General features: G+C 38.5%; 3 protein-coding genes across 4 annotated transcripts; 1 reads left to right on the forward strand and 2 right to left on the reverse strand.

The window, feature by feature from the left end:
- Positions 1-4260: 4260 nt before the first annotated feature.
- LOC119779311 lies at positions 4261-15601 on the reverse strand. Its single transcript, XM_038278910.1, has 10 exons — positions 15203-15601; positions 15091-15125; positions 13250-13367; positions 12614-13154; positions 12302-12464; positions 8753-9110; positions 8641-8675; positions 5353-5455; positions 4728-5262; positions 4261-4575 (listed from the first exon to the last, which is right to left on the reverse strand). Exons 1-10 carry the CDS (start codon positions 15537-15539, stop codon positions 4428-4430), a joined length of 2373 nt encoding a protein of 790 aa, XP_038134838.1. The 5' UTR covers positions 15540-15601; the 3' UTR covers positions 4261-4427.
- Positions 15602-25348: 9747 nt separating this feature from the next.
- Positions 25349-29385, reverse strand: LOC119779269. Its single transcript, XM_038278839.1, has 2 exons — positions 29336-29385; positions 25349-27621 (listed from the first exon to the last, which is right to left on the reverse strand). The coding sequence occupies exons 1-2, from the start codon at positions 29348-29350 to the stop codon at positions 25852-25854; spliced, it is 1785 nt and encodes a 594-aa protein (XP_038134767.1). The 5' UTR covers positions 29351-29385; the 3' UTR covers positions 25349-25851.
- Positions 29386-35079: 5694 nt separating this feature from the next.
- On the forward strand, positions 35080-44322 carry LOC119779307. 2 transcript variants are annotated; one of them, XM_038278906.1, is made up of 10 exons: positions 35080-35182; positions 35757-35830; positions 36027-36067; positions 36184-36320; positions 36438-36613; positions 38354-38481; positions 38566-38710; positions 38847-38952; positions 40843-40924; positions 42796-44322. In XM_038278906.1, the coding sequence occupies exons 2-10, from the start codon at positions 35764-35766 to the stop codon at positions 42880-42882; spliced, it is 969 nt and encodes a 322-aa protein (XP_038134834.1). In that variant the 5' UTR covers positions 35080-35182; positions 35757-35763; the 3' UTR covers positions 42883-44322. The 2 variants fall into 2 exon arrangements, with proteins under 2 accessions (XP_038134834.1, XP_038134835.1); XM_038278907.1 differs by lacking the exon at positions 35080-35182 and adding an exon at positions 35414-35640.
- The last annotated feature ends 9782 nt before the right edge of the window (positions 44323-54104 follow it).

Here is a 54104-nt window from a genome sequence, read left to right on the forward strand (position 1 = left end):
CTTTTTTTGGTGGTGGCTTACTTGGCGGCTAGCTTCTTAGCTTTGGCAGGGTCCTTTTTTTAGGGGTGTGGCTTTCTTGGCGGTTGGCTTCTTAGCTTTGGCAGGGTCCTTTTTTTAGGGGTGTGGCTTTTTTGGCGGTTGGCTTCTTAGCTTTGGCAGGGTCCTTTTTTAGGGGTGGTGGCTTTCTTGGCGGCTGGCTTCTTAGCTTTCGCAGGGGCCTTTTTTTAGGGGCGGTGGCTTTCTTGGCGGCTGGCTTCTTAGCTTTGGCAGGGCCCTTTTTTTTAGGGGCGTTGGCTTTCTTGGCGGCTGGCTTCTTAGCTTTGGCAGGGGCCTTTTTTTTAGGGATGGTGGCTTTCTTGGCGGCTGGCTTCTTAGCTTTGGCAGGGGCCTTTATTTTAGGGGTCGTGGCTTTCTTGGCGGCTGGCTTCTTAGCCTTGGCAGGAGCCTTTTTCTCCACCACCTTCTTGGCTCGTTTTTTGGCTTTGGGCTCCATCTCTGCAGAATCGAAGGAGATGGATGCCTCGGCCCATTTGGTCTGAGCCAGGGTACCTCCGTTAACCAGCTCTCCCCCATATAAAGGAAGACTTCAGAATTGTTAGAAAGTGAGAAATTGGAAAAATAAAGAAAAACAACCATTAAGTTAAAGGAATAACCAGAACTGTTTCTTTAATTAAATCCTATTTAAATCCTACTTCAGGATGCTTAAACACAGCATATCGTCTCAAGAGTAGGATCTCACCTTCTTTTGCGTTTTGCACTCTGACTTAATACCAAGTAGGGTCGCGAGGGGTATTGGTGCCTATCTCCAGCTGTCAATAGGTGAGGGGCAGTGTACACCCTGGACAGGTGGCCAGTCCCACTTTGACTCGATGTTTCTGGAATTGTTGGCGAGAGCTGTAACGGGTTGTTGCCTACAGGCAGTGTCATGGTGTTCCCTAAGTGAAATTGAAACAAACATAAATAAAACTGTGGCAGGAAAATTAGGCCTCAATCCTAAGTGACTTGAAATACCTTCATCAGGTGAGGTGGTTTGGACTGGCGCTGGTAAAACACTGGTGCCACTAAGTTGGAGGTTCTCCAGGTCAGGAAAAGTTTCTCTAACAGCCTCATCAGTTTGCAGGAGGTCCAGGAAGTCCTTGCAGTTTTTGTCTGATCTATTCATGATCTTATCCACCAGCTCTGTAACGTGGCCGCTCACATTTTCCTTATTGATGCTCTTGTTGCACATTATCGGGCATCAAATGCTGCTGAACTTTTAACTTTTAGCCCTTTAAATTGTTCATCTCATTGTATTTTTCAATAACGCATTTTTTGCACAAATGCCATTTTGCACTGAACCACTGCAACTTGCACACTGTCTCTTATCCTCTGCACTGTTCACACTTTGACCACTGCTGCACTTTTTGTATTTTTCTATAACTCGTGCCATTTGAAATATCAATGCAACGTTCATAAGCTGTATGTAACGCAATTTCGTTCTGTATGCACCCTGTGCATACAAAATGACAAATAAAGAAGTCTAAGTCTAAGTCTAAGTCTAAGTCTCTTCAGGTTGTTGTAATCCCTCTGAGTTATCAGTTCCTTCTCATAAACCTTGTTGAGGATAAGGTTGTAGTCTCCACAAAAGATTTCCTGAAGTTTGGTTTTATTTTTCCTAATTATATCTTTGGAAGACATGCTGGGATAGATCGCTATTACTCAGGTAAAAAACGTTGAGTAGCTGATTTCTGAGCTCCTCCTTTTCTCTCGTGTTTCCTTCTTAAACACCGCGCTCACATTAAAACCAGGAAGTTGTAAAACAGCGGGTTAAGACCGAAGAACCAGAGCTGGTTAACAGAATGCTCTATTTCTATACAGATATTTAGCTTGCTTACAAATAAATACATAAAACAAGCCAAGTGTTGGGTTTAAAGTGTAAAACCACAATTACGTAAATACAAAGGAGCTGATAATCTCCCGCCAGGAACAAGGAACTCTGAAGGTATTCTCAAAATAAAGTGTGGTATTTGCTGCCCCCTAGTGTTAAAAAAGAAACGAAGGAATCAAAGCTGGGGATGTTTTTTTGTTGTTTCAAACAAAAATGTTGTCTGAGTTTTAGCAGGAATTAGGCGCTATAAAAAAAGTTGAAAGTAAATCTTTGTTAAATGTAGCTGATAACAACGTTCATAAAGCTTGTTTTATCTCACCCTGTAAAAATAATAATTATAGCACATTATAAATAAGCTAGGTGTTGGGTTTACAGTGTAAAACCACAGTAACGGAAATACCAAGGAGCTGATAAACTCCTGCTAGGAACATGGAACTTTAAAATGGATCTCAAATCATAGTGTGGTTTTGCTGCCCCCTAGTGGTAAACAAGAAACGAAGCAATGATGCTTTAAAAAAAAAAAATTGTTTCAAGCATAAATTATGCTGTCTATACGCTCTTCTGATTTTTGGCAGGAGTTTAACACCTTAAAAAAAAAAAAAAAACTTTCGTAAATGTTCTTTAACGTTTTCCAGGCCAAGGGCCCCAAACTAGTGATGTTATGAGATGAGCCGAGGCTTCGAGGCGTGTGTTGAGTAATGGAGGGGGCGTTTCCCCGAAGCGCGTGTCGAGGCATGATTAGTATCCTGATGATACTAATTTGCATTGTTTTGCCTGAGTAAAAATATAGATTGGGTAAATTAGGTCGGTTTAGCCAAAATATTGGTTGAACACAAATTCCAACCAAAAACCATGAACTGTGTGGATCGTTGAAGCAATTTGGCCAAACGGTTCAATGCCCCATGAGGCTTCATCTCACCATCAGTTTGGGGCCCAAACTGATGGTGAGATGGAGCGGGGATCCCCTAACTATATATATTGTATAAAAATTCTGTTATACCAAACTGGTCCTATAGTCTCTCTATTACAGATGGTGTAATGTAGCGAAAGTAATTTCTCCCTGGGATTATTCAAGTATTTTGGATTCTGATTCCTTTTTGATGGGACAGGTGTTGTGAATGAAACGGTGCCCAGCTTTAAAGAGCTCCTGTGTGTCGCATTGATGACTGAAAGATATCTTCTGCCTCTATTTATCTGTTTACTGCAGTGTGTTGAATTCATGTTAATGTGTATTTAAAGACATTTCAATTAGTGGAAAAGAATGCCGGGGGGAATATAAAAAAGTCTAATTAACCGAAACTTTTGCGAACCCCATGCAGTACCTCCATGGACCCCCTAGGGGTCGCGGACCCCCTGTTGAAGACCTCCACTCCAGGTGTTACAGCAAGCTTATACTTCAGGGTATATTCATTCACACTTATTGGACATCTATTTTCATTAAATAGCTGAGCCACCAGAAGGACTTTATTTTGAAACCTATTCGGGGTAAAGCAATTAAATGTTTTTGTAAAAAAAAATATTTTTATTCCAAGTAAAGACTTTATTACAGGGGAACACAATTTTTTTTTTTTTTTACATCCGCAACTTTTAAAATCCCCCCTCCAGTCTGCACCGGACTGGAGTTGTGACAGGCAGCCCGGGGCACGGTTGGCTACGCTCTACCCCTTTTATTCATTTGACTAGCTAATCTGAATAACTCAATTCAATTTAGAGCGAGATCATCTGTGGTAGTAACACTAGACATCTTCCAGGCATGTGAGCAAAACTAGCAGCAGTTCAGCGAACATGAACAATGAATGGTAGCTGGCGCGCGGATGATGTCATAGACACTCCGCTTTGTTTTAAAAAAATATAAATATAAGAAATAAAACTGCGGTTGTCTGGGGGACAGTGATTGGCCTACATGTTATGAATGCTGGCGTACCATAAAGAATAAATTATGAACAGTTTAGTTTGTGCCTTCAAGTCGTTGCCCATAGGAAGACGTTACTTGGATATAACCTAATGGAATATCTTCAGAACAGCTCCAAATGACACAAAACTAATATGGGTGATTAGAACATAATGTAATAACGTAAAATCAAGGGGCCAATGTAAAAAAAAAAAAAACGGCGTTCCCCTTAAAGTGGAAAAAGAATGTCTAATTGTTTTTTTCTTCGGTCCAGGCTCAAGCTGTCTTAGCTCAAACCTTTAAGCAATTGCAAGATAGATTAAAAGTAATATTTCTTATCATAGAAATATAACTGCAAATCTTCAAGGGCCAAATCTGCCAAAATTATGTTGGCTGTATTATTTTAAACACGTTTAAATCATCCAGTTGTTGAGTAACTCTGCAGTATATCTGTGTTAGATATTTAGAGCTGATAAAAAAGAAGCCCAACACCAACCAGCACTGGCAACAGGATTTTATTCAAGGTTGGTTCAGAATAAAAAAATGTGACGTAATATAAAATTTGATATAAAATTATAGCATTTAATAAAAAAAGGATAATATTTCTGGCAAACATTTTCAGGGTTGAAAGGAACAAAAGCCAGAACTGTCTGCAGAAGTTTTGGCTCTCTATGTGGATTTTGGCAAAAGAACCAGCTTCTTCCTCAGAGTGGAGTGCAGCTCAGGTGCCTGTTTTGCTGGACCTTGATAAGTCGGGGCCTCTTTCTTGCACACTTCGTCATTTACACGGTGGAGAATGGTGACTATGTCCTCACCCCTGAAATTAGATTAGATGTTAATGTAGCAGCATAGAGCCAAATCAAACAAAATAGAGCGCATAGTGATGCATTGAGATTATAAAATAGGAGCTATTTGACATTAAGACCTTTAAGACATGTAAGAAAGAGTTGTTTGAGGTATTTTATTCACCTGGGGCATTGCTGCTGCAGCTGATTACAAACAGACTGGATAAACCAGCTTCCTTGATTTGGATCCCTAAAAGATACATAATCTTCAACAGTGGATAGAGCGACCAGAACATCTGCTGCCGCAGGGATGGATGTGGAACTGTCCTCCTCCAGATCTTTCAGCAACACTCTCTGCTGTCTTCCATTTCCCTGGCAGGCCTGGATCAGGAACACTTTGGGTTTGCCGGTGAGGGGCGACTGATCAGTGGCCCTAAAATACCTTTTGATTTCTTTAATCTCAAGACGCCCTGAGTCTGTACCCAGAACTACGCCCGCTTCTCCGTGGGTCAGAATGCAGCAAACAAATACGTCGCCATGGTTAGGGAGCTGCCGAAGGTCAGTGAAGCGGTTCTCAGACCATTCCTGGATGCCCTGCAGATGGACAGCATCACCAGGAGCAGCAAAGCACTGCAGTGTCTGAGCCATCTGGTCCCTAGTTTGGTCTTTACACATCAGCACTCTGAAGCCCAGCCAGCTGAACACCTTTGCCAGGCTTTCTATAGGATTATGTTTAAGAGAGAAATTACAGTTTAGCAAACATTAAATGAGATAAAGTAAAGAAAAAAAGAAAATGAACAACAACAGACCACCATCTTTGTCTGTTCCTCTTCTCAGTTTTGCACTCTGGAATTTCTCGTTGTTTATGATCAGGCAGGAACCAACAGGCTGGCTGTTTATTTCATAAACATCCTAAAATATAGGAAACTAGGTTATATAAGCAGTTTAATAAAACAGCAAAGAAAGTATTCTATGAAAGTATTCTCTACACACTTTACTTTAGAAAGATCCTCAACGCGAAATGTCAAATACCATATTTGACTTATGAAACACTTCCACAAAATACACGATGTGCACAATTATTAGGCAAGTAGTAGTTCTGAGGATTTTTTAAACAACCAAAGTGCTCTTGATCATTCCAAGATATTAATAAATCTTAAACGGAAATATAATTAAGAAAGTAATGTAGAAATGTTGGCTTTCTTAAGGAAACATCTATGTGTGCACATTTATTAGGCAACTATTAGCATGCAGAATTATGATGCAAATAAGTTAAAATTTTAAATGTTCTCATCTTTCTTGATTATTTTTATCCAATAAAGCGATAAGAATAAACTAACTATTGAAAATGTGGCAATAAACTTAAATAGAAAAATACATCAGCGACTATTATACCCCCTTTTTTTAAAAGCATCAGTTAGCATAGAATCTGTGAGTTCCTTAATCTGAAGATGATTACGATGATTTTGTGCAGCAGGAACCACTTTTCAGAGAGGTGGACTGTTTTCCTCTCTGGTTTAAAGGAATAGTACACCCAAAACATGATTAGCCTTCATTTTCTACTCACCCCCATGCTGAACAACACTCTGGAGTACTTTTTTGATATCTCAAATGCATCTGGAGATCTGGGAGGCTTCTTGCTGTCTGCTGACATTCAAATAATGGAGGTCTATGGTGCCCGAGGCAGAAAGGTCCATAAAAGTCCACAAAAAACGTGTCAATATTCCTCCATACCGCTCGTCCAATGTATTCCAAGTTTCCTGAGTGGGTAGCATCCAGAATTTACTCGAAACGAAGTCATTTAGAATGTTTTTAGAGCATAAACAATAGTGTATAGGATTTCCTGAAAGCGCGCACATGCGCGTTCACGCCGCTACGGAAGCCGGCAGACCAAACCAGCTGAAAGTGCGCATTCAGCGTCTGCTCTGCCAATAATGCAAGCGTAGAAGAAGAAATGTGCTGTTTACCTGTGCAAAGAAAGAAACAACGAAAGAAAAATGTCTGAGGACTTCAGTGTTGAGGAAGAGCATGAGTTCTTTGCTGAGCTGAATGCGCTGGTTTGGTCTGCCGGCTTCCGTAGCGTCGTGAACGCGCATGTGCGCGCTTTCAAGAAGTCCTATACACTACTGTTTATGCTCTAAAAACATTCTAAATGACTTCGTTTCGAGTAAATTCTGGATGCTACCCACTCAGGACACTTGGAATACATTGGACGAGCAGTATGGAGGAATATTGACACGTTTTTTGTGGACTTTTATGGACCTTTCTGTCTCAGGCACCATAGACCTCCATTATTTGAATGTCAGCAGACAGCAAGAAGCCTCCCAGATCTCCAGATGCATTTGAGATATCAAAAAAGTACTCCAGAGTGTTGTTCAGCATGGGGGTGAGTAGAAAATGAAGGCTAATCATGTTTTGGGTGTACTATTCCTTTAAGAAGGGCCCACAAGTTCTCAGTAGGGTTTAGGTCTGATGAGGTAGAGGGTCGGGTAATTGTTCTCTCATCTTCAAGGCGAGCCACACAGTGGAGTACTTCTATGGAGGCGATGAAGAGCCCTCCTGCATAAAAATCATGTTCTTTTGGAAAGACTTTCTCCTTCTTCAAAGTGACAATAGGCTTAGGTGCTGAGTTGGACTCAATCTTCAACCTGATAAAAGGTCAAACTAATAATAGCTGCCTATGCCAGCACCGCTGCTCCACCTTGGTGCCGTCTGATGCGAAGTGGAGCTCTGTGCCCTTCACCAATCCAGCCATGGACTCATTCATCCGGCAGTCCAGAGTCACTCTTATCTCAGTCTATAAAATCTTGATGGTTCACCATACATATCTTGTTCAGTGATGGTCTGGTTCCAGCCTTCTTTACCTGAATACCTCGTATTTCTGGGCATTCCAGGTAGGTTGCAGTTCTGGAATATGATAACATTGGAGGATGAAAGGTTCCCGGTTGCTTGACGCTTGATTCTTCTAAAATCTTTGGCAACTAATTTGTGTATTTTTTCACCAACATGTTTTGTTCAATCCTGTTGACTAAATGTTTGATGGTTCTGGGATCACAAATGTCCAGAAGAGGGTCACTGTTTCTCTTTAAAAGGTAAATGTTAAAGAAGCTGGCTTTGTTTACAGGATGCTGTATCCAACTACATTAATGGAAGATTAGGGGAAAGAAAAAGGCGTAGGAGGAAAGACTGATCAACTAAATATATATCAGTTCAGTGATTAAAAAAAAGACAGAAGAATGACACTAAACTAAAAACTAGCATTACACAACTAAATTGAAGTTGGGGATCAGAGAAAGAATTCCACTTTTATAAACTTAATTACTATAAGAAACAAACCTTTCTATTTTACTTAGAAGCACCTGGATGTTGATAAAAAAAAAATCTGATAATAAATTAGATGATTCTGATATCCTATATATTAGTAAATCCAGCTTATGTTGCAGTGAATAATAATTATATTATCTAAACATATCACCATTTGAATTGTTGAGATAAATAAAAATATTACTTTAATTACGGACATCATGATTCCAGTTTGTTCAAGCTGCAAAACATCCTTTACGGACGGTTATTACTGCTTCAGATCATCCCTGAATACGACGACAGGGGCAGCAGAAACATGAAATGCATGAACTAATTATCTAAAAAAAAAAAAAAACGTAATTTTCTTGAATAAGGTTTATAATCTGAAGACAAATCACCCAAAACTCAGCATGTTTTACATGAAATTACCTGGAAGTTTCTTTACTTTAATAAAACTATTTACTTTAAGCTGACTATATTTAAAATCAAAGAGAATCAATTAAATAAGGGAGATAAATAAAATTCTCCTTTATTTAATCTCAAAGCTTGATTCATCACTCAGGTATATTTAATATTTCCTAGACTTTTAGAGTCCTTAAGTACAGTGTAATAACTCTAGAATTGTGAGAAATTGGAAAAATAAAGAATCTTGCAAACGTAGTCCAGTGGGTATTTTTTGAACTTTTACGGAAATAGATCAATGTTTTTTTTTGTTTTTTAAATAAAATCATATTTAAATCCTACTTAAGGCTGTTTAAACCCAGCATATCTCTGTCTCCAGAACAGGATCTGACCTTCTTCTGCCTTTTGCACTCTGGCTCCATGTTCCCTAAATGAAAGTGAAACAAAAACACATGAAACCGTGGCAGGAAAATAAGGCCTCCATTCTTCAGTAAGTTGATTTACCTTCATCAGGTGAGGTGGTTTGGACTGGCGCTGGTAAAACACTGGTGCCACTAAGTTGGAGGTTCTCCAGGTCAGGAAAAGTTTCTCTAACAGCCTCATCAGTTTGCAGGAGGTCCAGGAAGTCCTTGCAGGTTTTCTCTGATCTATTCATGATCTTATCCACCAGCTCTGTAACGTGGCCGCTCACATTTTCCCTCTTGATGCTCTTCAGGTTGTTGTAATCCCTCTGAGTTATCAGTTTCTGTTCATGAACCTTGTTGAGGATAAAGTTGTAGTCTCCACAAAAAATATCCTGAAGTTTGGTTTTATTTTTCCTAATGATCTCTTTTGAAGTCATGCTGGGATAGATCTCTATTACTCAGGTAAAAACAAGTCGAATAGCTGATTTCAATGCTCCTCCTTGTCTCTCGTGTTTCCTTCTTAAACACCGCGCTCACAATAAAAGCAGGAAGTGTAAAACAGCGGGTTAAGACCGAAAAACCAGAGCTGGTTAAACAGAAAGCTCTATTTCTACACGGATATCCAGCCAGCTTACAAAAAAATACATAAAAACCAACCAGGTGTTGGCTTTAGAGTGTACCGTAAAACCACAATTAGGTAAATATAAAGGAGCTGATAATCTCCCGCCAGGAACATGGAACTCTGAAGGGATTCTCAAAATAAAGTCTGGTATTTGCTGCCCCCTAGTGGTAAAAGAGAAGCGAAGCAATCAAAGTGGGGATGTTTTTTGTTGTTTCAAACAAAAAACGTTTTCTGAGTTTTAGCAGGAATTTGACGCAAAAAAAAATGTTGAAAGTAAATCCTTGTTCAATGTAGCTGATACAATCATTGATAGAGCCTGTTTTTCCTCACCCTTTAAATATAATAATTATAGCACTTTTTCAGCAAGATGAAAATAGGTTGTTCAGTTTTTTTTTTTTTTTGGAAGCAGAAGCCATGTGGATATTTCATCAGAAACTTTTATTATACTCAAAAAAAGTTGAGAGATGTTTCTTTTATGCTGCCTGTTGCATAGGATTTATCCTGCTAACCATGTCAACTTTATTTCTATAGCACATTTAAAAACAGCTAGATCTGCCCAAAGTGCTGTACGAGAAATATTCTAAAGTGCAACAAATAAGTAAAAAGATCAATACAAGTTACACAAACATAAAAAAAATATATATAAATAATAATAATAATATTGGGACAATTGACCCCAATGTACATTTTTGCACAGAGCACCCTGAAACAATCAGTCATTTATTTTGGAATTGCAAAAAGAATATTTTGGAAGGAATGTAACAAAATTATAATTTGTAATATTGATGCAAATTTTTAACAATGTTATGAACATGTTATTTGTGGTTTACATTGGGAAAAACCTAATATATATATATATGGGAGAGTAGCAAATAATCAAATCACAATTTGATTAATTAGATAAGTTTTTTTATTCAATAATAAGTCCTCCTAGTCCTTACCCTTTTTTCAATATGGGTTAAAGAAATGGAATTAAAGCCATTCACTATTTCCAAAAGTACAAACAATAAAGCTATTAAATACATAACAGAGCCTTAAATCAATCAATATATTTAATTTACTATCATGTCAATTTGTTTTCAATTTTTTCTCTGTTCTGAATGTCTAACTGTAGATACCAATATCCTTGATACTCCTTGTTTCATCTTTTGTGTTTGTTTCTTGTCCTATGTTTATTTTTGTAAACAAAGATGTTTATTTAAAAATAGTTTTTTAATCATTGCTACAGGGATTTGGTTTCTAGTTCTCTATTTTACAATTCACAAAACAATATTCTCAACCTTCTTTTCTTTCCATCTGTTTTAACTTTCCTCTTTTAAGAGGGAACTGATGCATATGAGCACCTTTCGCGGCTCTGTGGCATTGCTAACCTTCTCAGATCTTTGTTTGATGACCTCTTAGCTGAACTGAAAGCCACCTGAGGTTTTGAGAATGGGAGCAACAGCAAGCCACACTCTATGCATTTCCTCAAATTATCCTTTTTTGACTGTATCTTTTAAACCTTAATCTCCCCACAGACAGAATGTGGACACCTGCGGTCTCGGAAGTGAAATGTGTGAAGAAAATAAATTAAAAAAATTCACCTTAAATGCTTCTTTATTGCTGACTCAGGCTGTGCTCTGGCTCTTCTCATAGTGAATTATTTAAAATGCCAACATTAATGATCCAAAATGTACATTATCAACTTGGAACACAGACATAAAGGTGCATCTCATTACATTGAAATATTTCCGATTAACTTCAGAATTAAAACACTTTATTTACAGCAATTATTTTTTCAAATCTAGGTAATAATGGCTTTTTGCCACAAAAAAATCACGTTTTCCTCCCCAAAAATGAAGCTGTTACACAATAAAAATGTGTTTTGGTCACAAGCCTATATTATTATCCTATATTATCACTGATATCCTCCATTTGAAGGAAAGTCACAACAAGTCAGTTCTAAAGACATGTAATAGGATAACTGCAGCCAGAGAGGATTGTTCAACAAAGCTGACTGAAGAATCTGATGTGGACTCTGTGTGGAGTCAGTGCCTCATGACTCACAGTTATCCAGAAAATGAGTTACAACTGTTGTCTTTGTCAGAAGTGTCTAATCTTTTAGGACAGAGCCAGTGTTGCTCAGTGGTTCATCTTTGTGTTTCTTAAATGAAAGTGAGTTCATTTATGCTGGAAATTAAGGTCTTAAAGTCTAAAGGAAGAGTGAAGAGGTACGTTCCCCATGCTGTAGAGGGAGAGAGTTAGGCTAAGTCTGGGAAAGGTGATATAATCTGCCCAGAAATTAACACTAAAATTACATATCCTAGATCACATGAATGAACTATTTCTGTTAAAACGCTTTATTCATCACATAGCAGAAGACGTTAAGAACTAAATCTTAACTCAGAACCTTTAGCAACGGCAAGATAGATTAAAAAACATTATATTTTTATAATAGAAATATACCTGCAAAACTTCATGGGGCCAAATCTGCCACTTTGGCCAGACATATGAATAAGTACCAACAGGTCCTTAGTAGATGTCTTGGACTTTTTTCTTTAAAAAAAGAAAACCTAAAGAAAATAAATAACATTGATAATCCAAAGTGAAATTAAATCTCTCTCTCTCTCTATTTATATATGAAATAAAATATTCAGTCAGATTTAATTTCATTGAGCCAAAATGTCCAAATAATAACCATGTAGGTAAGGTTTTCATTATATGTGAACTTTAATAAATACATGGAGGAAGAAAATTAACATGGATGTATATTTTTAAACACATTTAAATCATCCATCTACTTGTTGAGTATCTCTGCAGATTATCCATGTTAGATATTTGGAGCTGATGAAAAAGAAACCCAACACCAACCAGCACTGGCTAAAGCATTTTATTCAAGTTTGGTTCAGAACAAAAAAATGTGACTTAATATAAAATCAGATGGAAAATTACAGAATTTATAAAAAGAAAGGATAATATTTCTGTCAAACAATTTAAGGGTTGAAAAGAACAAAAGCCAGAACTTTCTGCAGAAGTTGTGGCTCTCTATTTGGATTTTGGCGAAAGAACCAGCTTCTTCCTCAGAGTGGAGTGCAGCTCAGGTGCCTGTTTTGCTCGAATATGTGTATTATGCTCCTCATCATATATATAGCCCTCTTTCTTGCACACTTGGTCATTTACACGGTGGAGAATGGAGATTATGTCCTCACCCCTGAAATTAGATTAGATGTCAATGTAGCAGCATAGAGATAGAAAAAAAGCCAAAATCAAACAATAGCGTGAAGTGATGCATTGGGATTATAAAATAGGAGATATTTGATATAAGGCATATAATTGGGTGTTTTGAGGTATTTTATTTACCTGGGGTGTTGCTCCTGCAGCTGCTCACACACAGACTGGATAAACCAGCTTCCTTCGTCTTTATCCCTAAGAGATACATAATCTTCAACAGTTGCTAGAGCAACCAGAACATCTGCTGCCTCAGGGATGGAGGTGGAACTGTCCTCCTCCAGATCTTTCAGCAACACTCTCTGCTGCATGTTAGGTCCCTGGCAGGCCTGGATCAGGAACACTTTGGGTTTGCCGGTGAGGGGCGACTGATCAGTGGCCCCAAAAAAACGTTTAATTTCTTTAATTGCAAGAGGCTCTAAGTCTGTACCCAGAACTACACCCTGAGCTCCGTGGGTCAGAATGCAGCAAACAAATACGTCGCCATGATGAGGGAGCTGCTGAAGGTCAGTGAAGCGGTTCTCAGACCATTCTTTGATGACCAGGTCCTGCACCTGGATGGCATCACCAGGAGAAGCAAAGCACTGCAGTGTCTGAGCCATCTGGTCCCTAGTTTGGTCTTTACACATCAGCACTCTGAAGCCCAGCCAGCTGAACACCTTTGCCAGGCTTTCTATAGGATTATGTTTAAGAGAGAAATTACAGTTTAGCAAACATTAAATGAAATAAAGTAAAGGAAAAAAAATGGAATAAACAACAATAACACACCAGCATCTTTGTCTGTTCCTCTTCTCAGTTTTCCTTCCTCATCAGATAGGCTCGGGAATTCCTTGTTGTTTATAATCAGGCAGCAACCAACAGGCTGGCTTTTTATTTCATAAAAATCCTACAAAAAATGAAAACTATGTGATACAAACAGTTAAATAAAACAGCAAAAAAGTATTCTATGAAACAATTCTCTACATATTTTCCTTTAGAAAGATCCCCAACTCGAAATTATGAAACACTTCCACAAAATACATGATGTGCAAAATTATTAGGCAAGTAGTAGTTCTGGGGATTTATATATTTTTAAACAATTCTCTAGGTCATTCCAAGATATTAGTAAATCCCTAACCTAAATATATTTAAGAAAGTAAAACTGAGATTTAAGAAGGGCCCACAAGTTCTCAGTTGGGTTTAGGTCAGAAGAGGTAGAGGGTCGTGTCATCGTTCTCTCATCTTCAAGGCGATCCACACAGTGGAATACTTTGAAGTTGTTATAATCTTGGTACTGATGACTGGCTGGTTTACTCATTTCATTCACCTGCTTCACTCCTGCTTGTTCTCCATCCTCTAAGGGCTGCAGCCTCTGCGACACATTTTGGGCGGCACCCGCCGCTTCCTGTTGGCAGCCCACCGGCTGGATCCTAACTTATTCTCTAAGATTGGACTGAACTGGTAAACCAGGTTAGTGATTCACGTTCATTATCTTCCTCCACCAGATTTACAAGGTCACTAAACTATGTTTCCTTTCTGCAGAGGTTCCTGCGATATACGCCTTAGCTGATGCTACTAGATATCCACCAGAATTTAATAAACGCTTTTGAATTATCTGTCTGTCTACCTTAAACACTGGGTCCCCTATTCTGAGCCATGACAGAAGGAGGCAATCAAGAACGCTCTGCATAAAAATCCTGGCCTTCTTGAAGGACTTTTTCCTTCTTAAAAGTGACAGTAGGCTTCCTAATACTAATTACTAATAATAGCTGCCCTTGCCAGTACTGCTGCTCCACCTTGGTGACGTCTGATGTGAAGTGGAGCTCTGTGCCCATCACCAATCCAGCCATGGACTCATTCGTCCTGCAGTCCAGAGTCACTCTCATCTCATTAGAATATAAAATCTTTATAAAGTCTTGATGGCTCACCATATTAGATATTGATTGGAGCCTCTGTGAGATCTATTTGGTTGGGTGGACAGTAGTTGCTGACCCTTGCTCACTACCATCATGCTAGGGCCACATCCCCTTTCAGCCGACAATACTAACAACCTAGCAGTTTAAGGTCTTTTAAAATATTTATTTCAACACAGACATCAGGATTCAAGTTTGCTCAAGCTGCAAAACATCCTTTACGGACGGTTATTACTGCTTCAGATCATCCCTGAATACAATGACAGGGGCAGCAGAAACTCAGTCAAAGAACTAATTATCTAACGAAAAAAAACTTTATTAGTTAAATTAGGTTTATAATCTGAAGACAAATCACCTAAAACTCAGCATGTTTTACATTAAATTACCTGAAAGTTTCTTTACTTTAATAAAACTATTTACTTCAAGCTGGCTAGATGTAAAATCAGAGAATTAATTAAATAAGGGAGATAAATAAAGTTCTCCTTTAGTTAATTTTAGAGCTTGATTCATCACTCAGGTATATTTTCCAGACTTTTATAGTCCTGTAATACAGTGTAATAAATGAAAAATCCAGAATTGTGAGAAAGTGCAATTGGAAAAATAAAGGAAAACAACCGTTAAGTTACAAAAATAAATAGATCTATGTTTTTTTTTTTTTTTATCCTACTTCAGGCTGTTTAAACCCAGCATATCTCTGTCTCCAGAGCAAGATCTCACCTTCTCCTGACTTTTGCACTCCGGCTCCATGTTCCCTAAATGAAAGTGAAACAAACACACATGAAACTGTGGCAGTAAAATGAGGCCTCCATTCCTCAGTGAGTTGATTTACCTTCATCAGGTGAGGTGGTTTGGACTGGCGCTGGTAAAACACTGGTGCCACTAAGTTGGAGGTTCTCCAGGTCAGGAAAAGTGTCTCTAACAGCCTCATCAGTTTGCAGGAGGTCCAGGAAGTCCTTGCAGGTTTTCTCTGATCTATTCAGGATCTTATCCACCAGCTCTGTAACATGGCCGCTCACATTTTCCTTATTGATGCTCTTCAGGTTGTTGTAATCCCTCTGAGTTATCATTTTCTGCTCATAAACCTTGTCCAGGATAAGGTTGTAGTCTCCACAAAGAATATCCTGAAGTTTGGTTTTATTTTCCCTAATGATCTGGTTTGAAGTCATGCTGGGATAGATCTCTATTACTCAGGTAAAAATAAAAAGCGCTCACGATAAAAAGCGGAAGAAGCTGCAGGAAGTAGGAAACAGGAAGTTGTAATTGTTAGCGAATGTGTTTTACGACAGACTCTTTATGGGGGATGTTACGACAGTGAAGTGTTTTATGGCAGGGGAATAGTTTTTGTTGGGACCTGTGTTAAGAGAGCACATGTTAAATAAAACGGAGTGCTGAAACAATAACAAGGAACTCATTATTTTAGAATAAACGAACAAGTTTATTACATGGTGTCAGAAGTGGCGGAGCTTTCAACCACCGGAAAGTTTTTGTTTCGAGAACCCGGCGGAATGGCCTGATTGGAAAAAACGTTTTTCCCGTTACAGGACGACAACTAAACTGGATAAGGAAGATGGTCCAGTTCAAGTGAGCACGCTGGTTTAAGCACTCGGTAAGGAAGCGGAGAACATACTGAGCACCTTTACCTACAGAGAGGGTGAAAATGAAGATCAGTTTGACGTAGTTATGGCAAAGTTTGATTCCTACTTTATTCCGAGACGCAACGTTATCCACGAATAGGCTTGTTTCAACCAGAGAGTGCAGCATGTTGGTGAACGCGCAGAGACATTTATCCGAGCGCTGTACGAACTGTCAAAGCACTGTGAATTTGGGGCGAACCGAGATGAACACATTAGAGACCGGATCGTGGTCGGCATCTCGGACAAAGAGTTGTCACAGAAGCTGCAGCTCTTCCCGAAACTCACTCTGGATGTGACGCCACAGGGGGTACGGCAGTCCGAGGAGGTGAAAACACAGGTTAACAAGCAGGGAGAACGAGTCTGTGCTGTCCAGGAGGTTGCGCAGAAACATGGCGCCGCGCGGGTTAAAGACTGGAGACAGTGCCAGGACAAGCAGAAATACAAAGACAGTGACCGCAGAAAATGTGGACGATGCGGCAAAACACCACATAGCTAATATGATAAGTGTCCAGCAAGACAGTTCACGTGCAACAGATGTGGGGAAAAAAGTCACTGGGAAAGAGCATGCAGAAACAGACTGGTGAGTGAAGTGACAGAGGATGATGAACAAAATAAACATTATTACCTGGGCTCAGTTACAGTAATGGTACATCAGAAAATGATGATGAATGGACAGTAACACTGGATATTGAAAATAAGCCAGTAAAGTTTATAATTGATTTGGGAGCGGACTGCAGTGTTATGAGTGAGACTGTGTATAAAACACTTGAGCCAAAGAGAGTCCTACACAAGACAAAGAAACTACTGAGTGGTCCCGGGGGTGGTTTGAACTGTTTGGGGCAGTTTACCGCACAGACTGTATACAAGGGCAAAACATACATGTTCAGGCTTTATGTTATTCGAGGTGAGAGTGTGAACAACCTGCTCAGTAGCCCAACATCTTTAGCAATGGGACTAATAAAGCGAGTGTATGAGGTCCAGACCAGTGAACAGGAGTTTGGCCTACTGAAAACACAGCCTGTGAAAATTGCACTGCAAGATAATGCTCAGCCCTATGCAGTAGCCACAGGACGCCGGGTCCCCATACCCCTATTAAAAGCAGTGAAGGAGGAGCTGGACCAAATGGAGACAAATGACATCATCGAGGCTGTAACAGAACCAGTGGGGTGGTGTGTACTGATGGTGCCGGTCCCGAAAAAGAATGGAAAGGCACGCATCTGTGTCGACCTAAAGAGACTAAATAAAGCTGTTAAAAGAGAGAGGTTCATTCTGCCCACAGCAGAAGAGATAATAGCCAAGTTGGGTGGGTCCACCATTTTTTCTTCTCTGGACGCAGCTTCTGAATTTTGGCAGATCCCTCTGGACAAGGACAGCCACACTGTAAACCCGAACATTACTACTGACTAAAAAGTATTGTGAAGAAAACAATCAAAATCCACTATCAAGTCAACCCAACTTTAAGTTACTAAGTGTTCCGAACGAGGAATGCATTTATAATTTCGTGCTACTTAAACTCTCTGAGTGATCACCATTGCCTTACTCGAAAGCTTTGAATGCACAGAGACGTACAACGTAATGACGTCAGTGCGTCCAAAATGTCGGCGGGAACCAGCCAGGCAAAATCAAACCAACATGGCGGTTGGGAAGCGAGCGAAGCGAGCTGTTGCTGAAGTCAAGAAAACGTGTAAGTATGATGGTTAAGTCTTCACAAACACATCTGCATGTTGTTTAATTGTTTAAATGCCACAGAGAAGTCGTTTTTTCTGCTTGTCTGCGCCCTTATTTTACACATTCGGCGTAACACGCGGTCCATGTAACACGTGCCGTTCATTAAAGAGACATGCTAATAAATGACCAACTAATTATCCCTGACAGAACTTGTGTTGTTTGCATCGGGATTGCGGGATGATTGGAGGGGGAGAGGCGTAGTAGAGGGAGTTAACTTGTTACTGTGTAATACTTTGCTGTATACTTAATTGTTGAGTTGGCAGCTGTATTAGTATTCAGAAATAGTTACAGTGTGCTTTTGCATTTTCCAGAGTGAGGAATCAGAGGAGCCGGACATCAGGAACACAACCATTGGTATTGTCACAGAGATCAGAGGAAGAAGTCCATCTCTACTTCACTTCAGTCCTGTATCCACAGTCATTGTGGTTGAAGATGAATTTGTCATGAGGGACATTACCACATTTGCTGATGCATATATGCTACTTTTTGGGCTGGTTTATGCTTTGCATCTGGACTACCCAAAGAACCTTGTTGGCACCTTCACCTTCATTCAGAAGCTGCTCATGGGTTTGGATGATGGTGCACCCCTGAAACCATCTCTGCTTTCTTTGAAAAATTACCTGCTGTCAATGTAGACAATATGTAATCGTCCTCCATCCCTTCCTTTCTTCTATATTCCCACCATCATTCCCCTTCTTCCTTCCTAGACCATTTCTGTTGTTTTTCTTTTTATCTTTCCTCCCTCCTTTCCCTACATAATTTCTTCTTCCATCCTGGACCCAATCTCATCTGTTTGATCATACTTCTTTACTTCCTTTCGTCCCACCACTTTTGTTATTGTTCTTGACATGATCCAATCTGTTGCCATTCTCTATCTTTTTTTTTGATCAAGGAGGACAACAGGAAGGTTATTAAAAGATACATTTTCTGGTATAAGGATATTCTAAATGGGTTTAAAGCACTGGAAGTGTGTGTGTGTCTTAGTAACACTCAAAATGGATATACATCAGAGTGAGCGCAGGAGAAAACCAATGGACCAAAAAGGTTTTATTTTTTTATATATATTTATATATTTTTTGGCCCCTCTTTTCAAAAAGCATAGATTTAAATCTATAATAAGACTTATTTTTATTACTTTTTTTTATTTTTATTTCTGTGCAGTAAATTTACATCTTTAGATGTATTTTTTGGTTATTTATTGAATTTATTATTTATTCATTTAAAGTTATTTATTTTCTTACGTTTTTGAATAGAATGCCCATAGCTGTAAGTTCTCTATTTTAATTTATTTAAGGCCATACCTTTACACTGAGTGCAAGTTTCCAGTGTGTTTACTTTGAAAAAAAATTAACATTTGCAGTGATTTAATCATAACCATACAACCTATTTTATGTAATTCATGCGTGGATGCGTATATTTTGAGATTTTCAAGACATGAGCGGTTTCCTACAGGTGTTTATATTTACGAATTTTGCATTTGTTCCCCTTTGCTAGTTTGATCCCCATGGATAAATGGTTTTAAGATGCAATATTTGATCTTGACCACCGAAGATCCTTGTTTTTTTTTTTCTGTAATACATTTGCAAAGAATTTTCGTCCATACAGATGTGTATGTGTGTAGTGTTTGTTTACAGTTTTGGAGAAAATATATTTGAATAAAAACATTTAAATTATTCTGCATTGTTTAGTGAAGAAGTTTGAGTATTCTGAACTTAAAAAAGTAGTTTAGTAGTTTAGGTTATGAGCTGTATAAAATTATCTTTTTGGTTACTACATAGTATACTTTTTGAGTTTAAAAAAACTTAATAATTTGAGTAACATATCATCCTAACAAATTATTACAAAGAAATAAAAAAATGTATACAAATCAGATTAAATGTTTTAAGTAGAGTGCACACACAATGTTTACTTTTAGAGAATGAGTCAAGGTCGTAACAAATGCAGAATGAGAGCAAACACTTCGGTGTGGTGGCCTGGCTTAGCTTCAAAAATGCCACACAAAGTGGAGAACTGCATGTACTGTCGGGAGCACAGGAGGGCACAAAACAAAGAACCTCTCCGGTCAACACCCCTCCCAGACAGGCCATGGAGAAAAAATGGCATAGATCTTTGTGAGCATGGAACAGTGAACTTTCTTGTCATATCAGACTATTATTCCAGATACCTGGAGATTCTCCACATGCCAGCCACCACAAGCGCTCAGGTGTCTCTAAAGCTGAAAGCTGCTTTTGCTCGGAATGGAATACCAGAAGAGGTTGTCAGTGACAATGGGCCACAGTTCAGCAGTGAAGTCTTCAAAGACTTTGCCCATGAGATAGACTTTAAGCATGTGACCTCCACAATCCACAGGGCAACGGACATGCTGAACGTGCAGTGCAGACAGCCAAAAGAATACTGCAACAAAAAGATCCACTACTGGCTCTTATGATCTATAGATCCTCACCGTACAGCAGCACTGGTGTCAGCCCGGCAGAACTATTAATGGGCAGGAAAATACGAACAACCTTACCTACTCTGGATAAAGTCCTGCAACCAAAATGGCCAAACCGACAGCACATCAGAGCTAAGGACGCTGTGGAGAAGAGGAAGCAAGCTTTCAATAAGCGACATGGTGTGAGACCGCTCACACCACTGCAGCCGGGAAACCCTGTTCTCGCTAGGCTGGACAATCAGAAGACCTGGTCCACACCTGCAGAAGTGGTTGGGGAGAGTACAACGGAGAGGTCATATGTCATCGCTACAGAGCAAGGAGCCCTGTACAGGCAAAATCGTCATCATCTCCAAGCACTGCCTGAGGTGGGGTCCTCAGTTGAACAATCTGTGGAACCTAACACACGATGTTCAGGCGAGCTCTGGAGGTAGCTCTCCTGGCCCTAAGGAGACCCTTAGTGTACTGCCTCAAACCAGATCTGGTAGAGTTGTTAAACCTGTTCACAGACTAGATCTGTAAGGGATGTTATGGTCAAGTTGATCTAGAGGAAATCTGATATTGTGTTGATATAATACAAAGCTGTTTGTTGATGAAGCCCTAAATGGCTGGTTATTGAAAATGAATAAGGACGTTACTGTTACTATGCAGAATCAACACTGTATGCATTAGTGTTGATACTGTTCGCTAGTGTTATTGTTTGTTTTTTTTCAAAAAAAAAAAAAAAAGTGGGAGATGTCAGAGAATGTGTTTAACGACAGACACTTCATGGGGGATGTTACGACAGTGAAGTGTTTTATGGCAGCGGAATAGTTTTTATTGGGACCTGTGTTAAGAGAGAAGTTAAATAAAACGGAGTGCTGAAACTAACAAGGAACTCATTATTTTAGAATAAACGAACAAGTTTATTACAGTAATTTTTTATTTTTAAGAAATATTTATTGCACTTAGTGAATTTACAGACGATTACAGACAATCAGATATCGTCTTGAATACACGGGACCAACAACGTAAAATATGTAGAGAAGTCCACTTGGATTGATCTGAGTAACAGTGCAATACAATACAAGCAACAATTAGGAAGAAAAGACAGATAAAACAAATAAGCTAGGGGGTTGCAATCTAAGTTGAACATATCAAAGACAATGTTTTAATTGCTTTTTGCTTTTCAGAATGTTGGATGGAGTGGATGTATTGATTGAATTTGCAAAAGAATGCAATAAAGCAGGGCGTTCTACCTCTAGATCGGCATTTATGGATATAAAATTTGGGGCGACAGTGGCGTTGGATGTAGGAGTTTGCCCTGAAATCGAAGGGTTGACGGTTCAAGCACTGACTCCGAGTGTCGTTGTGTCCTTGGGCAAGACACTTCACCTGCATTGTCTACTGATAGTGGTAAGAGGGCCTGGTGGCACCAGTGTACGGCAGCACCACTTCTGTCAGTGAGTCCCAGGGCAGCTGTGGCTACAATGTAGCTTGCCACCATCAGTGTGTGAATGGGTGAACGAATGTAGTGTAAAGCGCTTTGGTCAAGTCTCCTGGCTTGAATAAAGGCGCTATATAAGTACATGCCATTTACCATAAAATTTGGCCATAATAAGAAGCAGATTTATTAGCTACACAGTAGAATTACTATGGGGATCCTTTGCTACAATTCCAAACAACACATCCCTCCAGAACAGAAGAAAACTATTATCAATTTTATCCTGGATAAGACTGCATATTTTTTTGCCAGAAAAATTAAACAATCAATGTTAATTTTGAATCAATTTTGTTAATAGACTTTAGCTGAGAAAATTATATGGATCAGTTTAAAGGAGATTTCTTTAATCTTATTCATTATCAGAAATTTATTATTAATCAGCCAAACCTTTTTCCATTGCACATCATCCACAAATGAGTTCCAATAAGAAACAGCATGAGGCAAAGACATTGTATTCATTTGAAATAAAGTTCTTATTGACTTACATTTCTGGAATAACTAGATAAACAGATTTTTTCTGCAGTTGTATTAATAGGAGACAGCATAGATATGTTATGAGCATCAATCCTCTGTTGATGTTTACAAAGCATACATATTCCAGAGGGAATTGCCCCAAACACTTTAGTGTACTCCATGGGTGTTACAGGATTATCATACTTTGCCAGAAATTCATCGAAGGATAGAGGAAGGCCCTCGTTATTAAAAAGTCAATCTACAAGTCCGATATTTTTCTGAAACCAGTTTTCCTTAAAGAGTGATTTGTGTTTATATAAAATATCTTTGTTATTCCAGATATAATATTTGTGTGGTGAAAAATTGTGCTTATAGATGAGTAATCATGATAAGAAGGCTTGGCGATAAAATGCAGAAAGTTTCAGAGGGATTTTTACAAACATCTTAATAACACATTAGAAAAAAAATGAATGCCACCAATCTTTGACAATATGTGGAGAGGTGTGGTGTTCCATCTTGAGTTGTTTAAAAAAAAAAAGTTGTTTTAGCCAATTAATTTTAAATGTATTATTTAAAGTATGAAAATCAGGAAAATTGAGACCACCATTTTCATATGAATTCATAAGAACACTTTTCTTCAAGTAACAGTAATCTGTTGTCTACCCGTTTCTAACGCGATCTGTCTCCTGTTACCAAGTCTGCCTGATCCCTGTCTGATTCTGCCTGCCTTAATTTCCTCTCTGCTCTGCCTCTGGATCCCTGGATCTCTGAATCGTTCCAACCGGACTGCCTGCTCCCCTCTCACTGGATCACAAACTCGGAATAGCTCCGCTTAACTGCCTGCCTTCCCCTCCTGGATCACAAACTGGTAAACCTCACACAATCTGCCCGCCTGTCTGCCTGCAGCCTGTTTGCTCCACTCTGATTCAGTCCCGCTCTCAGAGCAACCTGTTCAATAAACCGATCAAACGTCACTAACCTGTCTTGGTTTATTTGAATCCAGCCTCTGTTTCATTACAGTATGTGGACAGCAGAGTCTTGTTTGGAGGAAGTAGCTCTTCTGTGTTTGGAGATGCGTCTGTGGAGAGGTTGCTTGGGTTCTCCAATATAAAGATCAGAGCATTCCTCACTGCACTGAACTGCATACATCACTCCCCTCATATTTGGTCTGTGGATTTGTCTAGAATGCACTAGTCTGTTTAAATCCGGGCGTACACTGTGCGATTTTTTTCAATCGTTGCACGCAGCTGCTGCTCACACTGTACGACTAAATGCAAGGTTTAGTCTTACAATGTGAGCTCACGATTTATGTTCCGCCCAACACTTTGATGCGATCTACCTGCTCACACTGTACGACTAAAAACCACGTCGGACTCAGCTCCGCAGTGAGATGGAGCTGCTCTGTAGCTCTCTATCCGGAAGCCAAACACATAGAAGGGGTATTAAAGGAATAGTACACCCAAAACATGATTAGCCTTCATTTTCTACTCACCCCCATGCTGAACAACACTCTGGACAAACCCTATACACTATACGCTGAACAAACCCTATACACTACTCTTATGCTCTAAAAACATTCTAAATGACTTTGTTTTGAGTAAATTATGGACGCTACCCACTCAGGACACTTGGAATACATTGGACGAGCAGTATGGAGGAATATTGACATGTTTTTTGTGGACTTTTATGGACCTTTGTTCCTCGGGCGCCATAGACCTCCATTATTTGAATGTCAGCTGACAGCAAGAAGCCTCCCAGATCTCCAGATGCATTTGAGATATCAAAAAAGTACTCTAGAGTGTTGTTCAGCATGGGGGTGAGTAGAAAATGAAGGCTAATCATGTTTTGGGTGTACTATTCCTTTAAGCTCACTCTAGTGAACTGTGCTGCCTTGGCAATTTGTGCAATTTTGTGCTGAAAGCCCTATAAAGAAAAGGCGACGACGTATTTGGAAAAAAGACATGGAGCAAACGTGGCTACTACGGTCTGTCAATTTTACAGACAGAAATCCATTTCACTCATTGCATCCCTGCCACGCTGCTGTGTTTACATCTGAGAGGAAGAATAAAAAGAGGAATCCTTGTTTGCACATGCCCACTGAGTGATTTGCCCGCGACGCTGGGCATGTGAAAAATATGTTTGATTTTCTCCTGACCTCATGTTTCCTGATAGGGAGCTGGTCGTGAGAGGCTGATCGCCCCTCGTTACCCCCTGTACACTACACGACTCACGACCCATGATCAGGCTGAAAGTCGAAAGTCTCGCACGACTGGAAAATCGCCCTGAAAATCGCACAGTGTATGCCGGGCTTAAGGGTCTTGTTTGGTTTGAATATACTGCGATTTTGTGTTTGGAGAAAATCCTCTTTTGAGTTTTTCCGAAACTCCAGCAACATATGGGATGGTGATGTTTTTGCGTCCAGGATCTCACGTTAGCAGATCACACTTTTTATCTGGGTTAATGTTTGCCAAGGAATTTGTAAATATTTCTTTAGCAGCAAATTAAATATTTAAGGCTATGGTTAAGGCTATGGATAGGGTAGTTTGAGTTTCAGTTAAGGCATGTTCAAATAAATGAGCTAATAAAAAAAATTCTTAAAAATGACAGAATTTTAGTAAAACAACATTTTATTAGGGACACTTTAGAAAAAAACATTTGCCAATCCTAATAATGTGGTGGTTAAAATGAGCCAACATTTAGAAACACTTAAACAGTCTTTTGTAATACAGTCATGTGAAAGTGAAAGTCATGCGGTCAGATGAGACCAAATGAAGAACTTTTTGGTCATAATTCCACTAACTGTGTTTGGAGCAAGAAGAAATATCCCAAGAACATCATCCCTACTATGAAGTATGGGGGTGGTAGCATCATGCTTTAGGGGTGTTCTTCTGTAGTGGTTAGGACATAGGGCTTGGAATCCTGATGTTGCGAGTTCAAAAACCCACTCTGGCAGTATTATATTTTAATATTCTGGGAATATTAACATTGCAGCTGAATCAATAGTTAAAAAAAAAATCATACATTGTGATTTCTGGATTTTTTTTTAGATTTTGTCTCTCACTGTGGACATGACCCTTCCATGATTTCTAAGTAGGAGAACTTGCAAAAAAAGCAGGGTATTCAAATACTTATTTTCCTCATTGTATATGCTTAGAATCAATCAGACATTTAGACAATACTGGAAAAGCCATTAACATTTTTTTGTCATAATCAATTGTACTTTTATGTTCAAATGCAAAAAAAAAAAAAAAAAGAAATGTGATACATCATCTTACCTTAACTAACAATTTGATAAGATGTAAAGAAAACTAAACCTGGATTATTTATTATTACTCCTTACTTAAAAGAGTCTGATTGTGTCAAACTGTCACAAAAAATCTGGTATAGTCAAGAAAACAAAGTAAAATTTTCATAAAAATTTATAGAGCTCTAGTAATTACTTTTCTTTTTGCTGCTTAGGGTTTCTATCGTGCAGCCGGAGAACCTGGATCTGGTGAAGACAGCTCTGGTTATAGTAATAAACGGTGTACTAATTCATTCTTGACAATTTCAACTCTAGGATCTGAAAATAAGCATAATGAAAGAAACTGGAATATTTGAGCCTAAACTGGTTTTCAGGTACAAATGGGTAAATGATCCTTTTTGTTAGAACAGGAGACATTTTTATGAGTTCAAAGGTATAATCTTTGTCTTTTTGCTGCCCTGCAGTAGTCTGCATAAGTAGTTCAAATGTAGTGGTTTACATTGTGAGTCTAGACAATTTCCATTACCCATACATTGCTTTCAAGAACTGCATTAAATTCAGAACGGAAGTCAGGGAAGTTTTCGTAGCTGTTAGCTATTTGTAGAATGCTCCCACATGTGTGTCCCACTGGTCGCCTTGTGAAATCTGTCATATCTTGAAATTCCACATAAATACTATCTATTACTATAAGATCAGATCCGGTGCAGTATTGCATAAACTTATGAATTTTAATGTCATCCAGCTCTTTGATGAATCTTTTGAGATAGTTCCCCACTTTTTTTTGCATGGGAGACAAATCCTCTGCAAATTTCAGCAGTTGGCAGACTTTTCTTGGTGTTGGTTGCAGGTCAGAGAACAACTTAATTAGTGCCTCTGGAGTAATAGAAAGATGTGGATTGATGACCTCCTGCCAGCAGCAAATAACGAACATTGGTTTTTGGACAAGCTCTTTATGTGCTATTTCATCTATGATGGTGTAAAGATTCTCAGCAGTTATTTGTTTTTTACAGCTATAACTATCAAGAACTTCCAAAAGATCATCTAAGTCAACAGCAGAAAAGTTCTTGACTGCTTCTCTTAAAACCTCACATTCTTGGCTGCTGACAAACTGCAGAAAGTGTCCTTGAAGATCACTTTTAACAGCACCGAAAAGCACTTGTTCAAGAAAGGGGATTGCAAGTTTATTTGGAAAATATTGACAGTCGTGGTATCCTTTCAAAAGTATTCGCCCAACTGCCTTCCATTTCTCAGCGGTAAAATCATGGCGAATGAATGGCACTTTGACTGTTGTACCAAGAGTGCATCGCTTATAGAATTCATTCCAGAAGCAGGAGAGTACATTTCTCAGTATTTCCGATCCACTACCAGCTTCCTCTTTGTTGTCTGGAAGTATGCGCTTCACTTTCAGTGTCTTTCTCATAATTTCAGCATCAGAGAAAGCACTAATAATGTCATTTAAAGTGTTAGTGTGACGTACAGTGATTGTTGTTTCATCCTCTGGATTAGCTGGATTGAGCGGTGCAGGAGAACCCTCATAGATTATTGTGTCTGCTGAATCTTCTTCATCATCAGATTTGGGGCCGAAAGTTATTTCTGAATCATCTGAAAGGTCTGAATCAGGTTGGACTTCAACATAACTCTTCCTGAGTTCCACCCCTTGCAAAGGATTAATTTCACTGCTATTGCTTTCCAAGACAAATATGACATCAGATTTCTGACTTTCATCTTCTTCGGGATCTCTCAGCTTTGTTGAAATGTAGAAGCGCAGAGTTGTCAGCCTCGCTGCTTCATACATAGTGCCAATACTCTGGCAGGTGTCTTCAGTAAGGTGGTTCAGTTTAAAGTCCCAAACCTCAAATTCAAAATCTGTTTCAGGTCCCTTAGGTGATATGCCATCAGGGAAAAATAGTTTCTTTCCTTCCTGAAGAATATCTTTTAATCCGGCATCAGTGGCCATCTGAATTTTTCTAGTGCCACCTCCCTGCTTCGCTCTCACCTCTTTGGGTACTTCCCCATCACTATGGATCCATCCAATCTCCACATTTCGTGATGCTTTTTGCTTCTTTCGCTGCCTTGTTCGTTCAGGTGAAGTGTTCTCGGTTGAAATTTCCCCTTTGTTTTTCATTTCCTCACTTAACCTCTGCAGAACTCCTCGTTTTCTTTTCGAGGATGATCTTTTGCTGCTGCAGAAATGGAAGAGGGCAATTCGGTCTCCATAGGAGGGGATGAAGTTTGCCAGAGTTGAATGATCCATCAGCGCTATGACATCACAGTCAATCTAAGCACAAAGAACAAGAAAATAATTACTTTTTGCCAATATTTTCTCTATCAATCAATAAGACCACTATTAACATTGCACATTGGATATCTACTGTTTTGGGGAGGAATACAAAAAAGGAAGAAGGGAGCTTTAGCGTATCCTTTTAGGAAATGGATCACCCATTATAAAAAAACAAAAACAAACAAAAGAGAGTACTTTATCAATTGTGATGTAGAAAGATATTACGACAAATAGTCCATTAAAGGCAAAAAGTATTATGGGTACACACAAACATCAACATTGTAAATCATCCCAAAGGGATCTTTATTTTAATCTATACATTTGTTAATAGCCTTTTTCTTTCCGTCTATTTATCCACCCATTCATCACATCATTCTGCGTTCCCACTCGCCAACGTCATCACGTCACCCTGTGGTCACAGTTCAAGGCTACATTGGGTTCCGATGATCATGTTTTATTAAAAAAAATTTATAAAAACTTTAAGCACCACATTGTTTGATGTAGTGAGATGTGACTGTAGCCTACCATCTCCACATTTATGTAATATTTATTAAATAATTCTCGGCCTGCTAGGTATTCTCCGGTGAATATCAACCCAAGCAGCTGTTATAAGGACTCTAGCCGGCTATCCATCTTAGCTTCAGGTCTTAATATCAGTCAAATTTAAAAAACACGGTGAAAGTCAACTAATTTAAATGATAAATCTAATCTAAGCTTTCTCTGATAAACCACTGCATCTGCTTTCTATTATGTTGACAATCTCCATCGACGTAAGCTAACAAACATGTTAGCATCTAGCCGTAGCCATGTCTACGTTTTTTTTCAATTGTTGCACCCAGCTACAGCTCACACTGTACGACGAAACTGCAGGGTTTTGTCGTACAGTGAGTTCACAGCTTACGATTCATGTTCAGCCCGACGCTGTTATGCGATCTGCCTGCTCACACTGTACGTGTAAAAACCACGTTGGACTTAGCTCCGCAGTGATATGAAGCTACTCAGACCCACCTGTCCGGAAGCCAAACGAGGAATATGAAGCTCACCACAATGAACTGCGCTGCCTTGGCTATTTGAGCAATTTTGTACTGAAAGCCCTAAAAAGAAAAGGCGACTATGTATTCAGACAAAGACATGGCTGTGCAAACGTGGCTACTATGGTCTGTCAATTTTACAGAAAGAACTCCATGCCACTCGCACCCTGCTTCTGTGTTTAAATGCTGATGAAGATTCTCAGACATACAGGTCATAGTCATTCCGTAAAATTTTAAAAACAATCCCCTGGACTTGGTTTCCAAGATTTGAAGACAGTTCGCTTCTACTCCAGGAAGCTTTATCAATTCAAATGTCTGTTTGAATTGAGAAAGCTTCCTGGATAAACGTCTTCAAACCTTGGAAACCAAGTCCAGTGGATTGTTTTTAAACTTTTACGAAGCTTCTGTGTTTACATCTGAGAGGAAGAAGAAAAAGACAGATGCTTACTGAGCGATTTGCCCACGACGGTCAGGAGTAAGTCAAATATGTTTGATTTTCTTCCGACCTTACGATTCCTAATCGGGAGGTGGTCGTGAGAGGCTGATGGCCCCTCGTTACCCCCTGTACACTACACGATCAGGCTGAAAGTCGGCCCGATCAAAAAATTCTCTCATGACTGGAAAATCGCACATTGTACTCCCGACTTCAGAGACTAAGCTAGCTCTCTTGTTTTACTCACCTTCTGCTTTTCCATTAATGAAATAGAATCTTTGGGGACTCCTCGGGCACGTAAAAAGTTGCGTAAGTCCGTCATTTTCCTCCTGTGTGTCACTGGCCGTCCCAAACAACTCACATCTTTGTGAGTGAAGCTGCTTGCTCCCACATCTCTTCCTTCATGGTGCCCATCTACATTAAGATCCAAAAGTCTGAGATTAAAGTCAGAATTCTGAACAACTGAAATAAAAAAAATCAGTTAACTTTCTTTTTTTTTAGTGGCCCTAATCCTCTTCCGTACTTGATTTACCTTCATCAGGTGAGGTGGTTTGGACTGGGGCTGGTAAAACCCTGGTGCCACTAAGCTGGAGGTTCTGCAGGTCAGGAAACGTTTCTCTAACAGCGTCATCAGTTTGCAGGATGTCCAGGAAGTCCTTGCAGGTTTTCTCTGATCTATTCATGATTTTATCAACCAGCTCTGTAACGTGGCCGCTCACATTTTCCTTATTGATGCTCTTCAGGTTGTTGTAATCCCTCTGAGTTATCAGTTTCTGTTCATGAACCTTGTTGAGGATAAGGTTGTAGTCTCCACAAAAAATATCCTGAAGTTTGGTTTTATTTTTCCTAATGATCTCTTTTGAAGTCATGCTGGGATAGATCTCTATTACTCAGGTAAAAAAAACGTCGAGTAGCTGATTTCAATGCTCCTTTTCTCTCGTGTTTCCTTCTTAAACACCGTGCACACACAATAAAAGCAGGAAGTTGTAAAATAGCGGACAAAGGAGCTGACAAACTCCCGCCAGGAGCAGGGAACTCTCAAGGGATTCTCAAAATAAAGTGTGGTATTTGCTGCCCCCTAGTGGTAAAAAAACGACGCAATCATAGCAGCGATGTTGCTTTGTTGTTGTTTGTAACAAAAACTATGTTGTCTGATTTTTAGCAGGAATTTGAAGCTATAAAAAATTGAAAGTAAATCTTAGTTAAATGTAGCTGATACCATCGTTGATAGAGCTTGTTTTTCCTCACCCTGTTAAATAATAATTATAGCACTTTTTCAGCAAGATGAAAATAGGTTGTTCAGTTGTTTTTTTTATTGGGAGCAGAAGCAATATGGATATTTCATCAGAAACTTTTATGTGTCAAGTAGTGAAGTACAAATGCTTTGTTACTGTACTTAAGTACACTTTTTAGGTATCTATACTTTACTCCATTACTTATTTTTCTTCCTACTTCTGACTTCTACTCATTTTTTCACAAGTATCTGTACTTTCTATTCCTTACATTTGAAAAACAAATGTTACACGTTACTCTTGGCTGCGGTTTAATGTTTATAAATATTTATTTTACATCATGTGCGAGATCCAATGCAGATCATTGGATCCATCCACATCTAGTGAAAAACTAGAGTAATTGGATGAGTTATATAACGCAAACACTCATTGGTGTTCTTCAAACTGCAAACGTGAATTGTCTATGTCATGCTACTATGTTAGATTGAGAAAAAGATGTCGAAATGTCTTAAAGGTCAGACACAGACGAGAGCGTATCAGGAGATGGAGACGGAGACCAACAAGACCTCCCTCATCCTTGGCCCTATTTGAAAGAATTTCTCGAAATAGTCGAAAAAATGAGCTTTCAATTCATATAGTGGCATCTGGCTGTTTTTTTTTAAAGGTTACTTTATACTTTAAGTAGTTTTTGGAGCACATACTTTTTCATTTTTACTTGAGTAAAGAGGTCAAGTTGATACTTGAGTGTTTTTAAACTGTAGTATGTATACTTCTACTTAAGTAACAAATGTGTGTGTAATTAAATTTCTGCCCAACAGGATTCATACGTTGTTTTTTGAATCGATTGAAAAGTGCCTTGAAATGATGTGTTGTGAATTATCGCTACAGTGTATAAATAAACTGAATTGAATTTTTAATATTGATGCAAATTTTCATAGGGAAAAACCTAGTAAAAATAGGAGAGTGGCAATTGATCTAATCATAATATTTGGCAAAGTTCTTATTCAATAATCTAAGTTCTCATCGTCCTTACCCTTTTTTCAATATGGGTTGAAGAAATGGAATTAAATCCATTCAGTATTTCCAAAAGTACAAACAATAAAGCTATTAAATACACATCAGTGCCTTAAATTAATCAATATTTTTAATTTACTATGACTACTTTTTCTGTTTTTTTCTGTACTGATTGTCTAAATGTAGATACCAGCCTTCTGTTCTCAACCTTCTTTTCTTTCCATCTGTTTTAACTTCCCTCTTTTAGGAGAGAACTGATGAATATGTGTAAGAAGCTGTCAGCACATTTCGCGGCTCTGTGGCATTACAATGACCTTCTCAGATCTTTGTAAAGTTTGATGACCTCTTCACTGAAAACCATCTGAGGTTCTGAGAATGGGAGCAACAGCAAGCCACACTCTATGCATTTCCTCAAATTATCCTTTTTTTTTACTTTGTCTTTTAAACCTTAATCTCCCAACAGACAGAATATGGACACCTGTGGTCTCTGAAGTGAAATGTGTGGTGTAAATAAATAAAAATACTTGGCCTTAAATGCTCCCCTGTTGCTAACTCTAATGATCCAAAATTTACATAATCAACTTGGAACCCAGACATAAAGGTGCATCTCATTACGCTGAAATATTTCCAATAAGCGGATTAACTTAAAATTTTAAACACAATTTTTTACAGCAATCATTTTTGCAAATAAAGGTAATATTTGGCTTTTCCCCACTCACAATCAAGTTTTCCTCCCTAAAAATGAAGGCGTTACACAATTAAAATGTGTTTTGGTCACATGCCGTTATTATGGTGGAAAACTTCTGAATGGGAAGTTTTTCATTATCACTGATTTCCTCCATTAGAAGAAAAGTCACAACAATCTGACCTAAAGACGTGTAATAGGATAACTGCAGCAAGAGAGGATTGTTCAACAAAGCTGATTGAAGAATCTGATGTGGACTCTGTGTGGAGTCAGAGCCTCATGACTCACAGTTATTCAGAAAATGAGTTACAACTGTTGTCTTTGTCAGAAGTGTCTAATCTTTTAGGACAGAGCCAGTGTTGCTCACTGGTTCATCTTTGTGTTTTTTTAAATAAAAGTGAGTTAATTTATTCTGGAAATTAAGGTCTTAAAGTTTAAAAGAGTTAAGAGGTACCTTCTCCATGCTGTAGAAGAAGAGAGTTAGGATAACGGGCTTTCTGTAAGTCTGGGGAAAATAGGTGGAGAAAAAAATGGGCGAAGATCACCATAAAAATTTATAAATATATATAAGTGATATAATCTGCCCAGAAATTAACTCTAAAATAACATATCCTAGATCACAATGAATGAACTATTGCTGTTAAAATGTTTATTACGTAGCAGAATAAGTAAGGAACAAAATAACACTAAAATGATCAAAATTAATCAAAGTTCTTATCCCATGGAGGTGTTGCATAGGTTTACCAGAAGATTCTGAATATTAAATTACTAGAACTAGAAGTTATAGTTAATTAGTAGGTCATTCAAAATTGAGGTTAAAACCCATTAATGTTCATTAACTGTAATTTGCCTACTCACCAGGGGTCTTAGTCAATGACTCAGGAATGCATTAAACTGTGATGAAGCTGAAACAGCTTCACTGGTCCCAGGGGGTCTGGTCCAGGCGGGTCCAGATGAAACAAAGGAAAGGTTAGAGCTCACAACGTGGCCTCTACAATGTGGCCGGGCATGAGCAAGCTGGGAGCTGACAATGCTAGCCAGTCTACTTTAGCAGGCTCTTCAGGCTCACGCTTTTCTGTCATTTCAGTGAGCATTGATATCCAGTTAAAAATCCTGAAAACCAACAGCAGTTTAATCTGAAAGAATATTTAAAATAAAAAAACAAACACATGCACAACTAGACTCATTGAGCATCTACCAGTATATTTTTCTGGTCGCTCTGGAGTATAGGTTGCACCAATGGCCAAAACATGGAACAAGTGTGACTTATAGAATGATAAATACTGCATATTTTAAACAACCTCAAACAGACAGAAGGCAGAGATGAGACAGACTGCATAAAACTATTGCAGCCAGGACAGTGATTTATACTACTTATATGGAAGCTCATTGGTAGAATTCCCTTATGACAGAAAGAAGGCCACGATTCACACCATTTTATCATCCGGAGGGGGAACACATTTAATTACAAAACTGAATTCATACAGCTGTCTTAAACACTTCATACATCCAGCACTGCATCGCCACAATTTAGTTATCCCCCAACCTTCAGTCCATTCTATGCGGCATTTATAGTTTCCACATCGCATTATGTAACTGCACATGCACAGGAATAAAATGTCGAAAGCTTACTGGAATTCACGTGTGCTGGTCGACGCCAGCGGCTGATTTGACACTCGGAGGAAATGTTTATACAGTTGTTCTCTGTTTATGCCAAACCTCCTTATACATCATCTAATTGCGTACGAATAAGGCATTAGGGACTTTATTATTGCTAAGACTCATACTTGTCCTTTAGCATTTACTGTTTTGTTGCTAAGTAAGTATAGGGCCACGTGTAAGGATATATAAGAAAATAAAACTGCTTCTACACTTAATATGTAGTAACACAGTCAAATATTAGTATCATGTAAAAATGTACCAGATTTTTGAACTACCTTTGGTCCCATTACCCTTTCTTTTGCGACAGGCTCAAAGCCATTTAACGTCCATTAATCTTCAGAGAAGTGCAGAAACATGAAGGCTGGGCCCCGCTGTTCCTCTTGTCGTTTGCCTTCCTGCTTCTTAAATCAATCAACTTGATCGTTTTGGTCCCAGAGGTTTGGTCGATCCCATTAAAGCAACCGAGGTCACATAATTAGAGAAAAGGAAATAGATTGTTTACAACAAAACGTAGAAACCATCAAGTTTTGGAGACAAGTCCATCAGTTTTCCAAATAAGCAAAACAGATATACCGGTAATATTTAAATTTTTGTCATATCTGCCCTTTGGTAGAAGGTTTTCTTGGTATTCATAAATCATTGAGACTCTACTACTGAGCACATTTTACCTCTGTGCTAAACAAATTTTTACCCTATAATCTACTTGAGTACAGAGAGGGGTGACTGCTAAGTGTATGCAGGTTGTTGCATACATTTATCAACAATCATGGTATTTTGGATTCACCAATATAGAAAACTCACTCTTCCTGTGGTGACGGACTTTGAGGAGATGCTGATATTATTTTTCAGTAAGACCCAGCAACCTCCAAACACACATTGTGGTCGACTATCCAGGAACCTGACCTGACTTTCTCCTATTCCTGGAAAGTGTTAAGAGGAAGACTAGAGCTAGCATATTATGCTGGACAGAGTAAAAAAAAGTCTTTCTGAAGAACCCAGCTGAGCCACAGGCTGATGACACAGCATTTTGGGGTATTTTTAACTAAAAGATACATTTCAACTTTAAAAGTATGTATTTGATTTTAAGTTTACTCTGATGCTATATAAGAAATATTTTTTCTGAAGAAACAGGGCCATTGGTTTCATAATCTTTCACCCTTTGTAATTAAAACCCTGTACAATATCAGTATGACTTTTAAAGTGAAATTACATACATTAACTTTTATCAGAAATATTCCAATTCAATAAGATAAAAAATATATTTTTTTCACTTAGGAGCATTTTTCATAAAAATTATTAAGATTCAATCAGTAAAATTCAATGCAGGTTACTTAGATGTGAGTGGTGTGCACACACCAGCAGAAAAAAAGGCTGATCTTTGGCTTCCTGAAGCTCTGTACAGTAGGTGACGTCCCTGCTCATATTTCCCCAAAATCGTCTCACAGTGCCTCTTGGCAGAGAGAGAACCACAGACGGCGGCGGCGTGGAGAAGTAGCGGGAGGTAAACTTCTCATCTCTTCTCTCTTATCATGGTTTTATCATAGCGTATAAGGCAGGGTGCTGTGTTTGAGATTTCACTCCTACTGTAAGATACGATCTGATAGATACTATCGGAAGTCATAGCTGTGTCAATTTATCAGAGTGGTAAATGTATGTGTGTGTAAACAAAACGGAGGAAAGGTGAATCTTTCTGTCTGTCAATGTGGCTGAAAACCGTGTTTCTGAAACTTTAAAGTTCTCATGTTGGATCAGAACAGAAACCAGCCGAGTAGTTTCTTTAAATCAGTTTATGCCTCCTCCGAGGTGACTTACAAGAAGTCAGCCTGTATGAGAAAGAAGCAAAAGGGGAAGTCTAGAATGTCTGGAAATCACCCACTTCAAACTTATACAATAGCCTGCATGTGATCCGACAACGGGTCAGTCTCCAAAACTGAGGCTGAAAGTCATGTCTTTGTGAAAGTAAGTAAACTTTTACTCTCTTTAGAGTCAGATGAGAGTATCTAGAGCCAGTGAGGTACAGATATGTTAAATCTCATGTTTTGAATCTGACGTCTGTGTCTGCATGTGGATTTTAGACGAATTATGAAGCTCCCTCCTCCCCTCCCTGCCCTCTGGTTCGGCTTCCTGCTGCTGTGGATCTCACAGGGTGGTGGGTGTCTCAACATTATTTTCTGCTCTAGCGCACTGCTAAAAATAAACAGCTCTCTGTTTATAAGGGTGGGGGGTTTCTTTCCCTCTATTTGTTAATTCAACGTGCACTATATTGCTAAGCATTGTTACATGAAGGATCTCTAATAAGATGTTCTCATTTGTTCTAATTCTGGGTTTGTGTTTTCTTAAACCAGACGGCAGCGATTTAGACATCTGTATGATTGCTGATTTTGACGTGAGCATGAAAATATTCAGTTAATATTCAAAATCACCTTGATGCTGTTATAACCAATTTAGTTCAGCTTAATATGTTTTTTCTTCTAATTCTCCTCTTCTTTCATCTACCTGCAGTATGAGCAGGATGAATGTGGAGTACTACCAGAGAACTCAGAAGCAGTCATCTGTGTGCTGTACCCAACCAATATTCTCAACTGTTCCTGGGCGCTCCCCACTCTGAGGACGGATGCTGAGCTCTCCGTTTCAGTCAGGTCATCTCTTTTATTTCCTCTTTGATTTAGGAATGTAACTTTCATGCTCTAAAGAGCTGTATAAATATGTAAACAAAAAATGGCCTTCTGAAGAGTATTTATTTTTGTTCCTCGCAGGGTGTTGAAAAATGAAGAATTGGTTGATTCTAGAGACCAAGACTCTGCTAAGAGAGTGGGATCCATATCTTGGATGATCCATGAAGGCGAAGGTTTGGATGTTGAGGTTCAATTAAACTTGACCCGGAACGGATCCTCGATATGCTGCATCGCATCGTTTGAAGAGGATTCATTGAGTAATTCTCAAAGACACGCACTGTTCCTGTTTATTAGTTACTCAGAGATCATGCATTAGATATGCACCACTGTCTGCAGCTCTGGTCACACAGGATATCAGCTGTGATATGCTGTGATATACCATCATATGCTACACGCTAAATTAATGGTATACTCAGGTCCTTAAATACGAAATGGTTTCATCCAAAGAGGATTATCTTTGCATTTGAAATAAATGCTGAATTGCATTTTGGTTTTGGCATGTTTGTAGCACTGTTGCGGCACCTCGATGAGCAGCAATTGGGCCTGGGCTGTTCCATGGGCAGCAAACATTGATCAACCAGGTGAACTGGGTAGTACCCTCATCCGGATTCAAAAAACACTACATCTAACTTTGTTTGGGCAGCAGGAAACAAAACACTGAATTGCAGACACGATATAATCTGGTTCGTCCAGTAAGCAGACTCCTCTCTGGAAGGGGGTGGTTGGAACATAACATGGTTTGAGCTGAAAAACTGGTGTTCATCTCCTCTCAGACCCGAAAGGCCACAGACAAGGACAAAGTGGAGTCGGCTGCTTAAAGCCGGGCATACACTGTATGATTTTTTGCCCACTTTCAGCCAGATCGTGCACCCTATAGTATATGGGGGTAACGAGGGGCGATCAGCCTCTCACAACCACCTCCCGATCAGGAATTGTAAGGTCTTGAGAAAATCAAACATGTTTGAAATTCAGTCGGCCGTCATAAGGTCGCATCAGTGTGAGTACATGTATCATGACCAGTAAACCTTAAATCCTGCGGTTCCAACATACAGTTTTAGCTGTAGCTGCGTTCAACAATTGAAAATATTGCACAGTGTATGCCTGGCTTTAGTTCTCTCTGTCGCAGGGAGAGGACGTTCGGGGGGAGTCGCTCTTGCTTATGTCTTTGACCTTTTGATCTTAAACGTGAGCAATGACCCAAAGCTTTTTAAGGAGGGGATCAGAACCAAGCCAGAGTGCAGACTTTTATAACCTTGAACATCACCAGAGAGATCTGAGACTGGCTGCATAGATGTATCCCATCCAACCTGATGGAGCTTCAGATGTAGTGTAAAGCATAATGGGTCAAATATCTAAAGAAAGGCGTGCTATAGGAATCACTGCCAAAGGTGGTATAAAATACAAAGGCTGTGAATACTTACCTAAATGTGATTTCATACTTTTCTGTTTGCTATAAATATGCAAAAAGCTTTTTTTTTCATGAGACAATAACTGGATATTTTGGAGGAAAAGATTACTTGAATACCACTTGGAATAAGGTTGAAATAAACTAAAGCTGCTTTTCCACCGGCTCCATTTGGCTTGGCTCTAATCCCCCTGTATTGTTTCCATTATTGCCTTTTTCAGTCCCTCTCATCTCTGATCATACCTAACCCTGAGAATGCCATCCAGCCAAGTGGAGCCTCTGGAAAAGGGGCATAAATTTGGAAAATGTTCAATGCTTTAATACAGATTTCGTATAAATATATTAGAATACCAGAAAGCATTAAACCATCTAATCAGCGAAAAATAAATAAAGTAAATAATTTGCTTCCCTGAAATTACAGAGGATTCAGATTACTGTTCACCATTTTTTTAAGTAACTGGACACAAGCAGATGAATAGTTTTTTTTAGATTTTATTTATTTGACTGTTACATAATTTTCTTAGAAACAACAATCTTCTTTGAATATCTGTGACTTTAACTTTATCTAATGGTTTTCTGGCTTTTACCACAGAGATCATGCCACCTCCAGCAAACGTCACAGCATCGATTCAGCATGGCATCCTTAATATTACCTGGGATGTGCCGGGAACCATGATTTCAGAAGATTGTTTTGACTACCAAATAGACTTAGGTGATCAGGTATGTCTGCCCCTCCACTTGTTGTATTTTCTTTTTGCCTTAAATTAGCCCAGTAAAAGAAAGAGGAAAAAATCTTTAATACAGAAACAACCAAGGAACATCTCAAAAACGCTGCAGCACACAGAGCCAACTATTGTTCTGGGCAAAACATACAGGGTGAGGATGAGGACAAGGGTGTCACCCAACTGCTTTGGATGCAATCAGTGGAGCGAGTGGAGCCCCACAGTCGGTGAGTGGACTTTGGTTTGCTTAGGCTCAAAGATTTGATCAGTAACTTGTTCTTGTTTTTTACTGATATAATTTTGTACATTAAAGCTGTTGTTCAGTTCAACAACCCCTCTCCATGTGCATGTTTGTGTATGTAGAGGTGGAGCAGCCATCATACAGCATCGATCCTCTGATAATCACAGGGATTTCGCTTGGAATACCCATGATCCTCCTGGCTGTGTTGCTGTCGCTGCGCCATCAGAGGTAGCATGGTTTTGCTTGACATGACTAAGACAATGCCGAATCACGTAATTTTCTCTGGTCCCCTCCTGATCTGACGTGTGATGACATGTTTAGCCTCATGTTGTCATTCAACCGCTGATTGTCTAGTTGGTGTCCTGAAAGGAATGTGGCCTACATTAATAATTGGCAATATCTCTGGGAAAACCTGGTCTGATTCGGAGAGACGGCATCCTTCCCACTTTGGATGCTGCAGTTCTTCTTTCTAAGAATCAGCCCAGGGTGCAGATCAGGAAGCAGAATAATTTTTGCCACAACTTTCAGCAGCTTCTCTACCGTTACCCAGTCATTACTCCATCCAGACCATGTCTTGCCCACAACCAAAATCAAATAAATGACAAAAGAATCCCAATGGAGTAAATCATGATAATCTAATCAAAATAAAAACTCAAATTTGGTAAAAAGTTAAAAACTATCAAATGTGGTTCATTTAACATATGATCACTTTCTTCAAAAAGTCTGTTAATGACTTGATTTGTTATAATCACATTGATTGATGTTGGCTTACAGAAACTTGGCTGCAGCAAGAGGTTTATGAGCATAAATGAGGCAACTCCCTCTAGTTATGGAAATTGTCACCAACCAGAAATTCTGGGCGAAGAGGAGAAGTAGCAACAATTTTTCAGTCTGACTGATTATTCCATAGTTACAACTCTTTTAAACATTTACCTCTTAGTTTCACTTATCCAGATTGCAAAGCAACAAAACCTCTGATTTTTGTAACTTTCCATGGTCCACCAGTTCCTTAATCTGAATTTTTAGATTAGTTTTCAGAATTACTATCTGATTTAGTGCTAAAAACTGACAAGGTCATCATGGTGGAGGATTTTTGAAATCCGGTTGATGTTGGATGTCATTAGTTAAATTCAGCATTTAATGCTGCATTAGATGCAATTGGCTTTGTTCAAAATGTGAGTAGTCCAACACCTTCTCATCTTCATACTTTGGATCTTATGCTGACATATATATATATATATATATATATATATATATATATATATAGCATTAAATGTGAAGAAATAATAGTATTTCCTTACAACCCTGTCCTCTCTGACCACCTTCTAAATTACTTTAACATAGTTCTTCTCCCTCCAAACAAGGTTTCACTTTAGCAAATCATTATCAGATAATGCATTTTTTCTCCTCTGCATCACTTAACATTACTGCAGAGGGCAAACATTTAATTAATTTCCATTCACAATTCAATGATTTTGTTCATTTGGTTATTAATTCCCTGCGTACGTACTGCCTTAGAGACGTACTATAGCCCTTTTGAAAAAGAAAAACTTTAAGAGTAAAAAGCTGATTCACTAGTTTGATGCAGAGCTGCGCACTTCAAAGCAATAACTGGAGAGGAAAAGGGTGCTTTACATGCCTACAGGAGTCATAATCAGGAAAAACTGTTTACTTCTGTATAAAATGAATTGAATTGAAGCCTTAGCTGATGACCTTTCATTTGTTCTTTGCTGAGCCACTTCTGAGTTGAGACATCAAGTCTGTGAGGTCTAGTAAAAACAGAAAATGCATGAGAAGGAAAAAAGAGGACAAATGTGACCTTTATTTATCCAGAACTGTGAGGCTTTTTTCTAAAGAAACAAGTGTAGAAAGCAGAAGTAAAACACAAGTAGTTTCTTTTCATGTGAAAAGCCACATGCTAGCATCCTCCCAAAACTTCTGTTTTTCTCTAAAGCGTACCCTTAATGAGATCTGAAATAGCCAATTAGAGGAAGGAAGTCAAACCTTATGAATGCAAGGGTGAGATAAGAAAGCACTTTTTTTTTTCCATTTGTTCTATGACAAAGTAAGTAATTTGGATCCAAATCATCTCCTTAAATCTCCCTCTGTGTCTCTCAGGTTGTTTAAATTCCTCTTTCCACCGATTCCTCATCCCCCTGCCAAGTACAAACATTTCCTGGAAAAAAACGATCCGTTCAGCGTAAGCACATCTTCACATTGCACACATATGCACTCACACAGCACCTTGCAGAAGTTTTCACACCCTTATACATTTTTCTACATTGTGACAGGCTAAAAAAAAAACAAACAGAAAATTGTTTTTTTATTTTTATCAAGATTCGATGTGATAGACAAACACAAAGAAGCATATAAATGTTGTGGAAGGAAAAAAATACCAGTATTCAAGATTTTCATCAAATAAGAATCTGAAAAGTGATGGATGTATTCATATTTAGTTCCTGTGAGTCTATACTTTATCAAACCACCGTAAACTGCAGCTTTATCTCAGGTCTTTATTGTTATGTCGCCAATTGCTTTGGATTCTGCAAATTATTTTAGGCATTCTTCTGCTTAAGAATGCCTAAAATAATGCTTAAATATTTCTGTAGGCAGGAATATTTAAGCCTTGCCCCGATTACTCCTTTAAGCTTAGTTCTGGGTAATTTTTAATATTTGATTATGCTTTAATGTCACCTGAATCCTTCTATTGTTGCTCAGACTGTAGCTGTTAGATCTGATGGAAGGTAAACCTCCAACTGTTTTTTCCTATCATTTTCACTGCTGAAAGAAAAAAAAAGTAACTCATCAGAGGAATAATTGTCATGATTTTATCTAAAGCTCGGACCCACATGCAGTGAAACCAATTCAGAGAGACAAAGATGAAAAGTTTAACAGGTTTTATTGAACAGATTAAGCATGGTGCAGTGTTGCTCTGAACTCTGCTCAGCCGGAACTGGAAGGTGAGGGGAAGACAGACTATTAGTTCAGGCTCAGTGGGAAATTTCATTCGTTGATTTGAAGAAGAGGGTCTGGTTGTTGGCTCACGTTTCCGGAGAAGTGAAGGATCCTTGACTCCAATCTCTGTGTTTTCCAGAGTTTGTCTGACTCGGTGGAGGGCGGAACAGGGTTTACCCAGAACTTGGACGGTGTAGGTGAACGGAGACGCTAATTGCCACTCAGATTTCCTGCTGTACTTGAACGGATCGTAGTGAAGATGATTCCCTTGCTCAGAGAGTATTTTCAACATCCTCTCAAGGAGACTGGATCCAAACCTCCTGTTTGAATCTTTGGCTCAGTTTAAGGCTTAGTTGATCCCTACTGGGAATGACGGTCCGAAAAGGTCCAGTTTGCAGGATTAACAAAGTTAAAACTCAGGTAGACAAGAACTCAGTCTTACTCAGAGAAAACTCAGCTTGGCTAGAGTACCAAAAACTGGCAAACACTCTGGCGTCGAGGTAGTGGCAACCGGCAGCTTAAGAGCGCTCCGTTAACGAGGTAACCGTCAGCAGGTGTGTGAGGAGGCGGACCAGAACCAGGCGCTTCCTGTTGGTGGAAGGGAGACAACACAAAAACAAACACACAGACTGGAGCCTTGGCAATAATGCTGTCACCACCATGCCTGGTTGTATGCATGGAGCAATCAGAGTGAGAATAATTTTGCTCCACATAGAAAATATTAACAGTTTAGCTCTCATCTAACCAAAGTACCTCAGCATTATTGATGTGTCCTCTAATGGGTTGTGACAAATCTCAAACAGGACATGCTACGACTCTCTGTCCTTTTTCTCCTCCATATAGGTTATATTTGTGGAGTTCCTAAAAGCCATCAGTTGCTCTGGAATGTATTTATGGGTGTCAGGTTATGGGGGAGGAATGCAAATGCACATCACACTTTTTAGAATATTATTTTTTAAATAATTATGGAAATAATCAGTGATTTTTTTTTCCTTTTCTTTCCACTTCACATCATCAAACACACGTTGTATATCGGGCACTGGTCTTGTTATTGGTGTTTGTATAAAAATGCTCCTAATGTTTTTTTTCTTTGCTGTTTTTGTTTTTGTTTTGTAGTTCTTCCATCCTGTTCCAACAACTAAGCATGAGGAAGAAATCACAGAGGTGCTGGATGCACAGCCAATCCAAAGAGAAGCCAATTAACAGCAATGCCAATTGTTTTCAGTTATATTTACAATTATATCAAATGTATACAGACGGCATATATGCAGGGCAGATATGCATTTAGCGTATAAAGCTAGTGTGGAACTGTCAGTTAAATGCTTTATTAGTCTGCTGCTGTCGAGCCAATAGAGGGGCTCCAAAAGAACAAGTGCAAGTTTTGCATTTTTTTTTTCACAAAATAATGATGCTGCAGTAGATAAAGTGAAAAGTCTTAGTTTATCGGTGGCACATATTCAAAGATATTTGAGGAAACTGGAATACAGAGAAGAAAAAGAAGAAGAGTCAAACCACAAACTTTTCAGGACAAGATCAAACCTGAAGGTCATGTCTTTCAATAAAACAAAACATTATAGTAAACTGCTGGACAAAGTTTTTTTTTTTTTTTTTTTTATAAAAAGGAGCTTAAAGAATGCACTAAGATCATCTAAAGTAAACAAAAACTTGTGTTAAAATGGGGCCAGTTCTTATGGGTTAATTCTGTTTTAAAAATGTGGTTAAATTGTTTGAAATGGGTTTAAGTGCAGCTATTGTTAAGGACAAAGTATTTGTAGGCTCTGTTTTTGCTTGGCAGTTATTTAGATATAAGCATAGTGAAAACATGTGTGGTGTTAAAGGTTAATTTCTTTTAAAGGTTTAATTTCCGTTTTTAGTTACTGCGCATTGTGTGAATGTCTATGAACATGCTGCGTTAACTTGGAAATGTGCAAGTAAGCCGGATGGACATTCCAACACTTTATCATTAGGACTGTCTGGGTTTTTACGTTAAGCAGTAGCGTGAATCCTGGGTTGCAGTGTAGGTACGTACGGCTGCATATCCTGACAGAATATGCAGCTCAATGTGAGGGTTCACATTGAGCTGTGATCAACACAGGCCAAAAGTGACAAAAATTTCCTCTGTATAATAGGCTTCTTATCAATTTCTTTGTTAAACTTCTGTTAAAATTTTGTTAATACTTAAAACTGTTTTACCCTTTTGTTGCATCAGAATGAGAACATTCCCTCGATAAAGAACAGAGTTCAAATAGTGGATATTAAGACATTTGAATAAAACATCACGGTTGATGTAATCGCCTCTCCAAGGTCAATGATAATGGAAAAGAAAAAAAGATCAACTAAAACATTAATATTGAATTGTGCAAACTGTTATATATCAGATTTTTGTTAATGCTGGTACAAGTTTTGAATATTTAACCAATCAGGGGTTAAGGGTCTTGCTCAGAGACCCAGAGTTGATGTCTGTGGGAGTAGGAATCATACTCAGAACCTCAGGATTCCAAGCTTTTTTTCCTAACTACTAGGCGTCCACTCCCCAGAACTTATACACACATGCACTTAACAGATTGTAATACTGTGATTGTTCTGATCATCTACCAGACATGTACATGTTGTAATGTTTAATAAAGTTTTTTTTGTAGTATAATTTGCTGTTTTGGAAATTATTTTCAGTATATATAGTTTAATCATTTCTTTAAAAATATGTATCTGAAAACCTGCATACTGTCATGATCTCCTGATTAGGATTTTGGTTCTATTCCATGTTTTCACTTTGGGCTTTCAGTAACACTATGCTTTTTGCTAGGTATATTTAAGCACTGTTGTATTTCTTGGTTACTCTCTGTTGCCCCCTAGTGCCATTCTTCATTCCCTTAGCTCCCTTCTAGATACTTCTGTCCACACCTGCTCCCAAATAGTTGATTACTCCATTCGTTGTTCTGTTTGGCATTTATACTCCTCCTCCTGAATATGTATTGCTGATATTTAAATTTCAAACAAAATGGCATTCTTCACATCTAGAATAAACATTTTGGATGTCTAAAAATTAATTTAGGATCTCCATTTTCCTATTGATACTGTTCAGCATTTGTATTATTTTGACTATGAAGAAATGTATTTCAGATATCATAATAATTGAACTTTATTGATTGCACATTGGCGAAATTTACCTCTGCATTTAACCTAAAACCTCAGGATTCAAAGCTCTATGCTCTAACCACTAGGCCACCACTGATTCCCAATGATAGATATGTATTCAGTCAAGCTAATAACAAAATGGCCACAAAATGTGTAAACATTTCTAGGTATATAAATCCTAATTCTTACTAGTAGGTTTAGTAGGTTCAGAAATTTCATATAAAAAATTATATCATATTACATTTCAGTCTAGCAATGTGGTTTTGATCATGAAAAATCTTATTTTAGTGATCTGTAAATACAGAGAGGACAGTGCTTTGAATAAATGTAAAAACGGCCTGCCATATACTTCATATACTGTGAAACAGAGAACTCAGAGTTCCAGACCTTAGGCCAGATCAATTTAGAGTTGCGGATTTGTTGGTTTAACCTGCTTCTTGAAACGGACCCCTCATCTCCCGCCTCTGCATTCTCTACAAAACCTCCACCAATGTGATATATATAGACTATAAAAACAGCTATTTGGTATTTATTTGCTTCCTATCTAACAGCTTGATGAGGATTTTAGGAAGTAGTGAATGAGCATTTATTATGAAGCCAGAGGCAGTGGCCAGATCTCAGAAAGCAGGAATAGCAGTTCTAGACACAATTTATTTTGTAGCAGGGGGCAGTGAGCAAAAGAACAACATACAGACAATAAAAAAATAAACAAACGGCAAGAGGGCATTTAGTTTATCATAGAAGCCACAAAGTCAAGTTTGCAGACTCCTGATGTAACAGATGAAAACTGATCCTATCGTACGTCTGAAGCTTAAATGTATAGTGGAGGAAAAGTGTATAGGATTTCCTAAAAGCGCGTTCACGAGTCTATGGAAACCGTGGCAGACCAAACCAGATGAAAGTGCGCATTCAGCGTCTGCTCTGCAGATAATGCAAGCGTAGAAGAAGAAATGTGCTGTTTACCTGTGCAAAGAAAGAAACAACGAAAGAAAAATGTCTGAGGACTTCAGTGTTGAGGAAGAGCATGAGTTCTTTGCCGAGCTGAATGCGCACTTTCGTCTGGTTTGGTCTGCCGCGGTTTCCGTAGACTCGTGAACGCACTTTTAGGAAATCCTATACACTACTGTTTATGCTCTAAAAACATTCTAAATGACTTCGTTTCGAGTAAATTATGGACGCTACCCACTCAGGACACTTGGAATACATTGGAAGAGCAGTATGGAGGAATATTGACACGTTTTTTGTGGACTTTTATGGACCTTTCTGCCTCAGGCGCCATGGACCTCCATTATTTGAATGTCAGCAGACAGCAAGAAGCCTCCCAGATCTCAAGATGCATTTGAGATATCAAAAAAGTACTCCAGAGTGTTGGTCAGCATGGGGGTGAGTAGAAAATGAAGGCTAATCATGTTTTGGGTGTACTATTCCTTTAAGCTTCAGATAGTCATATTGGTTTGTAAATATGACGCCTTGTTATTGCTATATTTCGCTTCCACTTTCCTCTCTGTTCATCTTTAACAGCTCAAAGAAAGATTTTGAACATGAATCGACTTTTTCTTCGTTCTTTCATCCTTTTTGGTCATTTACTGCTTTCCAATAAGCACGGCCCAGCTGATAGTTCAATGGTAAATAGATTTTAAAAAGCTGAATTATTCTGTTGTACTGTTTAAAGCTGGAATTTTATTGAAAATAAAGTTTTAATAGAAAATGTAATCAGACCTGCGGAAACCACTGAGTAACATTTCAAAGCAGCAGCTGGAGATCTTTATTTGTATAACTCAGAATAAAAATAAAATGAATACAAAGTAATAAAATGAATAAAAGTAGTAAGATCATGCAATCTGAAATTTTCTCTTACATGTTCCTGTAAATGCTTTGAAACTGAAAGACACACGCAAACACGAAGGAGGGTATTTTACTGATTGCTTAACTCTTCAGAGGAATAGTGATAATGTCTTTTGACGTCAATCAGTATAACGACACTTACTGATGGTTTGTTTTTTAATGCCCCGAGCTGTTTAGCATTTCATGATCTCTTCAGATCATTTAGAGCAAAGGTTTCCAAACTTTTCAGCTTCTGACAAACAAACTAGAACCACAGTTTGACAAAACTACTGGTTGAGTTTATAAACATTTCTAAAAAGAATATTTAACTGTTTTATCACGATTACAAGTAGCATCAAAAACTGAAATTTTATTTTGGAATACTTTTTTTCTGTAGTGGATCCCAAAACCCATATTGATTGATCAAGGACCTCAGATGGGGTCATGACCCTTGCTCTGTTCGAAAACCTAGGACGCGTCCTTAGAAGGCCAGATTCGAAGGCCGATTACGTCATAGCGCGGCGCCGAGGTCTGGTCGGATTCCAAGAGTCCTCGTTATGCGGCCTTGAAGTGCGTCCTTCTTTTTGCCCGATTTGAAGGACGGGTCCGATGTATCCTCGGTATCCTTGGTTTACCCAGGATTCATTGCGAGACCAAGCAAGCCGTGATCAGAGGAAAGGTTACTTAGTGCCAAACAGTGGTGAAAATTGGAAGTTCAGTTTAATATAATACAAGTCTGTTAATAGTTCCGTCTGAGATTAATGAAAATAGTTGTTTTAATGGTTATTGAGTCAGATATGTGGCGGTAATGTTTGATTTATCTCAACGTTTTAATCTGTTACTGTGTAAATGAGTTTGGCTGTAATTTAAGGACAGATTCTAATATATCTGCACAGTGGGAACTATAAATCTGATAGGAGTTACATTTTTTTTATTGCTTATTTGCACAATATGCTTAGTTAAGGATTTTCTGTTGTTGAATATTAGAGATTTTGCTGATATATTTTGTACACATACATTGTTTAGATTTACTTATATATTTCTACCCCTTTTATAGCATAGAAAATATCTTTATTGTCCCACAATGGGGAAATTTACAGCAGCAGAAAGATTACTGATAATGGTCACACAAATGTGGACCTTAGAAAAATGTATAAGAATAACATAATAGGGAAGAGTTAAAAGATAAACAATACAATCCTGTAAAGTGTTTTAACAATATAAAACTGGAGAATAAATAACCAATATGCAGCTATGGACATTTTTACAGTAATGGGTATTTGAAAATAGCAGCAACATCAGAGATGTGCAGAATGACAGCAGCATGTTATTTACCTGACTAAGGTTTCTATCATTACATTTGATTTTATTTGTTCCTGCTCCCGATGGTTGGAACCTTTATTCCGCTCTGGATTCTTGTTAGTCTTTGTTTACTTTACAATAAAAAAGAAATAAATAAACAAACAGTTTTGAACACTTTGGTATTCATTCTTTTCCTGCTTTGTGTGTCAACTTTCACGATTGCTAAGCAACAGAGCATACGGCGGTAAAACCCGCTGAAGGATAGACCTGTTCGGATTCACAGCCAAAACTCTTCCGGCCTCCTTATTTTCAAGGACTTCGAAGGATCCAGTCTAGGTAGACCGTGTCCTTGGAGGATGCAGCCCAGGTTTTCGAACAGAGCCCCTAACTCTAGGAATCAGGGATTGTAAGTCCTTGTTCTTCATCTCTTTTTGTGTTCATATTGGACATTTGCCATGATTGCACAATCACCTATTTCCTTATTTTTTGTGTATCTAGATCCGCTTTAATGTTCATGTTCCTCTCAGAGGCTCAGAGGGACAATAAATCTATTCTATTCGATTCTGTTTAGCCATAAGGTTTTCTGTCTAATTCTGTGAAAACAGAAATGGAAAACAGCTGATTTTGTGTTTGGGGAATCACGGTTGCCAGTGTAGTTGAATGTGCTTTTCCAGTTAAAGCCCCGGCAGAGTTTCAAGAACTCCATATATTAATGTTTGTGAAGATAGGAAAGTGTCTCTTTCAAAGCACTTGAAGTACTTTGTTGAATACAACAAAGGAATATATTTAAAACATATATATTTAATTGGTCTTATTTCTGTTTTTGCGTTCTAGTTATTTTTTACGGAAGAGGATTAGGGCCACTGAAAAAAAAAGTTAACTGATTTTTAAATTTTTTTTCAGTTTAGTATGGGGGAAAAAACACTACCTTAGAATTCTGACTTTAATCTCAGAATTCTGACTTTAATCTCAGAATTCTGACAGCTAACAAACTTGTTAGCATCAAGCCATAGCCATGTCTGTTTTAGAGACTAGCTCTCTTGTTTTAATGACCTTCTGCTCCTCGATTAATGAGGGGACCCCTCGGGCACGTAAAAAGTTGCCTAATTCCGTCATTTTCCAGCAATGTGTCACTGGCCACCTCAAACAACTCACATCTTTGTCAGTGAAGCTGAGTGCTCCCACATCTCTTCCTTCATGGTGCCAACCTACATTAAGATCCAGAATTCTGAGATTAAAGTCAGAATTCTGATGGCACCTAGTCTCTAAAACAGACATGGCTATGGCTTGATGCTAACATGTTTGTTAGCTGTCAGAATTCTGAGATTAAAGTCAGAATTCTGAGAAAAAAGTCAGAATTCTGAGAAAAAAGTCACAATTCTGAGAAAAAAGTCACAATTCTGAGATTAAAGTCAGAATTCTGAGAAAAAAGTCAGAATTCTGAGAAAAAAGTCAGAATTCTGATGGCACCTAGTCTCTAAAACAGACATGGCTATGGCTTGATGCTAACATGTTTGTTAGCTGTCAGAATTCTGAGATTAAAGTCAGAATTCTGAGAAAAAAGTCAGAATTCTGAGAAAAAAGTCACAATTCTGAGAAAAAAGTCACAATTCTGAGATTAAAGTCAGAATTCTGAGAAAAAAGTCAGAATTCTGAGAAAAAAGTCAGAATTCTGATGGCACCTAGTCTCTAAAACAGACATGGCTATGGCTTGATGCTAACATGTTTGTTAGCTGTCAGAATTCTGAGATTAAAGTCAGAATTCTGACTTTTTACCCATATTAAACTGAAATAAAATTAAGAAATCTGTTAACTTTTTTTTTTTTTCAGTGGTCCTAATCCTCTCCCGTATACTTTAGATTATATTTGAGTTCTTAGTTATTTCTTGTTTGCCCTCTTGTGTCAGTCTCTTTTTCCCTAGCTCCCTTCTTGCCTCTGTTCACACCTGCTCCCAATCGGCTAATTCTCTCCCATATATTCTCCTCCTGTTCAGTCACTCTTTGCTGGTTTGTCCTCATTTCTTTGCCCCCTTCTTGTGAGTATTACTGGTTCTCAGTTTTTGTGTATTTCTGTTTTGGATTTTTGCTTCAGTTGAACGTCTGGTTAATTAAATCTTCAAGAAACCACTTCAGCTTTTGTGTCTCCATGTAGGTCCTCCTTCAAACCTCCACCCCCACTTGAGAGCCATAAATAAAAATGCACTTTTTTCTTCCTGCCTCCAACTTCCTTCTGGAGATATTACAGGTGCTGGTCATAAAATTAGAATATCATGAAAAAGTAGATTGATTTCAGTAATTCCATTTAAAAAGTGAAACTTGTATATTGTATTCATATATTACATACAAACTCATATATTTCAGATGTTTATTTTGTTTAATTTTGATGATTACAAATGACAACAAATGAAAATCTCAAATTCATCATATCAGAAAATTAGAATATTACTGAAGACCAATAAAAACAAAGGATTTATAGAAATGTTGGCCAACTGAAAAGTATGAACATGAAAAGTATGAGCATGTACAGCACTCAGTATTTAGTTGGGCCTCCTTTGGCCTGTATTACTGCAGCAATGCGGCGTGGCATGGAGTCGATCAGTCTGTGGCACTGCTCAGGTGTTATGATAGCCCAGGTTGCTCTAATAGTGGCTTTTAGCTCTTCTGAATTGTTGGGTCTGGTGTATTGCATCTTCTTCTTCACAATACCCCATAGATTTTCTATGGGGTTAAGGTCAGGAGAGTTTGCTGGCCAATTAAGAACAGGGATACCATGGTCCTTCAACCAGGTACTGGTAGCTTTGGCACTGTGTGCAGGTGCCAAGTCCTGTTGGAAAATGAAATCTGCATCTCCAAAAAGTTGGTCAGCTGCAGGAAGCATGAAGTGCTCTAAAACTTCCTGGTATGTGGCTGCGTTGACCCTGGACCTCAGAAAACACAATGGACCAACACCAGCAGATGACATGGCACCCCAAACCATCACTGACTGTGGAAACTTTACACTGGACTTCAAGCAACGTGGATGAAGTGCCTCTCTTCTTTTCCTCCAGACTCTGGGACCTTGATTTCCAAAGGAAATGCAAAATTTACTTTCATCAGAGAACATGACTTTGGACCACTCACCAGCAGTCCAGTCCTGTTTCTCTTTAGCCCAGGCAAGACGCTTCTGACGCTGTCTGTGGTTCAAGAGTGGCTTGACACAAGGAATGCGACAGCAGAAACCCATGTCTTTCATACGTCTGTGTGTGGTGGTTCTTGAAGCACTCACTCCAGCTGCAGTCCACTCTTTGTGAATCTCCCCCACATTTTTGAAGGGGTTTTGTTTCACAATCCTCTCCAGGGTGCGGTTATCTCTCTTGCTTGTACACTTTTTTCGACCACATCTTTTCCTTCCCTTCGCCTCTCTATTAATGTGCTTGGACACTGAGCTCTGTGAACAGCCAGCCTCTTTAGCGATGACCTTTTGTGTCTTGCCCTCCTTGTGCAAGGTGTCGATGGTCGTCTTTTGGACAACTGTCAAGTCAGCAGTCTTCCCCATGATTGTGTAGCCTATAGAACTAGACTGAAAGACCATTTAAAGGCTTTTGCAGGTGGTTTGAGTTAATTAGCTGATTAGAGTGTGGCACCAGGGGCCATCAATTTTGAACCTTTTCACAATATTCTAATTTTCTGATATGATGAATTTGAGATTTTCATTTGTTGTCATTTGTAATCATCAAAATTAAACAAAATAAACATCTGAAATATATGAGTTTGTATGTAATGTATGAATATAATATACAAGTTTCACTTTTTAAATGGAATTACTGAAATCAATCTACTTTTTCATGATATTCTAATTTTATGACCAGCACCTGTACTGAAGGCCTGCTTCCACATAAATTGGTTTTTAAGTCCCCCTAGTGGTCGAGTGCAACAATGCAGCCTTTTCTTTCTTACTGATATGTTTGCTTCTTGCAGCATTTTCCTTTTGCAGTGTGTTTTTCTGTTTCACTGCATTTGGCATACTTCATTAAGTTGCTTCATATTTGCGCCTGTCACCCAATTTACTCCTTTTCAAAGCAGTGTTCTTCTTGCTGTCACAACAGCTGGTTTTGACACCTCTGGTATGAGAGTCTGGAGTAAAGTTGTACTACATTAAACTGAAGCCTAAGGAGGCGTGATTGACTTTTAAAAACACCTTGATGAAAAAACCCAAAGGGTTAACACAAACCTTAAATGACCAGTAATCCACGTTTTTAACTGTTCTTGATTCCAGTAATATTCAAAATCACAGGCATTTATACATAAATTTCTATTCATCTATAAGATATTTGAAAGAGAATTAAATAGAAGGTTTAATAAGTCTTTCAGTGTGGTTTAGTGCTCAGCATACTTAAGAGTAATGAACTCGTACCAACTGTGAATTTGGTTAATTAATTGCTTAATTTAATGCAGCCGACCACAAAATTTACATTCTCGTTTAGAAGAAGTAGGTTTCAAAAGTATTGCAATGGAGTGGTATAAAACTTATCTAGCAGAGCAAATGTTCTCCAAGTTAGGGGATTTTGAGTCATCCTCCCTCTTTTTATTATGGGTCCCCACAAGGCTCAGTGTTTTCTTCTGTTTCCATTTGTCTGCTACCATTTAGCATTTTTATATGGAAACATCAAGTTTCCTTTCACTGTTATGCAGATGGTTTCAAAATGTATCTCCTGCCTAAAAAAGTCAAAAGGTTACCCATTAGATTCTTTTTTAAAATGCTTTTATGATATGAAGGCATGATTATTTCTAAACGTTATGAAATTTAGAAATAAAAAACAGAAACATTTTTTTTTTTTTGTATAATTAGAGCCCTCCTCCTCTAAATCTTGACATCTTGGTTCAATCTGTTAGATATTTCATCAAAAACTAAGGATTTCAAATGATGGCAGACCTGAAACCTGATGACCAAATTAGGGAATTTGTAAAATCAAGATTCTTCTATCTGAGGCAGTTAACAGAAATTAATTTCTTTCTATCAAGGCAGCTGTAATCCAACCAGACTGGGATTACTGTAAAGCCTTATTTTTAGAGATTAGGGGTACATATATTAGGCCCCTGTTGAGTGAGCACTTCACTCCTGCTTTAATGTTACCCCATTGGTTGCCTGTATATTTCAAAATCCCTCTCAAGCTTCTTTTTTTGTTAAGTCTTTTTTTACTTCTTTAGATGTTGGCTTTTAGTTTGTTTCATATTAAATACTATCCATCCATCCATCCATCCATCCATCCATCCATCCATCCATCCATCCATCCATCCATCCATCCATCCATCCATCCATCCATCCATCCATCCATCCATCCATCCATCCATCCATTTTCTTTACACGCTTGTCCCAAGTGGGGTCGCAAGGGGTGCTGGTGCCTATCTCCAGCAGTCAATGTGCGAGAGGCGGGGTACACCCTGGACAGGTCTATTAAATACAAATAAATCTATATTATTCTTAATTTTAAGGATGCGTTTTAAATGTGTTTGTTTTAGCTGGTCTGTTTCCAATATTATAGCAGTTTGTGAACCTGGTATGTGAACAACTGGAGCAGCTCTAAACAGAACAACAGGGTGAGAGGTTTTTAAATGGCAGATCCTCGACTACATCCCTACTTTCCCCCACCTGCTATACAGCATCATGTAAAAGCAATAGAGGCAAATGCAAAGTTAAAGATACATGATTCTTAGATGCATTCAGCATATTGTTAATGATTCCTAAATTATTCCTAAGGTTTAAGCACTTTTCTCAATAGATCATTATAAATCATACTGAAGTTTTGGTCCTAAATTAATTTTAGGGACAGAACTTTTAAACTAATCTGAATAATAATTTTAACTTGGAATGTGTGCAGAAAAAGCTTTTCTTTTTCTTCAGCTCTTTGTGAATGTTCACTATATAAAGCAACTGAATTGAATGACATTACTGTGTAGTTTAATCTCAGTGGAACATCAAACAAACTGTGGCTTCATCCATCTCTTGTTTCAGGCGTGTTGATTAAGCCACATGAAACATTGATGCAAAAACATAAAGCTGTATTTGAAAATCTAAAGAGGTCATGCTTGATAAGTTTAACCGCACACATTGTCCCGCTGAAGCACGTGTTCTTTTCTAGCTACAGCATTCAACTTGGTTCCGGTTATTTAATTGACTAAAAAAAA

This window comes from Cyprinodon tularosa, unplaced genomic scaffold (genome assembly GCF_016077235.1).
Source record: "Cyprinodon tularosa strain WSP-4 unplaced genomic scaffold, ASM1607723v1 ctg145, whole genome shotgun sequence".
In the NCBI taxonomy this organism is placed as follows: Eukaryota; Metazoa; Chordata; class Actinopteri; order Cyprinodontiformes; family Cyprinodontidae; genus Cyprinodon; species Cyprinodon tularosa.

Excerpts from the sequence above, each read along its gene's own strand:
- LOC119779307 (XM_038278906.1), top strand. The coding sequence starts at position 35,764 with ATGAAGCTCCCTCCTCCCCTCCCTGCCCTCTGGTTCGGCTTCCTGCTG. Across the intron at positions 36,068-36,183 it reads GTATGATTGCTGATTTTGAC|TATGAGCAGGATGAATGTGG; the intron begins GTGAGCATGAAA and ends ATCTACCTGCAG. Across the intron at positions 36,321-36,437 it reads GAGCTCTCCGTTTCAGTCAG|GGTGTTGAAAAATGAAGAAT; the intron begins GTCATCTCTTTT and ends TGTTCCTCGCAG.
- LOC119779311 (XM_038278910.1), bottom strand. The coding sequence starts at position 15,539 with ATGACTTCAAACCAGATCATTAGGGAAAATAAAACCAAACTTCAGGAT. Across the intron at positions 12,465-12,613 it reads CTGCAGGAGCAACACCCCAG|GGGTGAGGACATAATCTCCA; the intron begins GTAAATAAAATA and ends ATCTAATTTCAG. Across the intron at positions 9,111-12,301 it reads TTCTTTCGCCAAAATCCAAA|GTAATAGAGATCTATCCCAG; the intron begins TAGAGAGCCACA and ends GTTTTTACCTGA.